General features: G+C 47.4%; 2 protein-coding genes across 2 annotated transcripts; both read left to right on the forward strand.

Moving 5' to 3' along the window:
- The first annotated feature begins 6,256 nt into the window (after nt 1-6,256).
- Nucleotides 6,257-13,994, forward strand: LOC100382138 (Glycerol-3-phosphate acyltransferase 1). Its single transcript, NM_001174899.1, has 2 exons — nt 6,257-7,252; nt 12,994-13,994. Exons 1-2 carry the CDS (start codon nt 6,443-6,445, stop codon nt 13,855-13,857), a joined length of 1,674 nt encoding a protein of 557 aa, NP_001168370.1. The 5' UTR covers nt 6,257-6,442; the 3' UTR covers nt 13,858-13,994.
- A 4,085-nt stretch (nt 13,995-18,079) lies between these two features.
- Nucleotides 18,080-19,791, forward strand: LOC100274209 (GPI-anchored protein). Its single transcript, NM_001148581.1, has 4 exons — nt 18,080-18,240; nt 18,432-18,941; nt 19,054-19,084; nt 19,190-19,791. The coding sequence occupies exons 1-4, from the start codon at nt 18,177-18,179 to the stop codon at nt 19,512-19,514; spliced, it is 930 nt and encodes a 309-aa protein (NP_001142053.1). The 5' UTR covers nt 18,080-18,176; the 3' UTR covers nt 19,515-19,791.
- Nucleotides 19,792-72,089: the final 52,298 nt, after the last annotated feature.

Below are 72,089 nucleotides of genomic sequence, written 5' to 3' on the forward strand. Positions count from 1 at the left end.
GTGTACTCACCAAACATGTCCGGCGTGGTACACCGGATGTGCCACTCAGCTAGCCGTTGGAGTTAGCAGTAGCCGACCGTTGAGCCTACTATGTATTCGGCGCGCCATCCAATGTTGCACCGAATAGGTCAGGTGCTTTGTTCTTGGCTTGCAAGTTTTGCATTGCCTCTAAGTGTCGTTCCGGTGTGTCATGTGATGCAACGTTGGATATGTATGGTGCATTATATATGACTTTGATTCATTTTACAATCTCTCTACATGTCGTACCCCGTGAGGCATCCAATGCCCTTTGTCTCCGAAGTTGATTTTGTAGCCTTCTCTGTGAGTCGTATCTGGTGCCTCATGTCTGACGTACACTAGATGCCTTGGTGCATTTCTAAAATATTTTTTGTTTCCTCATGTTTTTTTGCTTGGGCTTGTCTTTACTGGTTCCTTGGACTTCTACACTATCTTGACAAGTCTCTATAGAGTTCTTTATTGTATTGCTTTTGTCCGAAATAGTAGCATACACATAGAGGTTATTGATCCACATGGGATGAAGACCGTATACTACATGTACATTGAGGACATATGGGAACTCAACTATGGCAAAAGAATGAAAACATTGTCATTGGTTGAAACACCCAAACAGTGTGAATGTGGACAACTACGGACATACACTTATTGGAGGACATATCCTGTGCAATCACTCATTTTGGTGCAAGCGTGCAATCAAACTATCCAGAGCATCCAATCTAGATCCAACGGTTTCATATGGAAGGGGTTAAAAGTAAAATAGGTACTATGTTTTAGGTGGAAGGGGTTAAATATAAAATAACAGTCATCATTAGATCTAGATCGGATGCACCAGATCGCTTGATTGCATGCTTGCACCAGGATAAGTAATTGCATAGGATATTTTCCCCACTTCTTATTGACTTAAAAATGTAAGCGAGAAAGATGACCCGTGGGTGTTTACGGACTGCGTCGCTGCATGTTTTCTATGTACTTGACCCAGCAACCGGGGTAATCATGTGGTTATATCTAGGAAACAAAAAATGTTGGAGTTCAAAACATATGATGATGAGGACTATATATAACCAATATGAAGAAATGACACTCTTCACCGATCTAGTAAACATGGTCAAGCGCATAGAGAAGACAATTATTAATAAATTTGTGCACTACATGCTAAAAGGAGGCATTTGAAAACTTGTATAAAACATTGATTTCGTGTATGATTAATGATATGATAACTCAATGACATATTTGCTATAATTATTTCTATGATGAATTATTTGATTGTTGGATCAAATATATTTTACTCAATATTCTATTTAAAAAAAGAAAGAATCATGAATTATACACTGTTAAAAACAAAACATTCATTTTTAAAATTTCATAATTCATTTGACTACCTAATACAAATATAATTCAATTTAACTAATTATTTTGAGCCTGGCATAATTGTAATTAATTTTACTATATAATGTAAATGATATTTAATTTAATTAACTAATTAAATATTTTTTCTTTTTTAAAAAGATGTACTACTAAGATAGTCCAGGAGCCTTCTAATAATCAGTTAGGCTAACTCACTGACTCCTAGGACAATCTAGCAGCTTGTATATCACTCCTACATGCCCATAGGTCACAGTTGGCTCATGCTTATAAGATGGTGCACACCATTGTAAACTAGTGATGCAGTATTAAAATATTTTTACAAACGAGCGCTTCAAGAAGACCACTTACAAAAATGGTTATTACAGACAACCCATATAAACGGTCATTTGCAAGCGGTCCTCTTTAGTGACCATTTGTAAAGAAATCTTTTTGCAAGCGACTCACCTAACATATCCGCTTGCAAAGATGTTTGTTTCGAAGACATGTAGGCCTCCTTTGGAATAAGAGAAATGTGAAGGAATTTTGAAGGGTTAAAACCCTATGGAAAGTTTTTTTATGTGGTTCTTTGAAACAAAGGATTGAGTTGCTACAAAAAATTTATGGAATTGAGCGTTGTAGTGAGATTTTGGAGGATTTTTAACATGAGGTTCAACTTCTTCAATTTTTTCATATGGAATTAAAGGTGATATACAAGTCTATTTCTATATTTTTCTCATCTCTATGTTTTACTAATCCTCTATTCCAAAGGAGGTCATAAGATTATTATATGGACTACCAACTGTAATCCAAGAGCCTTCTCTATATTGATGGAATATTTATGTAGTATTTCTAAAAGAACTCGAAGAGAATCATTTGGAAAATATTTGTAGAATATTTTTGGAGACTTTCCGAGGGAAAATAGACTACTATATTCTTTTTATTGAGATCAACTTGTATACACACTTTTGAAACAAAATTTTAAATTTTATTTTGAATTTAGAAAAAAATAAGAAAATTTCTAGATTGAATTTTAGGGATATTACACCTGTGTAAAGTAGAGATTTTTTACAAGTTGGTCGCTTAAGTAGCATCTTGCAAAAGTGTGTATCTTGGACTTGAAAGGCGGTTGTCTCAATATAACCACTTCTAATATTTTTTTTATAAGCGGTTGAATTAGGTTGTTTCGCTGTCCGAAACGATGTAACCGGTTATCCTATAACTAGTTGAAAAGAAATCTCGAGTACTTATAACGACTGTTTTTTTATTAGTAACATCAGAACGTGCAAATCTATTGGCACGTCAATCACGCATGCCATGCAACTGCTGCAGTGCTTAGGCAGTTGACCGCACCACAACCGAGGTCCGAGTGTAGGCTGAATTCAACAGGAGCCGCATCGTATTTAGTGGAGATTTTCTCGCTCTATTTCTCCAACAACTAGTATAGTGCGCAACGACGTCAATGTGTTTGCTACTGCTGGTAGCCATTAACGTAGGATCATACATCGAAGGAGATAATAGACTCTAAATTTTACATTATAAGATTTAATGATTGAATTAGATTAAGATCAGACACTATTTATATTTATATTTTTTAACTAACAATTATTTAGAGTCCTATCATTTTGTAAAAAAGCATTTGAATCACGATTCATTACCATCCCTACTCCCCACCAAGTCGTGTGTCTGCGATTGTCTAGCCACCGTTGACAGTGTGGCTAGAGCTGGAAACGACCGGCTCAGTCACCTAGCGAGCTCAGCTCGGCCTTGCTCGGTCGTATTGCAAGCTCGCAGATCAGGCTCGGCTCGGGCTCGAGCTGGCTCGCGAGCCGCCACACTAAATCCAATTTCGAGCATAAATTGTTACACAAACGAGGGCGTTCATGATTCGATCAAGTGATGCTAGTCGCTCGCTCACATCCTCGCCATGCCACCTCCCTGCAAACCGAGCGTTCACATCGGCCTATTTCACACATCCACATCGACTCCACCCTCCTCGTTAGCTTTGAATTTATGATAAGCCTATAGAGTTCAAACAAAATTTCAGTAACATAATCTTGTTGTTCTCTACTTACACGTCTGAATATGGTACAGTGGAGAACAAGGTAAGTCACGCCATCAAAATTTCGTTTGGACCATATAGCTCGTCATGAATATCATGCTATATCAATCAGTCAAAGGGTATCTAAAAAGGGATAACTTTGGACCGATAAACCTCACATGTGTGATACACTTGACACGTGTATGTACAAGATGGTTGATCGTAGGTTTCATTAGCATATTGATGCAATATTGAAGCAATTAAAAAATCATGTGCGAGATCGAGTTGTACCTAGCTATTTGTCATTGTCTGAGATCTTAACATAGGTCCAGCAAGACCTAGCATAGGGTTAGACACAAGGGCCTATCATTTTTAGTGTGGACGACTGGGCGTGCATTGTAGACATGCACTACCGGAATCCGGCCCTTTGTTGAGTGCTCAGCGCTTTGTCGAGTGTTTTTTGTCGGACACTCGGCAAAGTGCCTATCATTTTTACTGTGGGCGACTGGGCATGCATTGTAGACATTGCATTATGACGGCGAGTCGGTTGCACCAAGCGAGCCGAAGCGGTGGTGCATGTTCAATGTTTATACCCGCTTATTTTCAATGGCTAGAGGCTAACCAATGAATGAAAATAGAATGAAAATAAGCAGGATATAAACGTTGATTTGGTAACAATATTTGTCAAAATCATAATTTTGCAATATTATACTTTGTTACTGCTTATACTTTGTTACTGTTATGACAGTATTATAGTTTTAGCTAACTCCAAAAAATACTACTATTGTATGGATACAACATTATAAAGCATGATATTTAAATAAAAAATAGCCATGTCTTGAAAACTTTAGCTTAAAGTGGAGTTTTCAATACTCCTAAAAATACCATGGTATCTAGTATAATATAATTCATTAATACAGGAAACTCAATAACTTCATAGAGCCAGAACTATCAGAAGTTAAGTAAAAATCATCGGAAGATAATGTTCCTCTCGGAAGTTAGGTTAAACCGTCAAAAGTTACAGTATCATAAACTTCCAACTGAAAGTTAGCCTAACTTCTGATGGCCTCTCAGAAGTTAATTAACTTTCGACATCTTTTAATGTCCGTCGGAAGTTAGCTAGGGCTGACACCGTCCGAGGGTCTAACATCATCAACCCATTACCTTACAATGGCTTTAGTTGCCTCTTGGAAGTCATACATCCATCAACAGTCCTCACCCACCACCACATTTGAGGCTAAACGAAACAAGTGATCCATAAATCGCTAGTACTAGTCATGTGTCACTATATCTATAGAAAATGATAGGTCCTAAACCCACTCAAGAGTGACAAACACAACACGGATTTATGACGAGCCACGAGTTTCGAACGAAATTTCGGCAGTATAGCCCCATTGTTCTCTATTTGCACGCCCAAAAATGATGCAATGGAGAACATTTCGGTTATGCCACCGAAAACTTGTTTGGACCCGTTGCTCATCATAAATTTGTAGCCCTGTCGACCACTCCCTAGCTGTCCAAAAAAGAGACAGTTTGGGACCAAGATGACTCATATGTGTCGCATGTGACTCGTGCTGGTCCAGAACGGGTGACACATAGGTTTTCAGAACACTATGACACTTTTACAAATATATATAAAAAATAAACATGATAATGCTAAAGGTACCGATAATCAACTTGAGTCTAACTAGAGTAAGCTTAAATCTAATATTAGCCGATAATCAATGCGAGCCTAACATGATTAGATTGAGTAGTAATTAGCTGATAATCAAGTTGATTAATCTAACTTTTGACGTTGTAAACTGATTTAAATCTCGAAAGTTAATCCATACAATATAAAAAACACATAAATATAAAATAACTCTTGAAAGTTAATTGTCTTAAGGGCGGGCGTAGGAACTCGCTACCGAGAAGGAACGGCGTGGTAACTTGCTATCGAGGCCGACACAACACGGGGAGGTGATGCCTGCAGCGAGAAGCCACTGCATGGACCGGGGAGGCGCTGGCAGGGCAGGTGCGCATGGTTGAAGTAGAGGCGGGGTAAGGCGCGGCTAGTGTTGGGTGGCCGGCAGTCGGGGGCTAGGCAGGGGGCTGGGCTTGTGACGATAGGGGGCAGTGGCACGAGAACAAAAAAGGAAGTACCTTGCGTGGGCGTGAGCGGACTCGTCTGCTTGCGCCGTGCCATTAGGTCGTAATTTCTTAACTTTCGGGAGGAGCCCCCCATTGAAAGTTTGCCTCAACTTCGAGCGGACAAGGGCGCGTCGGAAGTTAATCCATAACTTTAAAGAGCGGGCGTTAGCCGTCGGAAGTTATTAACTTGCGACCGTTTAGCTTGGAGCCCGTCAAAAAATTATTATGCTCTTGGAAGTTTCCTATTTTGGTGTTGTGATTTAAAAACACAACTTTTAGGAATGCAAACAAACTCCTCATGGTATATACGATATTTTATATAGACTACTATGGTATTCTCTAGAAACTATAAGAGCACTAGAATAAGAACTTTTTACTCTATTCTTCTCATAAATACCTTATCAACTCAGCAGATTTGATGATATGGCACAGTGTATTGAAAATGAAAGTCCACAAACTGGACAGCTGGCCCGCCGCCCCGCGCGAAGGTCAAACTGAAACACACTGCCAGAGTGCCAGATTGCCACTACTAGTACTGTGTGTGGCCTCCGCGTCCGGCCTTTCACCTTCCACCACCCGCCTTCTTTAAATTTCTCTACGGCCATCGGCCAGTAGATCTCTCTCTCTCTACTCGTCTAGTACTCCCGCTGCATAGTGCATACGCATCCGACCCGGCCTTGCCGCTATATATAGACACAGCCACCCTCTCCACAGCAGACTGCACCACACGGCACCTGGCACTGCCAGCCTCGTCGCGCACGGCCTATATATCCCCAGTCTCTTCATCTGCAGCGACAAAAATAGGAACCGAGCAAAGGTCTGGCGAGCTACCAATAAACTACCATCTCCACAAACAGGCCAGCACGTAGCTATATGCCAGAACTGACCTAGCTAGTAGAGGATCGATCGCAGATGGTGTTTCCTGCCATCCTCCCCAAGGTGGCCGCACGATGGCTCTTCACGTTCTACCGCGCCGCCAGAAAGCTCAGGCGCCACGCCTTCCAGCTCTACTACCGCAACACTACCGCCGCCAAGCCGTCGTCCGCCGCCGCCGCCGCCGTCTCGCAGCAACAGACCGGGGCCGCCGCCACTGCCGCCTTGAAGACCGGGGCCGCCATCCCTGACGCCGCCGGCCGGACCGTTGTGTGCGAGATGCACGGCGCCCTGCTGCGCTCCACCGCGCTCTTCCCCTACTTCATGCTCGTGGCCTGCGAGGGCGGCAGCCTCGTCCGCGCCATGCTGCTGCTCTGCGCCTTCCCCCTCGTCTGGGCGCTCGGGGAGCGCCGCGGCGCCGGCGTCCGGGTGATGGCGTTCGTCACCTTCGCGGGGCTCAGGCCCAGGGACGTGGACCTCGTGGCCCGCGCCGTCCTGCCCAAGCACTACATGGAGCAGCTCAACGCGCTGGTGTACGGCAGCCTCTGGCTCCCGGCCAGGAGGAAGGTGGCGGTGACCAGCGCGCCGCGGGTCATGTCCGAGTGGTTCCTCAAGGAGTACATGGCCGCCGACGCGGTGGTCGGTCTCGAGCTGCAGCACGTCAACGTCGGCCGCCGCCGGTACTTCACTGGGTTGCTGTCGTCGTCCGGTCACGCGACGGGACCGGAGCTGAGGCAGAAGGCGATCAGGGAGGCGTTGTTAGGCGCCGAGGACGACCCCATTGCCGTCGTGGGCATCATCAACGACTCCAGCCCGCTCGACGACGAGCTCTTCGTCCCCTACTGCAAGGTGCGTGCGTGCGTACGTACATGTAGCATTTCTTGTCCTTACCATACGAGACGATAGACCAAGTACTTACAGGGATCTGTTTTCAAGGCATTAATATGGAGTACTAATATCTCGGCATCATTAACATCTGAAGAAAACGAGTGCTCATGCTTCAAGTTAACCATCAACTACACAATAGCATCATTAATAATACGGAGTATAGGAAGATTGTTGAGCAAGACGCAGTGGAGTCAAAAAGACGCGTACTTGCTCGAGTGTCTAAGTAACAACGACATACTTTACACCGTCAAAAAAAAGTAACAACGACAAAAACCGTCGAAAAAAAGAAGTAACAACGACATACACCGTAAAAAAAAGTAACAACAACAAAAACCGTCAAAAAAGAAGTAACAACGACACGTCCCAGAATCCCCATTCAAAACGAGCTACAATCCGTAGGATTCTAACCTAGTTTTGTAGAATCTTTTAGAATCCAATGAAACATGCATGGATAATAAAAACAAGTGGATTCTAAGAAACGCTATCCAATCCAGACGAACCTTCATTTTTTTATGCGCGAAAATAAGAGAAAGGGGGTCTCGGAGTAGTAGCGCATGGATAACCTATTTTTTATGGCATCAAAAAACTATTACTCCCTCCGTTTCTTTTTATTTGTCGCTGGATAGTGTAATTTTGCACTATCCAGCGACAAATAAAAAGAAACGGAGGGAGTATTAGATTAGCTGCACAATATGTTTTTATAATAAGACATACAAATATCAATACTATATTTTACTATGTCCCTTAATGAACCAGTTTTTAGAGTTGTCTTATGCCATTTTTTTTCGAGCTTCACCAAGTTTATATATAAGTAGGTCGCGCGCTAAGTTCTATGAGCATTACGAGAGATGCACATCACGAAATACATTTTTATATATACTGTGTTTCTTTGGGCGTCACAAATACTGTAACCTGTTTTTCAATAAATCTAGGCAGCGTTAAATGTTTAGAAATTAATTCGCTGAGATGAAGCGAACATAAGACTAGCTAAATTAAAACCGGTTCGAAAATACGAGAAGCACACCTTTTTTTTATTATTATTATGATGGTTGGAGTCGGCGTGTAGGCCTACTAGCCGTCTAGGGATGCAACGGGGATGATCAAACTTTTAAATATATTCGAATTTAGTAAATAATATAGATTTATCTATATTTTTCCTTATATTTTATACATTTAGTTACTGAAATATTGATTAAAATGTTTTTTATAGTTATATAGCTGTATTTTAAATCCCGTCATTTTTTTACTATACTACTCCACATGTTATCTTCAAATCAAGTAGATATCTTAAAACGAGATATTTAACTTATAGTATCCGTATTTATATGGGAATTCGAATTAAAAAATAATAATAACAATGAGTGATGATACCGTATCCGTACCACCCCCCATGCGAATTCTATCTGAATCGGAGCATGTACTGTAGCATACTGCTAGGCACTACTAGTACTGTGGATCTGCAGAGTTGGCACTGAGTGCAACCTGTGTCTAGCTAGCCAGCGTCAGAGCACGAATAATGGGCGCGCCGCATCCGCATGGACGATTGGGCGTACTGGATCGTGGCAGGTATACGAGGTAAAAAAGAAGGAACTTTCTCTGGACCAGTACTGCTACTACCGGAGCAGCACATCCAGCGTTCCAGCCTCGTAGTAGAGCCACAAAACGAGGGCAAATCGGCGGGCGCCGGGTGGACACATGCATGCACACAGGCGAGCGCACGCCATTGAAGCGCATTTACGGCGCGTTTGGTGGCATTTAAGCCTGCGATGTCGCTTTCTTCCTGCCCGTGCCCGGCTGTGCCGTGCCGTGCGCACCTGGCCACGAGCGCCGCGACGGACAGTGGCTCTGATGAAAGTGATGATGATCGGCGGCCAGGCGACGCCACCACCACCCACTATTGGTATTCCTATGTACTGTTGCTCCGGGTCTCTGGCTGCGCCTGCAGTAGTATTTTTTTATTGGCATTTCTATGTTCTAGCACGATGTCTTATTTTAGTATCTAAAGTGTCAATATTTATAGCATCATCTAAAGTGTCAATATTTATAGCATCAGATGAAGACTATTAGATTAATTATAAAATATATATATTTATATAATAAATTAATTTAAAACTGTACATGTAAATACTATTTATTGACACTTAATAAAGTCAACGACTAATATGCAAGCAATATGCAAGCAGCCATTGTATATAAACGTGCAAGCAGGTCTTTTGATCCGTTAAATCCAAATATAAGCTATATTTAGTATTTAAATTCTCACACCACCACCTCGTGTAGCTTTATAAAAAGCCCTTAACAAACCATAATTACACATACAGTTGGATTTTAGATCCAACGGAACAAGAGAGCTACTTGCATACGTGCATCTAATTACTGCTTGCATATTAGTAGTTGTCCTTAATAAAACCTTATTTAGTTTGACCGTCACGCACGCAACCTCTAGTTATTTATTTATTTATTGGACAGAGTTAAAGCTGCATGCAGTTAAGCCAAGGACTGTAGTACCTATTTGATCCATGTGGCTGATAGAGTAGTTGCATGTCGTTACAAAGAGTAGCTAGATCCATACAAACCATGTGCGTTAAGACATTAGTATATTTTAACAAAGTTACAACCTACTACTAGCGGCTACTGGGGGCCGTAGGAGTATGTATATATTTTCTCTACTCACCCGTCACCGGTACAGATGACCAATAATTACGAGGTCTGCGAGTCCGACATGAAGCCCGCTGTTTGGGCCTAATCCGAGCCCGGCCTGCCTGCTCACCAGTCACCAGTATAGATGACCAATAAGCACGAGCCTCACGAGCCCGGCACGAAGCCCGCTATTTGGGTCCGATTCGAGCTCGGCCCGCCTGCTCACCAGTCACCAGTATAGATGACCAATAAGCACGAGGCCCGTGCGCCCGACACGAAGCCCGCTGTTTGGGATCGATCCGAGCCCGGCACGAATAAGCGGGTCGGGCTCGGACAGGAAACTAGGCACGGTAGGCTAGCCCGATACGGTCCGTTTACCTCTAAGCCCGTTAAGTCCGCTATTTTTGCACTAAATTGTGTTTACCGGCCCGCTTAGCCCGTTTTTAGCCTGTTTTTTTCGTGCTAAACGGACAGACCCGACCCGTTTAGACCCGTTCCAGGTCGGGCTCGGATAGAAAAACGAGCCCGTGGGCTTAGACGACCCGGCCCAGTTTCCTAACCGTGTCTAGCGAGTCGGGCCCAAAATAAGCCGGGCTTCACCGTGCCTGAGCCAAGCCGGGCCGGACGGCTCATTTAGGGTTGATTTGGTGACAAAGGGATCCCAGGAGGATTGGAAGGGATTGAGGGCTGATTTGGTGATCCGGGATCTCAGGAGGATCGGAGGGGATTGAGGGGGAAATTAGTCCGATCCTCCCGAGATCTCCTTGTCACCAAATCAGCTCTGAGGGGGAAATGAAACCCGGGATCCCAGATCACTAAATCAGCTCTTAGCCGGCGCAATCTTAGCCTGCGCCATCCGGAAGGACGCAAGACCCCGTCCGACACGGGCTATTATTGTTGCCTATAAATGAACACATGGCTGGCCATGCTCGGTCGGCTCTACCCTCCACGACCACATGTGTTTTCATGCACCGATCGATAGGCTGGGCTTTCAAACGTTACGGGCTCGTAGTTAAGACGTACGGGACAAAAAAGAAAAGAGAACCATCCGGATGCAATGCAAATTCAATCACCACGCATGCATGAACGGAACTTCTGAGACTTGGTAGGGGCCCTCCTTAAAGTTAGATGTTGTTGTTATCATATAGGTACCGTTTGGTTCAAATATTTATAATGTAATGGGTAAGTGATAACGTTAAATCATGTTTGTTTTAATCCAACCGTAATCAAATAACATACTAAAAATTGATACCGGACTATTCAAACTTGTTACCGCCCGTAATCGAGTGTAAACCATTACCATTACCCTTTACGTTACATTTCGTGAACCAAACAGCACCATAGTTTGTTCAGATGTGCGTACAACGGAGGATTGTTGGACATGTCGACAGCGCACAACGCTATCAGTAAATCAAATATCCTCAGAGCTGTAGTATATAGTCTATATCCCTGCTGTGATCCATATATTAATGTTATTGGTCTGTCACTGTTTACTGCTGCTGATTCAATCAACATAGCACTCAACAGTGGGAGTGAGACGTTGTGGTCAAGATTTCTCGCAACCTTATGTTTTTTTATTAAATACGACTGAGCACATTTAATAATGAGACCTTTAGCATGCATGCCCAATAGGTTTAGACCATATTTGGAACTCTGGAGCCAATATTTAATTTAGTCAGCTGCGGAATTGGTATAGCTGGAGTAAGGGGGTGTTTGGTTAGAGGGACTAAAAATTAGTCTCTAGTTTTTAGTCTATTTTAGTCCCTTTTTTGCCAAACACTAGGACTAAAATATGGACTAAAATGATTTAGTCTTTAGTTCTTCACATAGGTGCTAAAAGAGACTAAAAGCTCATAATTATCATGTTGTCCTTACCTTTTTTATAGATAACTAATATTATGAGTATATTTTAAGGGTATTTAAGTCTTTGAACAGTGTATTTAATGACTTTAGAATCTATTTAGTCCCTAAAATCAAACATATATGGACTAAAGTTTAGTCCTAGGACTAATTGAAACCAAACGTGCCCTAAGTCATCTAAGTATTAATAGCTGGCTAACTATTAGCTAAAGATTGTTAGGAACCTTTAGGTAATACTAGATTACTTGAACGACATACCAGTTTTTCATAGTAGAGCCTCTGCGTCGAGCGTGTAGACCATGCGCTACCTTAGTACGTACAAGGGACGATATTATTGTCAAGTTTTAGCTGCTCCAATTAACCTATAGGCTATAGCTAATGAACTAATTGTTAGTTATTAAAGGGTGTAGCTAACAATTAGTTCAAGTGCTAGTTCTGCTGTTTAAAACCCCATACAACTAATTTTAGCTACTAACAATTATATCTAGAGGTTTCAATTGTGAAAAAATGGGCTACTCATTCATGGATTAATTCATAGGGACCGCACCAAATTAGTTTTTTCAACAACGAATAGTTGGTCCTGTTTCGCAAATAATTGGAGTGCAATATAGTCAGAAAAGAAAAAAAAACATTTATGAATAGCCTGACCCTCTTTTAAACGCATCAATGTGATATGTACAGTCGGAAAAAGCCGTAAACATTTGTTGGCAGCAATTACTACAAATGTACAGTACTTGGTCCAGCCTTCCATTGACGGTAGATGATATCGATAACCAATTGTATGGTCTATTTTATAGAACACAGAAAGTTCACAGAAATTTTATAGAAACACGGAAAAAATATAGGAAATGGGGAAAAAATTCGCTTTGCAAAGTAACCTTAAGGTCTAGTTTGGGAACCACATTTTTACAAGGGATTTTCATTTTATCAATGGAAAATTAGAGCAACTTCGATAGTTCTCCAAAAGACTCCATAAATCAATAATTTAGATAGCTAAACTAAAAACTCATCTTCAATAGTTCTCTAAATAAACTTTCTAAATTTAGCAAATTCTCGTCTAACTCTATTTACTCCCTGCATTTGGTATTACTCCCTAAATTGAGTTTATGCATGCATGTTACTGACGATATTTATTCATGTTTTATTTATGAATCATCGATTCGACATGTACTCACTGACCAGTACGATTGGGTTTCTGGCAGGAAGTTTACGTCGTGAGCAGAGAGAGCGCAAAGAACGACAAGCTCTCGCGGGAGAAATACCCGAAGCCGCTCATCTTCCATGACGGGCGCCTCGCCTTCCTCCCCACACCCGCCGCCATGCTCGCCTTCTTCCTCTTCCTTCCGCTCGGCGTCGTCCTCTCCGTCATCCGCATTAACATCGGTATCGTTCTCCCTTACAAGATCAACTTCGCGACTGCCGCGATCTTCGGCGTCCGCTTCCGCGCCTCCGGCCTCCGCGCCCCGCCGGCAGACGGCAAGCGGCGGAGGGGCGTCCTCTACGTGTGCACGCACCGGACGCTTGTCGACCCCATCATGCTCACCACGGCGCTGCAGAAGCCCGTGCCGGCCTTGACGTACAGCCTCAGCCGCCTGTCCGAGCTGATCGCGCCCATCAAGACGGTGCGGCTGACGCGCGACCGCGCGCGGGACGCCGAGACCATGTCCAGGCTGCTGGCGCAGGGCGACCTCGCGGTCTGCCCCGAGGGAACCACCTGCCGCGAGCCTTACCTCCTGCGCTTCAGCCCGCTGTTCGCGGAGCTCGCGGACGACATGGAGCCCGTGGCGCTGGACGCTCAGGTGACGACGCTCTACGGCACCACGGCGAGCGGACACAAGTGGCTCGACCCTGTGGCGTTCTTCGCCAACCCGGTGCCCTCGTACCGGGTGGAGTTTCTGGGTGCCGTTCCGCGGGAGTGGACGCGCGCCGGGGGCAGGACAGGCGTCGAGGTGGCTAACTGGGTGCAGCGGCGGCTGGGCCAGGCTCTGGACTTCGAGTGCACCGGGCTGTCTCGCCGCGACAAGTACATGATGCTCGCCGGTAACGATGGCGTGGTCGCCAAGTAGAGAGAGCGCCCGGCGCGCGCTGCAACAGCTGGGTGTGTTTTTATTATGCATACATGCTGGGTAAATTATTGTCGAAAGCTAGTTCGTTACTGTAATTTGCATGGCAGTAATGGATCTTTTGGTTCCGCTGTGTAGAGAAAATTTGATTAGCTGCAAAACTAATCAAATACTAGATGCTTGGATTTAAATTCAAATCAAAATAGTATATATATTTTGTCTGATCGTTTTGCAGTCATTTGTTGCTTCCCCTTTCCAGCTAATTGCGCAACGGGCTACAGGAAAACCATCGACCAAATTGTTTAGAGAGTATCCCCATAATAAAAATTAAACTAAACTAAATTAGAGACAATTAGGCTGGTTCCAATGTGCAGCGACTTGGACCGATGACGTGGGCGAGCCAAGCGATCGGCACTGAACGGCCTGGCTCCTGCTCCTCCATCGCCGGTTGATGGGTCGGTGGGTCGATAAGGTGTTATGACATTGCTTCTACTGACTGATAGTTTTTAGAGGCTTGGTATATCATGAATTTTAGAGGCTTAGGGGGTGTTTGGTTTGTAGTGACTAATGTTTAGTCCCTACATTTATTCCATTTTAGTTCTAAAATTACCAAATATAGAAACTAAAATTTTATTTTAGTTTCTATATTTAGCAATTTATAGACTAAAAAGGAATAAAATGAAGGGACTAAACATTAGTCCCTAGAAACCAAACATCTCCTTAGTATATCATGAAAGACATGTCAGGGTGCTAATACTTTGCTCGGAAAACTCATCTCCGCGCACAAAGCACTCTAGATCGTCCCTATCACCGAGCGCTTCAAGCTGGGGACTCAACATGTTTGGCAAATTTAGAATGGTCACCTCTAGGTGGCTATCAACAAGTTCACCAACTGAATTGATCGTATAACCCATCACCAACCTCAAATCCGAGCATGCATAGTTTGTAGGAGACATTGTCACTAGGTTTGGAGTAGATCTAAAAGTTTAGGCCGAACCATTTAGGGTCGGCACGGCATAACACGAAAATAAAAGACTAAAGCATAGCCAGACATGAAAAAAAAATGGGTCGGGTCGTGCCACAGTTCAAACTTGACACCATGGATGGCACAGCACGACACATCATGAAGTGAGGCACAAATTAGAAAGCTAGGGTTTAAATGGTGATTCCATTCTCCAATAATTTTTGTCTATTCACAAAATTTATAGAAAAAAATGATTTCTCTTTCTCATATTTTTTTAATCTATAGCAAAATTATGAATAATTTGAAGATGTATTTTTAGATATATAAGAGTAGGCTAAGAGAGGAGGGAGACCCGCCCTTATAAGTGCAACACGGCCCCCTTGGCTAGGCGAGGTGGTACTAACCCAGAGCGTGCATACCGGTCTCTCACATCCCACTCCCCTAAGAGGCCCAAAGCTCTCCCAGACAGCAGCGGCAATGTGGGCTCCGATACCAATTGTAACGCACCCACTGGGTCAGTCCGCCCAAAGCCCACCATCGCCAGCGTCGGACGTTCATGCGCTCGTGCGCAACCTATTCAGACGGGCACCTCGCTCTCAAAACCTAGGCTAAGAGAGGAGGGAGGCCCGCCCTTATAAGTGCAACACGGCCCCCTTGGCTAGGCGAGGTGGTACTAACCCAGAGCGTGCATACCGGTCTCTCACAACAACCTAGCCCGAAATTATTCCGTGTCGTGCTAGACTGCTAGCCCAAAAAAAAAAATAGGCTGATGCACGATGGACCCGGAGTGTATCGACACGGCCCAACTTTCAGCTCTATTTTTAAGTCCCTAACTGCATTATTACTGACAATAGGACCCAATTCCTAAGGCATAAATTCCTCTACTTTTGTAATGAGTACAGTCGTCTTCGGACCGTGCGTGTGGTCATGGAAAAAATTGGTTTGTATTATAGAGTACAATAGAATTTGAAATAAAAGACGAGATAAGAAATGTGATAGGAAAGATGATCTATAGATAAACCCCGATAAAACTGCAACTTACCCATACATGATCCAATGAATAATAAACTTTTTTTCTGAACTCGACATGAGTAGATCTATAGGGTTCAAATAAGATAAGGTATACTTTAGTACAAAGGGTTTGCTATCGCTTATCTATGCCTTTTGTAATTAATTCTTATTTGTAAATTCTATGGTATAATTTTATTGAAAATTTTATTATTGGCTAATTATTGCTTGTTGGAGGGTTGGGCGGCGGCGCACGAAGATGGGCAGGTGCAGAGCGCGGTCGCAGCGAGAGGCAGGGAGCCGTGCCGGCGTCGCAGGACGCGCGCGGCGTGGCAGGGCAGCGATGACGCGGCGAGCGCGCGGCGCAGGGCGTGGGCGGCGACCAGCAAGCGCACAACATGGGCGGCGGCGAGCAAGTGTTGTCGGTGAGGAGGCGAGCAACAGCGGCCAGGACGCGGTCTTTATACGACGCCAATTTTCGGTGGTCTCTCTGCCAGGAGCCAAAAATAAGAACTCATTAACTAATCACTCCCGCCACGGCGCCACTACGGATTTTCTATAGCGAGTTCACTTTTGCGATAACTAATAGCAATAGAGGTAAAATAGACTCTCTCTCTTTTTTTTTTTTACCACTGCCGATCGCCATCAACTCAAGCACCACCAGAAAGGCCGAGAAAACATTCCAAGCTACTATGCCCCAGTGCACCTTTGTTTAGTCTGCTTAGCTAGCCGGCTAGCCCCCCCACTGGCCACTGATTGGCGCTTCACTGAGGCTCGTAGCCTGGACGGATCACAAAAGGCAAATCTGGGCGCTTTGGCCACCATGATATCAGCACAGCGAAAAGCGAGCAAAAGGAGACAGTCGGCATCGCCGCCTTTGGAGAGTGATCAAGTGTGAGGAGCGCCGAAATCAGGTGGATCTTTTTCCTCGTGTGGCTGCCATGCCATGCTGTCCCATGGCTAGCCTAACACTAGTCGCTGCAGTGAAAGGCGGACGGGCCGGAGCTTCTGCCGGGCCGGGGGAGGGGCTCGGAAGACCTGCTGCGGCTTCTCTGCTCCGAACACGGCCACCGCCGTCGCGGTCGGTCCGTCGCTAGTCGGATCTATATAATCATCTATCCACCATGGGCTGGCTAGTCTGTGAGAGGCAGAGCGAAACACTAGTTTTTCGCTCTCTGTTGAAAAATCGAACTGTCTCTAGAAAGCCATGTCTGTCAGAGAAAGTATATTAGTTTCTCTGGTATATAATCCATCTGTTTGGGAACCATGCATGATTTTCCTTCTGCTCCACTTTATTTCAGTTTCTGCATCTTTCTGCTGTGCACAAGGTGACTGGTTAACACCTTCAGAAGCAAAGTATATTAGCTGAAGTCGTGAGATACTCGTCTGCACCGGTCCCCGATGATGATGATGATTCCTGCTGCACGTAATGGGCTTGAAAGAACAGCAGAACGGAAAGAACGATTGTAGCCGACAGAAACCAAACAAAGTACTTGATGATGGGCCATGCGACAGTTAAAATTAAAACAAAAGGAGAGGATCAGCCCAGCCATACAGTTGCCCGTTTTTTTTTAAGATACAATTAATCTCGACTAGCTACGATCATCGTCAGTCAGTTTACATGAGATTAAGCTGTGTGTTCTGTTCCTGCATCTCGGTAATGGTACGTCATTGTGCTTTTTTTTTGCTGCTAAACAGTGCCCAAACTCATCTTCTATACGGTCATGTCAGCAGTCACAGTCTCTCACAGATATACTTGGTAAAATGTACAGAAAGAAACAACCTCGTACGGGGGGCCTCTATAGATATTGAACCGCAAAGCCAAGCGTTGTGTTGTGCCCAATCGGATGCAGTCGACGCGATCCCATGGATGCAGTGCGGCCGACATGAAGAATTCTTTCGCCTCCAAAGTAAACTACTGCTTGGGGGGGCAGCTTTTCCTCCCTCCGGCGCCTGCGCGAGGAGATCTTCAGCCCCGCCTGATCCACCAGCGCCTTTCGCTTTGCCCGTGCATTTCTTTGCCATATGGTGACGGCTACCCAACCCCAGCTGTTGCGTTGCGTGCTCCAACCCCGCAAAGCTCCAATCCTCCCCTCCCAAGTTTCCTCTTATTCCTTGTCGCTCTTTCTCCCTCCCTCTCTCCCTCTCTCTATCTCTCTCCTGCCGCCGAAGGAACCTGTGATTCGACGTGCGGGCGTCATGTTTATATATACGCCATGGAGTAAACGGAAGCGAGGACCTACTTTACACCTCTTCTTCTTCTTCGTGCAGCAGCTGTCCATTGCCGCTGGGTTTTCTTTGTTCGCATTGGGTTTTGGAGGAGAGGTCAAGGCTGAGACTCGGAGACGAAATGGGTCATAGGATGTTCAGTCCCTTGGGCTTCTTTCTTCTTGCCATCGTCGTCCTCTACGGTGGTGAGTTGCTGATTCCTCGTTTTTTTTTTGCACCAAGCTCTTTCGTGTTCTAGCCACGTCCTAGGTCAGGACCAGGTTTAAACTTCTTCAGTAGTGAGTAAGCAAGATAGTAGATGAAAAAGTGTGTCAACAAGAAGCGACTAGATTGGTGGACATAATTAATCAGCACCTTTTGCATCTCATCACAATAGGAACAGAGCAGAGGCGAGCGGAGGCAGCAGAAGGAGCGAGCCCGCACAGGATGCTGGCCACCATCTCGGTGTCCAAGCCGTCTTACCCCATGGTCACCACGCCCATGTCGGCCTACGGCGACCCGGTCTCCACGCCAGGCACCCCGTACTCAACGTTCCCGTCGCTGGCGACCGGGAACGGCGGTGCCGGTGCCGGTGCCGGTGCAGGCGGCGGTGCTGGTGTAGGCGGGGGCGGCGGCGGGGGCGCTGGTGTAGGCGGGGGCGGCGGCGGCGGCGGGACGTGGTGCGTGGCCAGCCAGAGCGCGAGCCCGACCGCGCTGCAGGTCGCGCTGGACTACGCCTGCGGCTATGGCGCCGACTGCTCCCCGATCCAGCAGGGCGGGAGCTGCTTCAACCCCGACACCGTCCACGACCACGCGTCCTACGCCTTCAACAGCTACTACCAGAAGAACCCCGCCCCAACCAGCTGCGACTTCGGCGGCACGGCCACCATCACCAACACCGATCCCAGTAAGCAAGCTCGTCATCAGTGCCTCTAGCTAGTCGCTCGCAACCACGACGCATGCTTTTGGAGAATTATTCCGTGTATCTCGCTCTCAAGCAATTTTCTTCCAACTTGCAGGTTCAGGGTCGTGCCAGTACCCATCGTCAAGGTAAGCGTTTTGCGCTCATGTCATGTGAATCCAAAACAAAACAAAACAAAACATAACTGTTCTTCGAAACAGTAGCTAAAATTCTGACGTGCTCTGAACTGGCAGCGGTGGCGCTCAGAGCACGATGCCGCCGCCGTCCCCGACGAGCATGCCGCCGACAGTGCCCACCGCCCCGATGACCCCGACGCCGATGACGCCGGACACCACCCCGACCACCGGCACCCCGGTCTACGGATTGTCCCCACCCGACTACGGCTCATTGTCCCCACCCGACTCTGGCTCGATGTCCCCTCCCGGCTACGGATCGACGTCTCCCCCGGACTACAACGACGTCGGCGCCGCCGCGACGACGGGGCAGGGCGGCGCGGCGCTGGCGCTGGCGCTTCTGTGCGTCCTGGTCGCGACAGTATCGCTGCACGTCTCCAAATGAGAGCGGCGGCATAGGAGGAAATTATGCATGCCTGTTTCGGTTGAGACGTTACATGGCGCGCCCCGTGCGTGGTGGCTGAAAGACGCACGCACAGGTCCATCGCCGAAGATCTCCGGTGGTGTGCTGCCCGGCGCCGGGGGAGCATTCGAGCAGTGTTGCAAGTCTGCTTAGTGTTGTATAAGAAATGAGGCGAGCTTCTAGCAGCGCCCGAGTTCTAGCAGATGCACCAGATGTTTATACATACATACATGCTTAAATATATAATGGCCATTCCACTATTGTACTTAGGAGTATATGAGAAAATTTGTTTCCTTGCCCTCTCCATTTGCTCATGCTAAATAATATAGTTATGATTAGGTAAGCAGCCCATCAAGCTTTGAAGTAGTTGTAGCTTGCAATTTTATTACTAGTATTTATCTTTTAGGAACAACAGAGAATTATAGAGTACATCGCATCCATGGTTCCAAAGCATATTCACACACCTTTCCACCTATACATGTCCAAACATGGAACTCAGGCTAATCCCACTTGAGCATAGCTAGACCCAACATAAATTGGGGCATTTCTTTTAAAAAATTGGGGCCGAGCTAGGACGACCTGTAGCGGGCCATATCATGCCAGCCATGGGCCATGAGTGAGGTCCAAGTATAGCCCGCTAAATCAGTAATTATGATGGGCAAGATCGTGGCGCGACAGGCCTATAATAGCACATGACGTTTAAATGACAAAAATAAGCTAAAATATGCATAAATTAGGGTTTGGACTACCTATCCAACAAAACAAATATATTTTTGGCTCTATACTCTATATTCAAGCGTAATATAAATATTTTTATAAAAAAATAAAAAACGGGTCGTGTCGGGTCTAGCCCGTTCTGCCGCATCTAAGGCCTCAACACGATAGGTGATCGGGCTTGGCCAGCATATGGGTCGAGTGGCGAACGTGTTGGGTTGTGCTCGTGCCAGGCCATGGGTTGTTCAGTACGCCCGACCCATTTGAACATCTATACTCCCACCCCATCCTAATGCTAGATTTACCACATGATCCCTTCACCAAGTATGCCATCTTCGTCGTTGCCACTCGGTGCACCAACTAGCTCGTTTTAAAGGGTACAATTTAGCCTACGTGGCCACAATGATGCAAACATGTCATTAGTGCAATATGATGAACATGAGATTGGCACATTTGATCTCTGGACTTACAACATCTCCATTAAATCTCCTACACATATTTTATCCCTTGAATAGGAGATTGGACAGCTCCAACATATCTTTATCACATCTTTTGTCTCTATATTTTTAGAGGTGGCAAGAGTCTAACATAAGAATATACTAAATCCACGGGAAGAGCACCATTGTCGGAGGTAACCCCCGACCGACTCTTCGAAATAGTTGGGGCTCGAGGGCTATACCAATTGGGTATGCTTGTGTGTATCCTTTGGCAAAAAAAGGATGACTAAACTACCACAAAACACCCTCCTTCGAAGAGGCCCATGATAGGCCATCTCCAACAGAGCGTGTATATGGATATGCAAAACATTGTTTTGCACTTTAGACTGCACTATTTATAATGTAGTTTGAAATAAGGAGTGAGATAGGGAGACTGCTAGAGGTAGCCTAATGAGGCAAGCTTTGGTAGACAAATTGATCATCGCCCAAGGCTTAGGGGCACAACCATGATGCTTAGATCCCCGACCTTGGGGGAGCCTAGGCCAAGCCCCTACCCCTATGTCCAACCTAGCACTAGCTCATGGCCAGGGAGAGTCCCAAGACGGGCCCGAAAGCTAGCTCCACAACCCTCGAAGTGCCTCTACTAAAGCCACCAAGGCACAACACCGTCTTTTCTCCATTTGGTTGAGGCGATGACGACCACTTCTCAACAGGGTCACACAAAAAGGTGTGACAAAACAAGAAAATGGACTCACCAGACCCATGGGGCAAAGGGCCTTAGGCCCATATGATAGTAGATTCGAGCAATGTGGGTCCTTGCATAATAAGGAAACCTCAAGAAAGCACACCTGAGGAAGGAAACACCATACAAGACAACCCCTCATGGTCAAGCGCCAAATTGCACCAAAGACTTTAGGAAGTGGTTGTGACATTATTAGTGAATGTCAACGCATCGAGGCGAATCTTTAGGTTTGAGAACCACAAAAATCAAAGTTAAAACGTGAAAGATATGGGGAAATCAAGTTTAGGGCAAATTTTAAATTTAAAATAAAATTCTAGGGATTGTTCTGTGAATATCTAAGGACACATATGTAATTAACATTATAAACACGAGGTCCCTCATGTAAATTAGGTCAGCTAAGATGGCATGTTACATTTATTAAGAGCTCAGGATCACAATCATAAAAATTGGGACTTTGTTGTAATTTATTTTAAATTGCATGAGATCGTAACAATAGCGGTGGCAACCCGTGGCATGATGAAATGATGCCGACGTTAAGCAACCCCTATGCCCAAAAGCCCAATCCAAAGCACCACTCGTGCTTAGGCTCTATTGGGAAAACACAGAGCAGTTGAACGGGTCCTCGCTAGAGTTTGGGTGATGGTGGAGGGACGATGCACCGCGACTCAACAAGCTCCAATGAGCAATTCTTCGCTCTTCGGCTGATCCTCGTGTCCTAGAATGCAAAGTGCTACTCGCGAACTCCTCGCGCGATGGTGATGCTCCTACTCCACTTGACAACGTCAGAACAATAGCATGAACATGAGACGGCTATGGTGGCTCTCTCGGCTCGAGCTCTCACGGCGGTGGCGCTTAACACTCAGCTGCAGGGCTACTTCTCATTTTGCAATGGTGCGAGTGGGTGTCGTGGCGTAGCTTATATAGGACAGGAGGCCCGTTCTAGGCAGGGAAAAGTGGCACATGGTCAATAGTGAGAGGGAGTCAAACTCAGTTGTCGAGTTTGAGTCGGTTTTGAGGAGGAAGACAATTTTAACGAACCGAGCCCACAAACACGTGAATGATTGTTCTCGCGTGTAGGGGCGCTAAACCGGATCAAAAATGTATCCTATCGATTACGCCATTGATGTTGCCCACACACGGGAAAGGGTAACCAGTCGCGGTCATGGGCCGACCGTGTGTCCCAATCGGCTGAGAAAGGGGGAACAACTGGGTCGTGGAGCCAATGTTTGAGCCTGAGTACAAGTTTTTTTTTTCTTTTTCAGTTTTCAACTTCAAAATCCAAACCACAATTTCAAGATCAAATTCAAACTCAGACTCAAACAATAAAAACGATGCTCATGCATGTAATGCACAAGTATACTTTTATATTTCTACCATTTATTTATTTGAGAAAATAAGTTAAATGAATAATCCACACAAAGCTCTTATTCAAATAAATCTTTTGGAGAATTTATTTATTTTAAAAATATGAAATTTAAGTGTTACATATTTTATCATTTATATCTGCTATAAGAAATTAGTTTACAAAGCATTTTAAGTAGTTAGGTTGTGGTTAGTAGATTGTGCATATAGTCGTTTAAAACATTGTTTTGCATAGTATACAACACTATTTACGGAGTGAAGCTTGAAATAGGAGGTGATATAGAAGATAAGATAGGAGAGTTGCTAGATATATCCTTATAACTTTAGTAGTGGATATACATGTCCAAATGTACGTGTCATGCTAGCCTGGTCCGGGCACGAGTGGGCCTGACATGACGGGATCTGGACTAGGCCCGACACAGTTAGAGTATCATGTCATTGAAAGGAAATGTGCCCTTGGGCCATTTCTAAGTATTTTGGTGATTGAGTGCCAACACAAGTGCTTAAATGTGAATCTATGCCCATGGATGGACAAAGTGCAAATCAAGAGAAAAGGTATGTTTCTAAGTCTTAGTACATTGGTTTTGTGTACTAAAATACTTGTCTAAGTATCAGAAACAGAAAGAAGAAGAAACGAGAAGAGTTGGCTGTGTACAGCCAAAAGGCTGTTTCGGTCTGGGGCACCGGACTGTCCGGTGGTGCACCGGACAGTGTCCGGTGCGCCAGGCTGCCTCGAGCGAAGTGGCCGCTCTCGGGAATTCGCCGACGGCGTACGGCTAAAATTCACCGGACTGTCCGGTGTGCACCGGACTGTCCGGTGAGCCATCGGTCGGCCGAGCCAACGGTCGGCCGCGCGATCTGCGCGGGACACGTGGCCAAGCCAACGGTCGGAAGGGGGCACCGGACTGTCTGGTGTGCACCGGACATGTCCGGTGCGCCAACGGCTCCAAATCTGCCAACGGTCGGCTTCGCCATTTAAGGAAAGAAATCTGGCACCGGACAGTGTCCGGTGTGCACCGGACTGTCCGGTGCGCCAGACGACAGAAGGCAAGGATGGCCTTCTAAATTTGCTCTCAACGGCTCCTAGCTGCCTTGGGGCTATAAAAGGGACCCCTAGGCGCATGGAGGAGCACACCAAGCAACCTTAGAGCATTCTTGATCATCCACACTCAGTCTTTGCGCATTCATTTGTTATTTGCAGTGATTCGAGCTCCGTTCTAGTGAGAACTTTGAGATAGTCTTTTGAGCTCGATTCTTGGCCGTGTGTGTGCGCATATTGCTGGGGATTTGTGTGTGTTGCTTCCCTCCCTTACTCTGTATTTCTTTGTGAATCTCAAGTGTAAGGGCGAGAGACTCCAAGTTGTGGAGATTCCTCGCAAAACGGGATATTGAAAGGAAAAACATAACACTGTGGTATTCAAGTTGATCATTGGATCACTTGAGAGGAGTTGAGTGAACCTCTCGTCCGTTGGGACGCCACAACGTGGAGTAGGCAAGTTTTGTACTTGGCCGAACCACGGGATAAACCACTGTGTCTTCTCTGTGTTGATCTTTTGTGGTATTGTGTTCTGTTGAGACTCATCTCTAGCCACTTGGCGATTATTGTGCTAACACTTAACAAGTTTTTGTGGCTATAAGTTTAAGTTTCCCAGGATCACCTATTCACCCCCCCCTCTAGGTGCTCTCAATTGGTATCGGAGCCGTTCTCTTCAAGAAGGGACTAATCGCCCGAAGAGATGGATCCTAAGGGGAAGGGAATCGTGATCAACGACAAGGAGAAGGAGTCCTTCGTCAACGAGCCGAAGGATGACAAGCCTACTGACTCAGGGTCGGGCCACAAGCGTAAAGATGGGAAGAAGAAGAAGACAAGGCGTATCAAGGAGATCGTCTACTACGACGATAGCGATGAGTCGACTTCTTCCCAAAAGGACGACGACAACGACTACAGGAAGACGGTCAATTCGAACTTTTCATTTGATTATTCTCGTATTCCACATAGTTCGAATTCGCATTTGCTTTCCATTCCTCTTGGCAAACCTCCACACTTCGATGGGGAAGACTACGGATTTTGGAGTCACAAAATGCGTAGTCACTTATTCTCTCTCCATCCAAGCATGTGGGAGATTGTAGAGAATGGAATGAAATTTGATAGCTCGGATAGCCCTATGCTTATAAATGAACAAATCCATAGAAATGCACAAGCTACTACTGTTCTATTAGCATCTTTGTGCAGGGAAGAGTACAATAAGGTGAGCGGCCTGGACAACGCCAAGCAGATATGGGACACCCTCAAGATCTCTCACGAAGGGAACGACATCACCATGCTCACTAAAATGGAGTTGGTGGAGGGCGAGCTTGGACGATTCGCAATGATAAGGGGAGAGGAGCCAACTCAAACTTACAACCGGCTCAAGACCCTTATCAACAAAATAAGGAGCTACGGAAGCACGCGATGGACGGACCACGACGTCGTCCGCCTAATGCTAAGGTCCTTTACCGTTCTTGATCCTCATCTCGTAAACAATATTCGTGAGAATCCCAAGTACACGATGATGACGCCCGAGGAGGTACTCGGAAAATTCGTAAGCGGGCGGATGATGATCAAGGAGGCGAGATACGTCGACGACGCTCTAAACGGTCCAATCAATGAGCCTCAACCTCTTGCTCTCAAGGCAACAAGAAGCAAGGAAATGCTACCTAGCAAGGTGACACAAATTGAGGCGGCCGGACTTAATGATGAAGAGATGGCTCTCATCATCAAGAGATTCAAGACGGCACTAAAAGGCCGCAAGGGGCAACCAAGCAAGACCAAGACAAAGGGGAAGCGCTCATGCTTCAAATGTGGTAAGCTTGGTCATTTTATTGCTAACTGTCCCGACAATGATAGTGATCAGGATCAAGGGAACAAGAGGGAGAAGAAGAAGAACTATAAGAAGGCAAAGGGCGAGTCGCATCTAGGCAAGGAGTGGGACTCGGACTGCTCCTCTTCCGACTCCGACAATGAAGGACTCGCCGCCACCGCCTTCAACAAGTCATCCCTCTTCCCAAACGAGCGTCACACATGCCTTATGGCAAGGGAGAAAAAGGTGAGTACTCGAGACTCCACTTATGCTTCTTCTAGTGATAATGAGTCTAGTGATGATGATGACATAGACTATTCATGCTTATTCAAGGGCTTAGATAGATCTAAGATAGATAAGATTAATGAGTTGATTGATGCTTTGAATGACAAGAATAGATTACTAGAAAAACAAGAAGATCTTTTATATGAGGAGCATGATAAATTTGTTAGTGCACAAAATTCTCTTGCTCTAGAAATTAAAAGGAATGAAATGCTCTCTGGTGAATTATCTACTTGTCATAACACCATTTCTACTTTAGAAGGTGTCAACAATGATTTAAATGCTAAATTAGAAGTGGCAAATAAATCTAATTCTTGTGAAGAATATGTTGTAATTTGTGCTAGGTGTAAAGACTTTGACATTGATGCGTGTAGTGAACACCTAGTTTCAATTTCCAAGCTTAATGATGAATTGGCTAGTCTTAATGCTCAACTTAAGACTAGCAAGAATGATTTTGATAAGCTAAAATTTGCAAGGGATGCCTACACGATTGGTAGACACCCCTCAATTAAGGATGGACTTGGCTTCAAGAGGGAAGCCAAGAACTTAACAAGCCATAAGGCTCCCATCTCCGCCAAGGAGAAAGGGAAGGCCCCTATGGCAAGTAGTACTAAAAGGAACCATGCTTTTATGTATCATGATAGGAGACAAACTAGAAATGCTTATAGGAATCATAATGCTTATGATGATTTTGACTCTCATGCCATGTTTGCTTCTAGTTCTTCCTATATGCATGGTAGAAATATTGAAAGGGAAATGTGCCCTTGGGCCATTTCTAAGTATTTTGGTGATTGAGTGCCAACACAGGCGCTTAAATGTGAATCTATACCCTTGGATGGACAAAGTGCAAATCAAGAGTAAAGGTATGTTTCTAAGCCTTAGTACATTGTTTTGAAGACTAATGTATTGTGTCTAAGTGCTTGAAACAGGAGAAATCGAGTCAAAGAAAAGTTGGCTGTGAGGCTGTTCGGTCTGGAGCACCGGACAGTGTCCGGTGTGCCAGGTTGCCTCGAGCGAAGTGGCCGCTCTCGGGAATTTGCCGACGGCGTACGGCTAAAATTCACCGGACTGTCCGGTGTGCACCGGACTGTCCGGTGAGCCAACGGTCGGCCGCGAAATCCGTGCGCGACACGTGGCCGAGCCAACGGTCGGAAGGGGGCACCGGACTGTCCGGTGTGCACCAGACTGTCCGGTGCGCCAACGGCTCCCAGATCTGCAACGGTCGGCTGCGCCATTTAAGGAAAGAAATCGGGCACCGGACAGTGTCCGGTGTGCACCGGACTGTCCGGTGCGCCCGATGACAGAAGGCAAGATCAGCCTTCCAGAATTGCTCTCAACGGCTCCTAGCTGCCTTGGGGCTATAAAAGGGACCCCTAGGCGCATGGAGGAGATAACCAAGCATTCCTACAACATTCCTAAGCATCAAGACATCGATTCCACGCATTTGGTTCATTGTGATAGCATCTAGAGCTCTTGTTGAGTTGTGGACTCATTGAGTTGTGTTGCGAGCTCTTGTTGCGACTTGTGTGCGTACTGTTGCTCTGATTTTGAGTCTTGTGTGCGTTGCTAGTTTCTCCCTTACTCCGTATTTCTTTGTGAATCTTGAGTGTAAGGGCGAGAGGCTCCAAGTTGTGGAGATTCCTCGCAAACAGGATATTGAAAGGCAAAGCAAAACACCGTGGTATTCAAGTTGGTCTTTGGACCGCTTGAGAGGGGTTGATTGCAACCCTCGTCCGTTGGGACGCCACAACGTGGAGTAGGCAAGCGTTGGTCTTGGCCGAACCACGGGATAAACCACTGTGTCATCTCTGTGTTTGATCTCTTGTGGTATTGTGTTTTGCTGAGACTCCTTTCTAGCCACTTGGCAATCATTGTGCTAACACTTAACAAGTTTTTGTGGCTATAAGTTTAAGTTTTTACAGGATCACCTATTCACCCCCCCCCCTCTAGGTGCTCTCAATTGGTATCAGAGGCATTCTCTTCAAGAAGGGACTAATCGCCCGAAGAGATGGATCCTAAGGGGAAGGGAATCGTGATCAACGACAAGGAGAAGGAGTCCTTCGTCAACGAGCCGAAGGATGACAAGCCTACTGACTCGGGCTCGGGCCACAAGCGTAAAGATGGGAAGAAGAAGAAGACAAGGCGCATCAAGGAGATCGTCTACTACGACGATAGCGATGAGTCGACTTCTTCCCAAAAGGACGACGACAACGACTACAGGAAGACGGTCAATTCGAACTTTTCATTTGATTATTCTCGTATTCCACATAGTTTGAATTCGCATTTGCTTTCCATTCCTCTTGGCAAACCTCCACACTTCGATGGGGAAGACTACGGATTTTGGAGTCACAAAATGCGTAGTCACTTATTCTCTCTCCATCCAAGCATATGGGAGATTGTAGAGAATGGAATGAAATTTGATAGCTCGGATAGCCCTATGCTTATAAATGAACAAATCCATAGAAATGCACAAGCTACTACTGTTCTATTAGCATCTTTGTGCAGGGAAGAGTACAATAAGGTGAGCGGCCTGGACAACACCAAGCAGATATGGGACACCCTCAAGATCTCTCACGAAGGGAACGACATCACCATGCTCACTAAAATGGAGTTGGTGGAGGGCGAGCTTGGACGATTCGCAATGATAAGGGGAGAGGAGCCAACCCAAACTTACAACCGGCTCAAGACCCTTATCAACAAAATAAGGAGCTACGGAAGCACGCGATGGACGGACCACGACGTCGTCCGCCTAATGCTAAGGTCCTTTACCGTTCTTGATCCTCATTTGGTGAACAATATTCGTGAAAATCCTAGGTACACCAAGATGTCGCCCGAAGAAGTTCTTGGAAAATTTGTAAGCGGGCGAATGATGATCAAGGAGGCAAGGTACGTGGACGACACATTGAATGGTCCAATCCATGAGCCTCAACCCATTGCTCTTAAGGCAACAAGGAGCAAGGAGGCGCTACCTAGCAAGGTGGCGCAAATTGAGGCGGCCGGACTTAATGATGAAGAGATGGCCCTCATCATCAAAAGATTCAAGACGGCGCTAAAGGATCGCAAGGGACAACCAAGCAAGACCAAGACCAAGGGAAAGCGCTCATGTTTCAAATGCGGTAAGCTTGGTCATTTTATTGCTAACTGTCCTGACAATGATAGTGATCAAGACCAAGGGAACAAGAGAGAGAAGAAGAAGAATTATAAGAAGGCAAAGGGCGAAGCTCATCTCGGCAAGGAGTGGGATTCGGACTGCTCCTCCTCCGACTCCGACAATGAAGGACTCGCCGCCACTGCCTTCAACAAGTCATCCCTCTTCCCCAACGAGCGTCACACATGCCTTATGGCAAGGGAGAAGAAGGTGAGTATTCGAGACTCCACTTATGCTTCTTCTAGTGATAATGAGTCTAGTGATGATGATGACATAGATTATTCATGCTTGTTCAAGGGCTTAGATAGATCTAAGATAGATAAAATTAATGAGTTGATTGATGCTTTGAATGATAAAAATAGACTACTAGAAAAACAAGAGGATCTTTTATATGAGGAGCATGATAAATTTGTTAGTGCACAAAATTCTCTTGCTCTAGAAATTAAAAGAAATGAAGTGCTTTCTAGTGAATTATCTTCTTGTCATGAAACCATTGCTACTTTAAAAGGTGTTAATAATGATTTAAATGCTAAACTAGAAGTGGCTAGTAAATCTAACTCTTGTGTAGAACATGTTATGGTTTGCACTAGGTGTAAAAATTTTAATGTTGATGCTTGTAGTGAACACCTAGTTTCAATTTCTAAATTGAATGATGAAGTGGCTAGTATTAATGCCCAACTTAAGACTAGCAAAAGCGAATTTGATAAATTAAAATTTGCAAGGGATGCCTATACGATTGGTAGACATCCCTCAATTAAGGATGGACTTGGCTACAAAAGGGAAGCCAAGAACTTGACAAGCCATAAGGCTCCCATCTCCGCCAAGGAGAAAGGGAAGGCCCCTATGGCTAGTAGTGTGCAAAAGAACCATGCCTTTATGTACTATGATAGAAGACAACCTAGAAATGCTTATAGGAGTTGTAATGCATATAATGCCTTTGATTCTCATGCCATGTTTGCTTCTAGCTCTTCTTATGTGCATGATAGAAATGTTGGTAGAAGAAATGTTGTTAATGTTCCTAGGAAAGTAAATGAACCTTCTACAATATATCATGCTTTGAATGTTTCCTTTGCAATTTGTAGAAAGGATAGAAAGGTGATTGCTAGGAAATTAGGGGCAAAATGCAAGAGTGATAAAACTTGCATTTGGGTCCCTAAGACAATTGTGACTAACCTTGTAGGACCCAACAAGAGTTGGGTACCTAAGTCCCAAGCCTAAATTTGCCTTGCAGGTTTATGCATCCGGGGGTTCAAGCTGGATTATCGACAGCGGATGCACAAACCATATGACGGGGGAGAAGAAGATGTTCACCTCCTACGTCAAGAATAAGGATTCCCAAGATTCAATTATATTCGGTGATGGGAATCAAGGCAAGGTAAAAGGGTTAGGTAAAATTGCAATTTCTAATGAGCATTCTATCTCTAATGTGTTTTTAGTGGAGAGTCTTGGATATAATTTGCTATCTGTTAGTCAATTATGTCATATGGGATATAACTGTCTATTTACAAATGTAGATGTGTCTGTCTTTAGAAGAAGTGATGGTTCACTAGCTTTTAAGGGTGTATTAGACGGCAAACTTTATTTAGTTGATTTTGCAAAAGAAGAGGCCGGTCTAGATGCATGCTTAATAGCTAAGACTAGCATGGGCTGGCTGTGGCATCGCCGCTTAGCACATGTGGGGATGAAGAACCTTCACAAGCTTCTAAAAGGATAACACGTGATAGGTTTAACTAACGTGCAATTCGAAAAAGATAGACCTTGTGCAGCTTGTCAAGCAGGTAAACAAGTGGGAGGAGCGCATCACAGCAAGAATGTGATGACCACCTCAAGACCCCTGGAGCTGCTGCATATGGACCTCTTCGGACCCGTCGCCTATCTGAGCATAGGAGGAAGTAAGTATGGTCTAGTTATTGTTGATGACTTTTCCCGCTTCACTTGGGTGTTCTTTTTGCAGGATAAGTCTGAAACCCAAGGGACCCTCAAGCGCTTCCTCAGGAGAGCTCAAAATGAGTTTGAGCTCAAGGTAAAGAAGATAAGGAGCGACAACGGGTCCGAGTTCAAGAACCTTCAAGTGGAGGAGTTCCTTGAGGAGGAAGGGATCAAGCACGAGTTCTCCGCTCCCTACACACCACAGCAAAATGGTGTGGTAGAGAGGAAGAACAGGACGCTAATCGATATGGCGAGGACGATGCTTGGAGAATTCAAGACCCCCGAGTGTTTCTGGTCGGATGCCGTGAACACAGCTTGCCACGCCATCAACAGGGTCTACCTTCATCGCCTCCTCAAGAGGACTTCGTATGAGCTACTAACCGGTAACAAACCCAATGTATCTTACTTTCGTGTATTTGGGAGCAAGTGCTACATTCTAGTAAAGAAGGGTAGAAATTCTAAGTTTGCTCCCAAAGCTGTAGAAGGGTTTTTGTTAGGTTATGACTCAAATACAAAGGCGTATAGAGTCTTCAACAAATCATCGGGTTTGGTTGAAGTCTCTAGCGACGTTGTATTTGATGAGACTAATGGCTCTCCAAGAGAGCAAGTTGTTGATTGTGATGATGTTCCAACGGCCGCTATACGAACCATGGCGATTGGAGAAGTGCGGCCACAGGAACAAGATGAACGAAATCAACCTTCTTCCTCAACAACGGTGCATCCCCCAACTCAAGACGATGAACAGGTTCATCAAAAGGAGGCGTGTGATCAAGGGGGAGCACAAGATGATCACGTGATGGAGGAAGAAGCGCAACCGGCACCTCCAACCCAAGTTCGAGCGATGATTCAAAGGGATCATCTCGTCGACCAAATTCTGGGTGATATTAGAAAGGGAGTAACTACTCGATCTCGATTAGTTAATTTTTGTGAGCATTACTCCTTTGTCTCTTCTATTGAGCCTTTCAGGGTAGAAGAGGCCCTGCTAGATCCGGACTGGGTGTTAGCCATGCAGGAGGAACTCAACAACTTCAAGCGCAATGAAGTTTGGACACTGGTGCCTCGTCCCAAGCAAAATGTTGTGGGAACCAAGTGGGTGTTCCGCAACAAACAGGACGAGCACGGGGTGGTGACAAGGAACAAGGCTCGACTTGTGGCAAAAGGTTATGCCCAAGTCGCAGGTTTGGACTTTGAGGAGACGTTTGCTCCTGTGGCTAGGCTAGAGTCAATTCGCATCTTGCTAGCATATGCCGCTCACCATTCTTTCAGGTTGTACCAAATGGATGTGAAGAGCGCTTTCCTCAACGGGCCGATCAAGGAGGAGGTGTACGTAGAGCAACCCCCTGGCTTCGAGGATGAACGGTACCCCGACCACGTGTGTAAGCTCTCTAAGGCGCTCTATGGACTTAAGCAAGCCCCAAGAGCATGGTATGAATGCCTTAGAGACTTTCTAATTGTTAATGCTTTCAAGGTTGGGAAAGCTGATCCAACTCTCTTTACTAAGACATGTGATGGTGATTTGTTTGTGTGCCAAATTTATGTCGATGACATAATATTTGGTTCTACTAACCAAAAGTCTTGTGAAGAGTTTAGCAGGGTGATGACGCAGAAATTCGAGATGTCGATGATGGGCGAGTTGAACTATTTCCTTGGGTTCCAAGTGAAGCAACTCAAGGACGGCACCTTCATCTCCCAAACGAAGTACACGCAAGATCTGCTAAAGCGATTTGGGATGAAGGACGCCAAGCCTGCAAAGACTCCGATGGGGACCGACGGACACACTGACCTCAACAAAGGAGGTAAGTCCGTTGATCAAAAAGCATACCGGTCAATGATAGGGTCTTTACTTTATTTATGTGCTAGTAGACCGGATATTATGCTTAGCGTATGCATGTGTGCTAGATTTCAATCTGATCCTAAGGAGTGTCACTTAGTGGCGGTGAAGCGAATTCTAAGATATTTGGTTGCTACGCCTTGCTTCGGGCTCTGGTATGCAAAGGGGTCTACCTTTGACTTGGTTGGATACTCAGATTCCGACTATGCTGGATGTAAGGTCGATAGGAAGAGTACATCAGGGTCGTGCCAATTCTTAGGAAGGTCCCTGGTGTCGTGGAACTCTAAGAAACAAACCTCCGTTGCCCTATCCACCGCTGAGGCCGAGTATGTTGCCGCAGGACAGTGTTGCGCGCAACTACTTTGGATGAGGCAAACCCTCCGGGACTTTGGCTACAATCTGAGCAAAGTCCCACTCCTATGTGATAATGAGAGTGCTATCCGCATGGTGGAAAATCCTGTTGAACACAGCCGCACAAAGCACATAGACATCCGGCATCACTTTTTGAGAGACCACCAACAAAAGGGAGATATCGAAGTGTTTCATGTTAGCACCGAGAACCAGCTAGCCGATATCTTTACCAAGCCTCTAGATGAGAAGACCTTTTGCAGGTTGCGTAGTGAGCTAAATGTCTTAGATTCGCGGAACTTGGATTGATTTGTAGCATACATGTGTTTATGCCTTTGATCATATTCCTTATGCATTTTGTTGCTTAATATTGGTGCTCAAGTTGTACAAACACTCCCTGGACCTCACAAGTCCGTTGCAAAGTGATGCACATGTTTAGGGGGAGATGTGTTACAACTTGACCCTTTGAGACTAACCCTGTGCTTGAGTTTGATGCTTTAGTCTTAAAGAAGGATTGAAAGGGAAAAGGTGGACTTGGACCATGCAAGACTTCCACTGCACTCCGATGAAAAGAGTAACTTTTCCAAGTTCATCTTTAAATTCTTATTGCCTATTTTGCTCTTAATTGAAGAATTTGGTGAGGCAATGAGGTTAAAGGGTCAAGATTGATCCCGTTTTGGTGCTTGATGCCAAAGGGGGAGAAAATAAAGGCCAAAGTGATAAATGGATCAGCTACCACTTGAGAGATTTTGAAAACAGTAGGATAGAGCTTTTGGTTTGTCAAATCTCTTTTGTTGTCTCTCTTGTCAAAAGTTGTCTTCTTGTGGGGAGAAGTATTGATTATGGGAAATAGGGGGAGTTTTTGGAATCTTGAATCATTTTTCTTTGGAAAACCTCTCTTGATGTCTCTACAAGTGGATTTGACTTAGAGATAGGATTTTGAGGTTGATTTGAAAAACAAACCAAGTGGTGGCTAAGGATGATCCATATATGCCAAAACTGAATCAAAATAAATTTGAGTTTTTATTTGAAGTGATATTGCACTTGTTCTAGTTGCTTTATGTTGTGTTGGCATAAATCACCAAAAAGGGGGAGATTGAAAGGGAAATGTGCCCTTGGGCCATTTCTAAGTATTTTGGTGATTGAGTGCCAACACAGGCGCTTAAATGTGAATCTATACCCTTGGATGGACAAAGTGCAAATCAAGAGTAAAGGTATGTTTCTAAGCCTTAGTACATTGTTTTGAAGACTAATGTATTGTGTCTAAGTGCTTGAAACAGGAGAAATCGAGTCAAAGAAAAGTTGGCTGTGAGGTTGTTCGGTCTGGAGCACCGGACTGTCCGGTGGTGCACCGGACAGTGTCCGGTGCGCCAGGTTGCCTCGAGCGAAGTGGCCGCTCTCGGGAATTTGCCGACGGCGTACGGCTAAAATTCACCGGACTGTCCGGTGTGCACCGGACTGTCCGGTGAGCCAACGGTCGACCGGGCCAACGGTCGGCCGCGAAATCCGTGCGCGACACGTGGCCGAGCCAACGGTCGGAAGGGGGCACCGGACTGTCCGGTGTGCACCGGACTGTCCGGTGCGCCAACGGCTCCTAGATCTGCAACGGTCGGCTGCGCCATTTAAGGAAAGAAATCGGGCACCGGACAGTGTCCGGTGTGCACCGGACTGTCCGGTGCGCCCGATGACAGAAGGCAAGATCAGCCTTCCAGAATTGCTTTCAACGGCTCCTAGCTGCCTTGGGGCTATAAAAGGGACCCCTAGGCGCATGGGGGAGATAACCAAGCATTCCTACAACATTCCTAAGCACCAAGACATCGATTCCACGCATTTGGTTCATTGTGATAGCATCTAGAGCTCTTGTTGAGTTGTGGACTCATTGAGTTGTGTTGCGAGCTCTTGTTGCGACTTGTGTGCGTACTGTTGCTCTGATTTTGAGTCTTGTGTGCGTTGCTAGTTTCTCCCTTACTCCGTATTTCTTTGTGAATCTTGAGTGTAAGGGCGAGAGGCTCCAAGTTGTGGAGATTCCTCGCAAACGGAATATTGAAAGGCAAAGCAAAACACCGTGGTATTCAAGTTGGTCTTTGGACCGCTTGAGAGGGGTTGATTGCAACCCTCGTCCGTTGGGACGCCACAACGTGGAGTAGGCAAGCGTTGGTCTTGGCCGAACCACGGGATAAACCACTGTGTCATCTCTGTGTTTGATCTCTTGTGGTATTGTGTTTTGCTGAGACTCCTTTCTAGCCACTTGACAATCATTGTGCTAACACTTAACAAGTTTTTGTGGCTATAAGTTTAAGTTTTTACAGGATCACCTATTCACCCCCCCTCTAGATGCTCTCAAATATGTCTAGGAGAAATGCTATTCATCATGTGCCTAAAAAGAATATTATTCATGCTCCTAGGAAAGTAGTGAATGAACCTTCTACAATTTATTGTGCTTTAAATGCTTCCTTTGCTATTTGTAGAAAGGATAGGAAAATAATTGCTAGGAAGTTAGGGGCAAAATGCAAGGGAGACAAAACTTGCATTTGGGTCCCTAAGGATATTTGCACTAACCTTGTAGGACCCAACATGAGTTGGGTACCTAAGACCCAAGCCTAAATTTGCCTTGCAGGTTTATGCATCCGGGGGTTCAAGCTGGATTATTGATAGCTGATGCACAAACCATATGACGGGGGAGAAGAAGATGTTCACCTCCTACGTCAAGAATAAGGATTCCCAAGATTCAATTATATTCGGTGATGGGAATCAAGGCAAGGTAAAAGGGTTAGGTAAAATTGCAATTTCTAATGAGCACTCCATATCTAATGTGTTTTTAGTAGAGTCTCTTGGATATAATTTGCTATCTGTTAGTCAATTATGCAACATGGGGTATAACTGTCTATTTACAAATATAGATGTGTCTGTCTTTAGAAGAAGTGATGGTTCACTAGCTTTTAAGGGTGTATTAGACGGCAAACTTTATTTAGTTGATTTTGCAAAAGAAGAGGCCGGTCTAGATGCATGCTTAATAGCTAAGACTAGCATGGGCTGGCTGTGGCATCGCCGCTTAGCACATGTGGGGATGAAGAACCTTCACAAGCTTCTAAAGGGAGAACACGTGATAGGTTTGACTAACGTGCAATTCGAAAAAGATAGACCTTGTGCAGCTTGTCAAGCAGGTAAACAAGTGGGAGGAGCGCATCACAGCAAGAATGTGATGACCACTTCAAGACCCCTGGAGCTGCTGCATATGGACCTCTTCGGACCTGTCGCCTATCTAAGCATAGGAGGGAGTAAGTATGGTCTAGTTATTGTTGATGACTTTTCCCGCTTCACTTGGGTGTTCTTTTTGCAGGATAAGTCTGAAACCCAAGGGACCCTCAAGCGCTTCCTCAGGAGAGCTCAAAATGAGTTTGAGCTCAAGGTGAAGAAGATAAGGAGCGACAACGGGTCCGAGTTCAAGAACCTTCAAGTGGAGGAGTTCCTTGAGGAGGAAGGGATCAAGCACGAGTTCTCCGCTCCCTACACACCACAGCAAAATGGTGTGGTAGAGAGGAAGAACAGGACGCTAATCGATATGGCGAGGACGATGCTTGGAGAATTCAAGACCCCCCGAGTGTTTCTGGTCGGAAGCCGTGAACACGGCTTGCCACACCATCAACAGGGTCTACCTTCATCGCCTCCTCAAGAAGACTTCGTATGAGCTACTAACCGGTAACAAACCCAATGTATCTTACTTTCGTGTATTTGGGAGCAAGTGCTACATTCTAGTAAAGAAGAGTAGAAATTCTAAGTTTGCTCCCAAAGCTGTAGAAGGGTTTTTGTTAGGTTATGACTCAAATACAAAGGCGTATAGAGTCTTCAACAAATCATCGGGTTTGGTTGAAGTCTCTAGCGACGTTGTATTTGATGAGACTAATGGCTCTCCAAGAGAGCAAGTTGTTGATCTTGATGATGTAGATGAAGAAGACGTTCCAACGGCCGCTATGCGCACCATGGCGATTGGTGATGTGCGACCACAGGAACAATTGGAGCAAGATCAACCTTCTTCCTCAACAATGATGCATCCCCCAACTCAAAACGATGAACAAGTTCATCAAGAGGAGTGTGGTCAAGGGGGAGCACAAGATGATCATGTGATGGAGAAAGAAGCACAACCGGCACCTCCAACCCAAGTTCGAGCGATGATTCAAAGGGATCATCCCGTCGACCAAATTCTGGGTGATATTAGCAAGGGAGTAACTACTCGATCTCGATTAGTTAATTTTTGTGAGCATTACTCCTTTGTCTCTTCTATTGAGCCTTTCAGGGTAGAAGAGGCCTTGCTAGATCCGGACTGGGTGTTAGCCATGCAGGAGGAACTCAACAACTTCAAGCGCAATGAAGTTTGGACACTGGTGCCTCGTCCCAAGCAAAATGTTGTGGGAACCAAGTGGGTGTTCCGCAACAAACAGGACGAGCACGGGGTGGTGACGAGGAACAAGGCTAGACTTGTGGCAAAAGGTTATGCCCAAGTCGCATGTTTGGACTTTGAGGAGACGTTTGCTCCTGTGGCTAGGCTAGAGTCAATTCGCATCTTGCTAGCATATGCCGCTCACCATTCCTTCAGGTTGTACCAAATGGATGTGAAGAGCGCTTTCCTCAACGGGCCAATCAAGGAGGAGGTGTACGTGGAGCAACCCCCTGGCTTCGAGGATGAACGGTACCCCGACCACGTGTGTAAGCTATCTAAGGCGCTCTATGGACTTAAGCAAGCCCCAAGAGCATGGTATGAATGCCTTAGAGACTTTCTAATTGTTAATTCTTTCAAGGTTGGGAAAGCCGATCCAACTCTTTTTACTAAGACATGTGATGGTGATTTGTTTGTGTGCCAGATTTATGTCGATGACATAATATTTGGTTCTACTAACCAAAAGTCTTGTCAAGAGTTTAGCAGGGTGATGACGCAGAAATTCGAGATGTCAATGATGGGCGAGTTGAACTATTTCCTTGGGTTCCAAGTGAAGCAACTCAAGGACGGCACCTTCATCTCCCAAACGAAGTACACGCAAGATCTGCTAAAGCGGTTTGGGATGAAGGACGCCAAGCCCGCAAAGACACCGATGGGAACCGACGGACACACCGACCTCAACAAAGGAGGTAAGTCTGTTGATCAAAAAGCATACCGGTCAATGATAGGGTCTTTACTTTATTTATGTGCTAGTAGACCGGATATTATGCTTAGCGTATGCATGTGTGCTAGATTTCAATCCAATCCTAAGGAGTGTCACTTAGTGGCGGTGAAGCGAATTCTAAGATATTTGGTTGCTACGCCTTGCTTCGGGCTCTGGTATCCAAAAGGGTCTACCTTTGACTTGGTTGGATACTCAGATTCCGACTACGCTGGATGTAAGGTCGATAGGAAGAGTACATCAGGGACGTGCTAATTCTTAGGAAGGTCCCTGGTGTCGTGGAACTCTAAGAAACAAACCTCCGTTGCCCTATCCACCGCTGAGGCCGAGTATGTTGCCGCAGGACAGTGTTGCGCGCAACTACTTTGGATGAGGCAAACCCTCAGGGACTTTGGCTACAATCTGAGCAAAGTCCCACTCCTATGTGATAATGAGAGTGCTATCCGCATGGCGGAAAATCCTGTTGAGCACAGCCGCACAAAGCACATAGACATCCGGCATCACTTTTTGAGAGATCACCAGCAAAAGGGAGATATCGAAGTGTTTCATGTTAGCACCGAGAACCAGCTAGCCGATATCTTTACCAAGCCTCTAGATGAGAAGACCTTTTGCAGGTTGCGTAGTGAGCTAAATGTCTTAGATTCGCGGAACTTGGATTGATTTATAGCATACATATGTTTATGCCCTTGATCATGTTCCTTATGCATTTCGTTGCTTACTTATGGTGCTCAAGTTGTACAAACACTCCCTGGACCTCACAAGTCCTGTTTGCAAGTGATGCACATATTTAGGGGGAGCTGTGCTACAACTTGACCCTTTGAGACTAACCATGTACTTGAGTTTGGTTGTTTTAGTCTCCAAGGATAATTGAAAGGGAAAAAGGTGGACGTGGATCATGCAAGACTTCCACTGCACTCCGATGAAAAGAGTAACTCTTCCAAGTTCATCTTTATACTCTTATTGCCTATTTGCTCTTAGTTGAAGATTTTGGTGAGGCAATGGGGTTAAAGGGCCAAGATTGATCCCATTTTGGTGCTTGATGCCAAAGGGGGAGAAAATAAAGGCCAAAGCAATAAATGGATCAGCTACCACTTGAGAAACTTTGAAAACAGTAGGATAGAGCTTTTGGTTTGTCAAAACTCTTGCATTGTCTCTTTTGTCAAAAGTTGGCCTCTTGTGGGGAGAAGTGTTGATTATGGGAAAAAGGGGGAGTTTTTGGAATCTTGAATCAATTTTCTTTGGAAAACCTCTCTTGATGTCTCTACAAGTGGATTTGACTTAGAGATAGGATTTTGAGGTTGATTTGCAAAAACAAACCAAGTGGTGGCAAAGGATGATCCATATATGCCAAATTGAATCAAAATAAATTTGAGTTTTTATTTGAAGTGATATTGCACTTGTTCTAGTTGCTTTATGTTGTGTTGGCATAAATCACCAAAAAGGGGGAGATTGAAAGGGAAATGTGCCCTTGGGCCATTTCTAAGTATTTTGGTGATTGAGTGCCAACACAAGTGCTTAAATGTGAATCTATGCCCATGGATGGACAAAGTGCAAATCAAGAGAAAAGGTATGTTTCTAAGTCTTAGTACATTGGTTTTGTGTACTAAAATACTTGTCTAAGTATCAGAAACAGAAAGAAGAAGAAACGAGAAGAGTTGGCTGTGTACAGCCAAAAGGCTGTTTCGGTCTGGGGCACCGGACTGTCCGGTGGTGCACCGGACAGTGTCCGGTGCGCCAGGCTGCCTCGAGCGAAGTGGCCGCTCTCGGGAATTCGCCGATGGCGTACGGCTAAAATTCACCGGACTGTCCGGTGTGCACCGGACTGTCCGGTGAGCCATCGGTCAGCCGAGCCAACGGTCGGCCGCGCGATCTGCGCGGGACACGTGGCCAAGCCAACGGTCGGAAGGGGGCACCGGACTGTCCGGTGTGCACCGGACATGTCCGGTGCGCCAACGGCTCCAAATCTGCCAACGGTCGGCTTCGCCATTTAAGGAAAGAAATCTGGCACCGGACAGTGTCCGGTGTGCACCGGACTGTCCGGTGCGCCAGACGACAGAAGGCAAGGATGGCCTTCTAAATTTGCTCTCAACGGCTCCTAGCTGCCTTGGGGCTATAAAAGGGACCCCTAGGCGCATGGAGGAGCACACCAAGCAACCTTAGAGCATTCTTGATCATCCACACTCAGTCTTTGCGCATTCATTTGTTATTTGCAGTGATTCGAGCTCCGTTCTAGTGAGAACTTTGAGATAGTCTTTTGAGCTCGATTCTTGGCCGTGTGTGTGCGCATATTGCTGGGGATTTGTGTGTGTTGCTTCCCTCCCTTACTCCGTATTTCTTTGTGAATCTCAAGTGTAAGGGCGAGAGACTCCAAGTTGTGGAGATTCCTCGCAAAACGAGATATTGAAAGGAAAAACATAACACTGTGGTATTCAAGTTGATCATTGGATCACTTGAGAGGAGTTGAGTGCAACTCTCGTCCGTTGGGACGCCACAACGTGGAGTAGGCAAGTTTTGTACTTGGCCGAACCACGGGATAAACCACTGTGTCTTCTCTGTGTTGATCTTTTGTGGTATTGTGTTCTGTTGAGACTCATCTCTAGCCACTTGGCGATTATTGTGCTAACACTTAACAAGTTTTTGTGGCTATAAGTTTAAGTTTCCCAGGATCACCTATTCACCCCCCCCCCCCTCTAGGTGCTCTCAGTCATGCCGGGTCAGACCCGTGGGCTGCCTGAAGCGGCCTAGGCCCGACACAGTTTTTCTTATAGGTTGTGTCGGGCTAGAGACACAACATGCCAATAGTGTCGTGCTCGAGCTTGGGACCATAAGCATAAAACACTCTAGAAAATCAAGATTTCATTTCAAATACATTTATGTGTCAACAAATTCATTTCATATTCAACACAAAACTACATATACACACATAATTGATACAAATTCAACACGGATTCAACATATTCAACACAAAATGGATTAACATTGGAGCCTTAGTGCAATGCTGACTCGTTAAAAACCTTCCTAGGTAAAAACTCACACTTCGTGAGAAAACCCTAGGAAGGAAAGGAGTACAACTAACTCCTTTTAGAGTTCAAGTTCAAGTGTCCATTACACTATTACAGAATTATAGTCCATCATAGAATTCATGAGTTCACACTTATTGTTACTTCAGGTACTGTTTCTAATCATCTTGCTTCTTGTTACTTCAGTTCTTTCTTGCTCCTTTCTCTTGATCCCAGGTGTTGTTTCTTGGTCATCATCTAAGTACATAGCTTCAAAAGCAACTTCTAGTTCCATGGTGTCCTTCGCCACTCCATGCTGCTTGTGCAAGTCTGCTAGCTTCCAGTCCTTGATGCATGAGAGGACCTCCACCATGTCAGTTGTTAGCCATCATCGTCGCTCTACAAGGACCCTACCATCTAGACTTAAAGTGGACTTCAAAGATATTATAGAATCAGGGATGGTTAGTACATATTTAGCAAGTATAGAAAGAATATGATAAGTCTGATTATGGCTTTTACACCAGGTTAGAACGTTGAAATCAGAGCCAAACTGAGTTTCAGTGCCACTATCATGGTACGAAGAGAGTTCAGAGATAGTAGACTGAGAAGCTGGTACAGAGGTTGAGGTACCTGCACCCCTTGTAACAGAAGCAAAAAAAAGATTCATCATCACCATAGATGTCATCCCAAGCCTTTGTTGTTGTCATACCCGGTTTTTGAAGGCAAACCAAATGCGAACCATGTACATGCCAGGAACCATAAATTCACATAAACAACGATTACATAACTAGACATCATCATACAATGCTCAAATAATAGCATAAAGAAGTATTACTTTATTGCATCATGATGTCTGAAACATCCAGATAGTCAATAACTCAAACAGACATCAAAGTGCTAAACAAAACGTAGTAAGATAAGGCATTCACAAGCAGTTGACTGGAGGTTTGTCGCTAATCTAGTTTACAACTCCTCGAAGTCCTGAAACTCCTAAAAGTCCTCCTCGTTGCCTTCATCTTCTCCTGAGTAATGGTTGCAATGTGGACAACCTGATGTTTGGTGTTTAAGCAAGGGTGAGTACACATCAACGTACTCAGCAAATGTCCCGTTTGGTTGAAGTGGACTAGCTGCATGTGGGGTTAAGCTCAAAGCAGTTGCTTTTAGTTGGTTAGTTATTTATCATTAGTAGAAGCCAAGCTTTATCATAGAACCCAAGTTGATATCCCAAAAGCATCTCTTTAGAGAGGAAAGTACCAGAAATCGTAAGTATAGCCATCATCATTAAACATCAACATAGATGTATCCAGAGTATCTCTAATAAAAAAGGATCTCAAGGCTTCTCTTAACCGTGAGCACATCTGATATACCAGTTTCTAACCCTCTACAGAGGTTGCACACTTAGCCCACGAGTCGTGATCCTTTTTTGCCTCGGGTCGATCAAACTCTTAAACACTTCCAAGGTGAGTCGACAATGTTTCACTACGTAGGCATTACAAAGATTCTCTTGGTGTGTATCCATCCGTTAGGTTTCGCCAGTCGTACAAACACAATACTCCTCCCTAAGGTGGGTGACTAACAAAACCAAATCGAATGAACCTCGGCACCCCACCTTTAGTAGAGAAAGCATTATGCCCCAGTCCCATTGACGACACAATGGTGAAGTAAACTACACCCCTATATTCCTCCAATTAATTAGCTAAGCACGTCCCATACCATCCTCATGGTCGTAATATTTTCTCGGGTGGTCTTAATGAACAGGTGGTTACGGAGAGGTACTCAGGAAATAGCCCGAACCCCCTAAAGTGCCACAAGTTCATCATATCCACAATAAAACATTGTATCGTAAAGTAATTCTCATCGTGTTCATTGATTAAAGTAAGGCACTAGCATGTTGTTGATCATAGTAGCTCAACCTAAAAAGGTAATCAAGGATAGGATAAATAGAAAGCTAGTCAATCCTTAGGTTACTCATGGTATGCGGGAAAATGAATTATAAAGTAAATAGGACATAATAGGTCAAATGACACTTGCCTTCACCAAACAGTTGTTGCTCAGGGGCTTCTCCTGCAACTTCCTCGGACTCCACGGACGGAACGTTATCTAGGTGAGTGCGAACATACATTCAACATGTTGAAATAGAAAGGAACGGTACACCATACAAGGGAAAACATTATAAAAATGTGCAATACGAAATAGAGTTCGCTTCTACGGTCACACGAGAAAAAGAAACGTCGAGATTGAAGCTACGATTGAGAAGTTATCGTGTTTACGTTATACAAATATTAATCGATATTTATCAAATGTAAACTAGAGTTATCAGGTAGTTTTAATTAATCTGCTACACTAACAGCTCTCGGGTAAGTAAGTAATTTAAATAATATTTGTGAGTCTAACGAGGCGAATTAACGGTGCAAGACAAAGTCCAATGTAACGAGAGAAAATAGGTTTAAGATGATGCATAGTAGTTTTGTTAGATGAAGGTTTATTCAACATAATAGCAAAAAATTTATCACTAATGTCATAGTCATCTATAACCATTTCAACACGTGCATCTATGTTTCACATATGTGCAACTTCTATAGGTCATAAATCAAGCAACATCTTTTATAAAACCCATCAGAGTTGACAAAATGAGCAACTACACTGATGTGATCCTCTTTGGCCTTACCAGACCAAATATTAGCGGATAGTGCAATAGATGAAATAGATTTTACGACCTTAATAGTTGTCCATCATGGTCATTAAAGAGTCCAACTAAATCTCTAGTTGTTGTTTGCATAGAGGACTTAATAAACCTAAGATTGTGATCGCTAGATCCAAAGACAAAGGGAGCAAACGAGGGAGCGCGACTGGCGCGAGAGATGGCGAGAGGAGAGAGGGAGATCGGGAGATGCTAGGAAAAAGATTAGGTTTGGCTCGAGTTCCAGGTCGGGGTGGCAGCCGTCGGGTATATACTAACCTGATTGCTACTGGGCTGCCCCCTTAACCAGGGACGGGCCATGCCCACACCGTGTCCAGTTTGCCTGTCCAAGTACGATACTGTGCACGTGTCGAATCAGGTCCGGCCGGGTATGATTCCAATCAGACTGAACCGTGCTCGTGTCGGACCGCTGCAGAGCCGGGCCACATATCGGCCGCTTGTCCAGTCCATAGAAAAATATAGTAGTGGAGTTGTTTATGAAGCCATAGCAAAAAAACTGTTTTGATGATATGTTAGAATGATTTACATTCTATTCCTAGTGACATATTTGGAGTGACTTATAATTTTCAGATCTGTTAGTCTGGAAATACTCGTGAAGGTAGGATTTATACGGACGTTTATATAGATAAGTTTATGTACATGCTGCGTCACTAAAAAAAACTCCGCTAGGCCCTAACCGTCGTGTGATCTTTTGCGGCTGCACAAACACGATCCAAGCTCGCCCCCCGAATGCCAAGAATTGCCGTGTCGTCCACCGTCTACGGTATCAATTTTGCTTATGCAGCCGGAGGGCTTTTCCGCCTTTCCAGTTCCGGGGAAAACTTTGGACTTCTGGTCTGGTCCGCACACTGCAGACTGCACTGGCGCGCCGCGCTCAAATCTTGGTCCCAGCCTCCCAGGCGTGGTAATGATGTTCACGTCCAAGGCCGGTGGCGGACACCAACCAACCAGGGCCCATGCAAAAATAAGTTCGTTGGTCCAGCCCAACCTAGGTTTGTGGGCCCATCTGCGTGAAGGGCTAGGCTATCATGTTCAGGTCCAGTCTAACTTCGGAAGTTCCAGTGTGACTATCTAGCAAACCAGTGCCATCGGAACTGAATTTGTATTTTAAAAGGCTCAATCAGCCCGGGGTTTGATCTCTCTCAGGATATTGTGACTATGATAGAAGATTTTAACCATACTAGCAGAATCTAGGACCTAAAATGCTACTAAATCTACTATAACAACCAAGCTGAGGTTTTTTTCATATTTCCTCCCTATTAAAATAGTATTCGTTTAAGCTGTTGGATTTGTGTCTATATTCAAATGAATGATCATGAAACTAGACACATAAACAAAAACATATATATAAATTATTATATGAATACGGTCTACGGTGCAGAACAGTATTTTACGCGCCCTAAGAAGTCAAGTGTGGATGATGTTTAAAATCTTGAAGGTTTTTTGAGACCAAAGGTCATGAACTCGGGTTTTTTTTAAGTGAACCGAGGGAAGAGCTGCATGCTATATTAAAAGTTAAAAGTGAGAATATGAACTCAGACAAATACTGTACAGATACACGGTCGAAGCCTGACAACAAAATGAAATAGCAGTAACAAAGTTGAAGACCTTAAAACTCAGAGCCGAGCTCAAAAACTCAGTCAGCCATGCCGAAGAGGACATGAAAGGTGTTTTGCTCGTGCTTTGATCCAAAGGCCCGCCTTTATATTTCATGTTTCGCGAAACTCTACAATTTGTCGTTTGAGTTCGTTTAAAAACCATGCAATTTTTCTCTTCTTCCATACTTCCCAAATAACTAGGATTATCAAGGATGGAATCTCCCTCTAGCTATACGAATTTCGATTTAGAGGAGCAGCTTGCTCAGTAGGAGACAGCCATGCCTCCTTTTTCCACTGACGGTGTCCAGCAGGCTTCGATTTTGGATTGCCTTCGCCAATCGCCACGGCTTTGAATGCTCTACATAGCTGTTAGAGTTCATTTTGCGATCCTCTAATATGAACTCTAACAGCTCCTGGGTTTTAAGTTCCTCGCACTATCATTGAAGCAAGATGATATAAAAAATGCATAAGTGTTAGACAAAATACAGTGTGTTTTGTTGAATTAACCAATATACATCAAATGAGAAGCATACACACCATTTTACTTTCTTTCGTTGTTCTCTTACTGAGGTGCTGGTGTACCACCCACATATGTAGAATCCAAATGCATTGTTAGCCATCAATTGTTCTAGGATGTGCTTCCATATAATGAAGCTCAAAAATCTTATCCATGTGCCCATCCATATTTTGTTGACTTTGTTTGACATTATAAAGTGTGAAAGGCTATAAAATTAGAATATGCTATGTGAATGGTGTCGGCGTTTCGGACCCCGGGGGACCCTCAACCGGGCCGACCAGTGAATTTTATCGCTGCGTGTCCCTGTCCAGATGGGTTGGCGCAAGATGGAACACAAGAGGGAAATGCGGCTCGTGTTATCTCGCACCAGGGGGTGCTCGTAGTAGTGGTTACAAGCGTTCGCGAGAGAGAGGGAGTGAGCCTGTTCGTTTGCTCATCCCTCCGCCCGCGCGACCCTCTCGCAGGAAGGACCTGGACCTCCCTTTTATAGATGCAAGGAGAGGGTCCAGGTGTACAATGGGGGGTGTAGCTTATGCGCTAACGTGTCTGGCAGAGAAGTGCCTGAGCCCTGTGTACATGCCAACGTGGCTGTCAGAGAGGTGCTAGAGCCCTGTGTACGCGATAACGTGGCCGTCGGAGAAGTGTCTGAGCCCTGTAGAAGCACAGCTGGCGGTGCTGCTGGGATCCTGCTGACGTCTCCTTGCTTCCGTAGGGGGCTGACAACTACCGTCGTCATGGACGCACGCGGGGAGAGCCATCATTACCTGTTACCGGGACGAACCAGATGGGACGCCGGTCTTGTTCCCTCGTAGCCTAAGCTAGCTAGGGGTAGGGTAATGATGTATCCCCCGTGGCGCGGTCGGTCCGAGCCCATGGTCGGGCGAGGCGGAGACTTCTCCTGAGGCCGAGGCCGGGGTCGGGCGAGGACGCGATTCCTCCCGAGGCCGAGGCTGAGGCCGAGTCTTGGGGTCGGGCGAGGCGGAGACCTCCTCCCGAGGCCGAGGCCTAAGGTCGGGCGAGGCGGAGCTTCCTGTTGCGCCCGAGGCTGAACTTGTTGTTGTCAGCCTTGCCCGGGTGGCTGGCATAGCAGTCGGAGCGGGGTGAGCGGCGCTGTTTTCCTGTCAGATCGGTCAATGAAAGGGCGAAGTGACTACGGTCACTTCGACCTTGCCGACTGAGGCGCGCGTGTCAGGATAAGGTGTCAGGCGATCCTCACATTGAATGCGCCTGCGATACGGTCGGTTGGTGAGGCGATTTGGCCAAGGTTGCTTCTCGACGAAGCCTGCCCGGGCTAAGCCTCGGGCGAGCCGAGGGTGCGCCCACTGCCTGAGGAGGCCCTCGGGCCAGACGTGAATTCGTCCGGGACTACTGTTCCCGCTCGAGGCCGGGCTCGGGCGAGGCGAGATTGCATCCCTTGGTAGACGATGCCTTGACCTGAACCGTGCCCATCAGTCTTTGTAGTTTGTGCTGAGGGTGCTTACCAGCCGTGTTTAGGAGTGTTGGGGGTACCCCTAATTACGGTACCCGACAGTAGCCCCCGAGCCTCGAAGGCAATGTTGGTACTCGCTTGGAGGCTTTGCCGCATTTCTCTGTGAGGGGACCGTCCTTTCTCGGTTATACTTTGCTCCAGTGGGTGCGCGTGAGCGCACCCGCCGGGTGTAGCCCCCGAGGCCTCGGAGGAGTGGTTTGACTCCTCTGAGGTCTTAATGCTTTTCGTGATGCTTCGGCCGGCCTTGTTGTTCCCCCATGCGGCATGGTCGTAGCCCGGGTGCATGGTCAGGTTCCGAGTTTTTAGGCTGGTTTGTTGACGCTTTCAACAGTTTGGCCGTAGCCGGGTTGCGAGAGTAGCCCCCGAGCCTCTGCACGGAGCGAGAGGACGATCAAGGACTGTCTCGACTTTCATTATACGCCCCTTCGTCACCTTTCCGCAAGGAGGAAGGGGGGAAAGCGCCATGTTGCCCTCGGAGGGCGCCGAACATGGTGTTTCTAGTGAGTTGCTAACGGGTGATCCGAGTGGACGCCCGTGCCCCGTTCGATAAGGGTCGGCTAGTGGCCCAGAGGCGTGCTCCAAAAGTACATGTAGGTGATTTGCCAGACTCGGACCCATTCGATAGGGTCTGAGGGCTCGATGCCTCCCTCTGGTGGGATTCCGTTACAAAATCGCTCTTGCTGGTCTCGGAAATGTCCTAGGGTACCTCAGGAGCGTAGCCCGAGCCTCGGTCATGTAACAGACGTACCCAGAGTCATCCCTCACTCTGCGTGCTCTGGGGCGGCTGTCGAACCCTTCCGAGGGGCCAGCCTTCGAACCCCTGATCAGTAGAGGGCACGGAGCCCGAGTGCTCTGGGGCAGCTATCGAACCCTACCGAGGGGCCAGCCTTCGAACCCCTGATCAGTAATGGTCTTGGAGCCCGAGTGCTCTGGGGCTGCTGTCGAACCCTTCCGAGGGGCCAGCCTTCGAACCCCTAATCAGTAGGAGGGCTCGGGGGCCCGTTTCCTTCGCCGAGAAGGATCCTTTTCGAAATATCCCCTTTCCCGGTCCCTGTAGTAAGAGAGAGAAAGAGGAAGAGGAAAAGGATACAAATTTAAATGGCGCGGCGCACTTTTTTGACGTGGTCATCATGGCGGAGGTGAAACGACGCCCGCTTCGCCTGCCAAAGGTGTCGCTTGCCCTGCCGAGGAGTTAATGCGACGAGACGGGCGATTCGCGGGGCGACCGTTGTGCGTGCTCGAGTCGTTCGAGGAACGGAACACGGGCGCGTCGTCTTCATGCCGTGGGAGAGGGCTCTCCTGCCGCTTCAGGAGGGGACGCGAGCCTGTAGGCGATTTGACCGCTGTTTCTTCTCGTCTGCTGCTGCAATTACTGCCAGCCCACTTTTGGCCATATCGACCGTCGCGCCTCCTCCCGCAGCTGACTGACCCGTGATCGTTGCACTCAATTGGCACTATTGGGTCATGCGCAGGGCTGCCTCGAGTCGCGGCACTGGTTCCGCAGTCAAGAAGACACGACATTGGCGCAAGTGGCGGTGTGGTTTCTTTGCACACAGTAACCGTCGCACCGGTTGCATGACATGCGGGCCCGGGCCTTCATGCTGGCCCACCGGATGTGATGAAGCCGAAAGGGTGCACAACCGTGGTGCGGTTGCACGCCCCTTGCATAACGGCCCGCCCTTTCGCCCGCTGGTTTCGGCGAGGATGGAGGAACGCTTATAACCGCAGGGCGGTTACCTGCTTCGCGTGCAGCGGTTTGGCTTCTTCCGTTTTGGTCAGCCCGCATGATGTGTGGGACCCAGCCCTCGCGCCGGAGGGTGAGAACCCTGAAGTTCGTTGGTGGAGACTTTGCCCGTGACGCTTGGAATGCGAGTGGGGAGAGCCGCCTTTAAAAAGGGATCGATCCTCCGGGCAGTAGACATGCCTCTGCACTCCCCTCATGCATTGCGCCCTTCCACCTTCCGAGCCCCCGAATGGGGAGCACCTGTGTCGCCTTCTTCTTGCTGCTGCTGGAGGAGCGCGACCCCGCGGGGGTTGGCGCTCTTCAGACATCGCTCGGCTTCAAGGATTTTCATCACGCAGCCCGGCTGCAGTCCCTCACCAATGGTCATCCGTAGGGATGATCACCAGCCTTGTGGTGGGGAGAAGCAAGTCGGGCTGCGGCCTCTGCCCCGCCCTCAGCTTCAAGGATGTTCATCATCTAGGCTGGGGAGGGGGGCGCACCGAGATGGGGCCTGCCTCCGTGCGGGTAGCGGCCCGCTCCTTCCCTCAGTGATCGGGGGAGAAGGGTGTTCGCCGCCTATGGCGCTGGCAGCGTTGCGGAGGAGGCGTCCTCCAGCTACGCGGGGGAAGGCGAACTGCTGCTGCCAGGACAGGGTGCAGTTGTCCGTCTTCCGCCCGGGCGACGGTCGCCGGCTGCACCGGGGGGTTGCACAACACGTCGTACGCCGCGAGGGCGGTACTCGTGTTCTGGGACGGTCCCGTTCTCGCTCTTGTGGCGAGGGCGGGAGTGAGGACCTGCCGGTGCGCTTTAGGGCGGCCGCCGCTCGCTGGTGTGGTGTTGGTGGGCAGGTGGCCGTCATCGTCGGCGCTAAGGTGGTGGTCGCCATAGGTGAGGTTGCCTCTGCCGAAGCGGTTGCTTCCGCCGATGAGACCGTCAGTGCCACCTGCGCTCCGGACCTCTGGCTCTTTGGCTTTAATGGCTGGTTCTCGTCCCCTGTGAGGGGACGTGAACGAGGGCCCTTCAGCAGCAGCGTTTGCCCTGGGACCATCGCTGCAGCTGTCTTGCCGCCCGAGACGGAGGTCGTTGCCGCGTTGTTGGTGCAGCGGTCGCCGGCGAGCCACCTGGAGTTTGTTGTCCCGCAGGCCCTCTGGTGTGGAGGTTGTTCATACCCGCGGGAGTGGAACCGGAGTCCCGTTTGTAATGGCACCCTGAGTATGGGTGTTTGTTCATTGTGGTCGCTGAGGCCTGAACATTTGGGCATTTGGGCGTGAAGCCGTGTTTCTTCCTCATTTCGAGCACTAGGACTTGCCTGTCGGCTAGCGGAACCACTTAGCCGAGCGTGAGTTGCCTTGCGCGGAAGGTGATGAGTGAGGTATCTGTATCCCGGAGGCGTAGGAGTCCCTCGGCTCGGTCGACCTTGCCGCTCAAGGCTTCTCTTGCTCAGTTTTAGAACCTTCGGCTGCTCTGCGATGAGCTGAAGCCGGAGGCAGCGGTGTCGGCGTGGACAGAGGCGGAGTCGGCTCGAAAAGAGGCTTCGTCGGCCCGGGAGCACGTGGCTTCCCTGGCCGAGGAGGTGCAGCAGCGGCGGCTGGAGCTTGGCTAGGTCATCCGCGAGCGGGACCAACCCTGGAGTCACGCTGTCGAGGCCGTGAGCCGGGTTGAGGTCCTCAGGGGACAGCTGGCTGAGGCTATGGAGCGTCCAACTGAGGCGTCCGCTCGGGCCGGAACCCTTGCGGAGAACCTGGCCGTGAGGGCCCAAGCGCGGTGTTGGCGTCCTCCTTCGGGGTGGAGATCCCTCGCCCGTGTCGCCGTCTGAGGTCGGGCCAGGTTCCGCGGAGGGTGGAAACGTCGCCGAGGGTGCTGCTGCTCCCTCTGCCGATGTCTGAACCTGCAGGTAGAGTTTGTCTGAAGCATGCGTATGTTTTTCGCGGCCGCTGAGGCCTAAACACTTTTATCGTCGTGTTATAAAGTTGTGTTTCCTTTCCTCTCGTTTCGAGTATCAGGACTTGTTCGTCGGTAGCAGAATCGCTTATCTGAGCGAGAGTTACTTTTCACGGAAGGTGATGAGTGAGGTATCTGTATCCCGGAGGCGTAGGAGTCCCTCGGCTCGATCGGCCTTGCCGCTTACGTGAACTCTTACTCGTTTGCAAGATTCTGTTATCGATATAGTCGAGAAGGCACGAAAGTCATTTTGGTAGAAAATATTTCTTGGTAAAAAAGATTTTCCGAGGAAAATTTTGACGCAGAGGGGGTTCCCCCTTTCTAGCCCCCGAGGGAGGGTCGGGCTTTGCCGAGGCAAGGTTGATCCTTCCTTGACGGTTAGACTTTATTTACGTATGTAAAGAGAACGAGGTATATGAACGACTTGAAACATCTTAAGGGTAGAAGCGACGTAGCTGTTGGATGTTCCAAGCGTTGTTGTAGACCTCGCCTCGATCGTTGGTCAGCTTGTATGTCCCGGGCTTCAAAATCTTGGCGATGATGAACGGCCCTTCCTAGGGAGGAGTGAGCTTGTGGCGTCCTCGGGCGTCTTGCCACAGCCGAAGTACCAAGTCTCCCACCTGGAAGCCTCGGGGCCAAACCATTCGGGCGTGGTAGCGTCGCAGAGACTGCTGATACCGTGTCGAGTGTAGTAAGGCCACGTCCCGAGCCTCTTCCAACTGGTCCAATGAATCTTCTCGGCTGGTCTGGTTGCTTCAGTCGTCGTACGCCTTTGTCCTCGGGGAACCGTATTCTAAGTCTGTGGGTAAGATAGCCTCGGCCCCATAAACTAGAAAGAACGGCGAGAAACCCGTGGCTCGGCTTGGCATCGTCCTCAGACTCCAGACCACCGAGGGTAGCTCTTTCATCCACCGCTTGCCAAACTTCTTGAGGTCGTTGTAGATCCTCGGTTTAAGTCCCTGTAGAATCATACCATTGGCACGCTCCACCTGCCCATTCGTCATGGGGTGAGCTACGGTGGCCCAGTCCACACGGATGTGGTGGTCCTCGCAGAAGTCTAGGAACTTCTTCCCAGTGAACTGCGTGCCATTATCGGTGATGATGGAGTTCGGGACCCCAAAGCGATGGATGATGTTTGTGAAGAACGTCACCGCCTGCTCGGACCTGATGCTGGTTAAGGGTCGGACCTCGATCCACTTGGGAAATTTGTCGATGGCGACCAGCAGGTGCGAGAAGCCCCCGGGTGCCTTCGGCGAGGGACCGACGAGGTCCAGACCCCACACGGAAAACGGTCAGGTGATGGGTATTGTCTGCAGGGCCTGAGCGGGCAGGTGCGTCTGTCTTGCGTAGAATTGACACCCCTGGCAGGAGCGTACAATCCTAGTGGTGTCGGCCACCGCGGTCGGCCAGTAGAAACCTTGTTGGAAGGCGTTCCCCACGAGGGCTCGAGGTGCTGCATGGTGACCGCAAGCCCCCGAGTGTATCTCTTGCAACAGCTCCTGTCCTTCGACGATGGATATACATCGTTGGAGAATGCCTGAGGGGCTGCGGTGGTAGAGCTCCTTTTCATCCCCCAGTAAGACGAACGACTTGGCGTGCCACGCCAGTCGCCGAGCTTCGGCCATGTCGAGGGGCAGCTCTCCTTGGAGGAGATATTCCAGGTACGGGGCCTGCCAGTTCGGGTTTGGCGTGACCCCATTCCGCTCTCCCTCGACGCGTAGGGCCTCACCCTCGGTGGCCGAGGGTACCTCGGGCTGAGCCGAGGCCTCCTCGGGCTCGGGCGTGTCGTCGATCTTGACGGAGGGTTGATGTATGTCTCTGGAGAAGACGTCCGAGGGAACCGTCGTCCGCCCCGAGGCTATTTTAGCCAGCTCATCCGCAGTCTCGTTGTACCGTCGAGCGATGTGGTTGAGCTCCAGCCCGTAGAACTTGTCTTCCAGGCGCCGAACTTCGTCGCAATAGGCCTCCATCTTCCGATCGCGGTAGTGGGATTTCTTCATGACTTGGTCAATGACAAGCTGCGAGTCGCCACGAGCGTCGAGGCGCCGAACCCCTAGCTCGACAGCGATGCACAGCCCGTTAACCAAAGCCTCGTACTCGGCCACGTTGTTTGATGCCGGAAAATGGAGGCGCAGCACGTAGCGCACATGTTCCCCGAGGGGTGAGATGAAGAGCAGGCCCGCACCAGCTCCTGTTTTCATCAGCGACCCATCGAAGTACATGGTCCAAAGTTCGGGTTGGATTGGGGCTGTCGGCAATTGGGTGTCGACCCATTCAGCCACGAAGTCCGCCAAGACTTGGGATTTTATGGCCTTCCAAGGAGCGAACGAGATTGTCTCGCCCATGAGCTCCACTGCCCACTTTGCTATCCTACCTGAGGCCTCTCGGCACTGGATGATCTCCCCCAGGGGGAAGGATGACACCACAGTCACCGGATGAGACTCAAAGTAGTGTCGCAATTTTCGCCGCGTCAGAATTACCGCGTACAGTAGCTTCTGGATTTGTGGGTAGCGGATCTTGTTCTCGGATAGCACTTCGCTGATGAAGTAGACCGGCCTCTGGACGAGCAGTGCATGCCCTTCTTCTCGTCTCTCGACTACGATCGCGGCGCTGACCACCTGAGTGGTTGCGGCTACGTAGATCAAGAGGGCTTCTCCCGCAGCGGGGGGTACCAAGATGGGTGTATTAGTAAGGAGTGCCTTTAAGTTTCCGAGGGCTTCCTTGGCCTCGGGGGTCCAAGTGAAGCGCTCGGCCTTCCTTAAGAGGCGGTACAAGGGTAATCCTTTCTCGCCGAGGCGCGAGATGAAGCGACTCAGAGCCGCAAGGCATCCCATGACCCTCTGTACTCCTTTCAAATCTTTGATAGGCCCCATGTTGGTGATGGCCGCGATTTTCTCCGGGTTGGCCTCAATGCCCTGCTCGGAGACGATGAACCCCAGGAGCATGCCTCGGGGGACTCCGAAGACACACTTCTCAGGATTGAGTTTCACGCCTTTCGCTCTCAGACACTTGAATGTCGTTTCAAGGTCGGAGGCTTTCCTCGTCTTGACAACGATGTCATCGACGTAAGCCTCGACCGTTCGGCCGATGTGCTCTCCGGACACGTGGTTCATGCACCTTTGGTACGTCGCACCTGCATTCCTCAAGCCAAATGGCATAGTAGTATAATAATACATGCCAAAAGGTGTGATGAAAGAAGTCGCGAGCTGGTCGGACTCTTTCATCTTGATTTGGTGATAACCTGAATAGGCGTCGAGGAATGACAGGGTTTCGCACCCAGCAGTGGAGTCCACAATTTGATCGATGCGAGGCAGAGGGTAGGGAACCTTCGGACATGCTTTATTCAACCCGGTGTAGTCGACGCACACCCTCCATTTCCCACCTTTTTTTCACAAGCACAGGGTTAGCTAACCATTCAGGATGGAATACCTCTTTGATGAACCCTGCAGCCATCAGCTTGTGGATCTCCTCGCCTATGGCTCTGCGCTTTTCTTCGTCGAAACGGCGCAGAGGCTGCTTCATGGGTCGAGCACCGGCTCGAATGTCCAGTGAGTGTTCGGCGACATCCCTCGGTATGTCGGGCATGTCCGATGGACTCCACTCAAAAACTTTGGCGTTTGCGCGGAGAAAGTCGACGAGCACTGCTTCCTATTTGGGGTCGAGCTCGGAGCCGATCCGGACTTGCTTGCAGGCGTCGTTGCTGGGGTCAAGGGGGACAGACTTAACCGCCTCAGCCAGTTCGAAGTTGCCGGCGTGGCGCTTCACATCAGGCACCTCCTTGGAGAGGCACTCTAGATCGGCGATGAGGGCCTCGGACTCGGCGAGGGTCTCAGCATACTCCACGCACTCCACGTCGCATTCGTACGCGTGTCGGTACATGGATCCGACGGTGATGACCCCGTTGGGGCCTGGCATCTTGAGCTTGAGGTACGTGTAGTTGGGGACGACCATGAACTTGGCGTAGCACGGTCTCCCTAGCACCGCGTGGTAGGTCCCTCGGAACCCGACCACCTCGAACGTGAGGGTTTCCCTGCGGAAGTTGGAGGGAGTCCCAAAACAGACGGGCAAATCGAGTTGCCCAAGGGGCAGGATGCGCTTTCTGGGGACGATCCCGTGAAAGGGCGCCGCACCGGCCCGGATCGTGGACAGATCGATCTCCAAGAGCCCGAGGGTCTCGGCGTAGATGATGTTGAGGCTGCTGCCTCCGTCCATGAGGACCTTGGTGAGCCTAGCGTTGCCAATGACAGGATCGACAACGAGCGGGTACCTTCCTGGGCTTGGCACGCAGTCGGGGTGGTCGCCTTGGTCGAAGGTGATGGGCTTGTCGGACCAGTCTAGGTAGACTGGCGCCGCCACCTTCACCGAGCAGACCTCCCGGCGCTCCTGCTTGCGGTGCCGAGCCGAGGCGTTCGCCACTTGCCCACCGTAGATCATGAAGCAGCCGTGGACCTCGGGGAACTCCTCTTCCTTGTCGCCCTCTTTCTTGTTGTTGTCTTGGCCTTTGCCATCTCTCGCTGGGGGCCTGGCCTTATGGAAGTAGCACCGAAGCATGACACATTCCTCAAGGGTGTGCTTGACGGGACCTTGGTGATAAGGGCACGACTCCTTGAGCATCTTGTCGAACAGGTTGGCCCCTCTGGGAGGCTTCTGAGGGTTCCTGTGTTCGACAGCAGCGACGAGATCCGCGTCAGCGGCGTCACGCTTTGCTTGCGCCTTCTTCTTAGCCTTCTTCTTCGTGCCACGCTGGGCGGATGCCTCAGGGACGTCTTCCTGCTGCCGTCCTTGAGGCTGCTTGTCCTTCCGGAAGATGGCTTCGACCGCCTCCTGACCAGAGGCGAGCTTGGTGGCGATGTCCATCAACTCGCTCGCCTTGGTGGGAGTCTTGCGCCCTAGTTTGCTCACCAGGCCTCGGCAGGTGGTGCCGGCGAGGAACGCCCCGATGAAATCCGAGTCGGTGATGTTGGGCAGCTCGGTGCGCTGCTTTGAAAACCGTCGGATGTACTCTCGCAGGGATTCCCCTGGCTGCTGGCGGCAGCTTCGGAGATCCCATGAGTTCCCAGGGCGCACGTACGTGCCCGGGAAATTTCCAGCGAAGGCCTTGACCAGGTCGTCCCACTTAGAGATCTGCGCAGGAGGCAGATGCTCCAGCCAGGCCCGGGCAGCGTCAGAGAGGAACAGGGGGAGGTTGCGGATGATGAGGTTGTCGTCATCCGTTCCTCCCAGCTGGTAGGTCAGCCGGTATTCCGCGAGCCACAACTCCGGCCTTGTTTCCCCCGAATACTTGGTGATGGTAGTCGGGGCCCGGAACCGAGCCGGGAACGGTGCCCGTCGTATGGCCCGGCTGAAGGCTTGTAGACCTGGTGGTTCGGGCGAGGGACTCTGATCCTCCTCACTGTCGTAGCGTCCTCCGCGCCTGGAGTGGTAGCCTCGGCGCACCCTCTCGTCGAGGCGGGCTCGACGATTGCGATGGTGTTGTTCGTCGCCGAGGCAACCCGGGGCTGCAGGTCTCCCGTCCCGCGCGCGCGGTGTGGACCAAGGCCTCCCGCATGAGTCGGGAAGTCGTTGCGCGATGCTCTGGGGGGCACCCTTGCCTTAGGGAGGCAGAGCTTTCGTCCCGTCGGACCACAGCATCCTCCAGGAGATTCTTGAGTTCTCCTTGGATACGCCGCCCCTCGGTGGTGGATGGCTCCGGCATTGCTCGGAGTAGTATTACCGCTACAGCTAGATTCTGGCCGACCCCACTGGAGGCCGGGGGCAGCCTTGCCCTGGCATCGTCAACGATACGGTGTTGGACGTCCCGAGCCCGATGACGTGCTTCTCCGGCGAGTGCTCGGCCTGCCCACTCCTGCTCGATGTTTTGCCGAAGCTGCACAAGTTGCCCTGCTTCCTCGTCGAGCTTGGCCTGCATCTTGCGGATTTGCTCGAGTTGTGTGTCCTAACCCCCCGTAGGGACTGGGACCACAGCTAGCTCTCGCGGGATGTCAACGCGAGAAGCAGGCACAGGGGATCGTCATCCTCCGGCATAACAAGGTGGTTGCCTTCGTCGCGATCCCCCAGATCGACGTGGAAACATTCACGACATGGGCCACAACCCTCGTCGTCAAGGTTGTGGCCATCATCAGAGCAACCGGAGAGGCAGTAGTCACATGCGGTCATGAAGTCTCGCATGGCACTGGGATCACGTAGCCCAGAGAAATCCCAACCGGAGTCGGGGTCGTCCTCTTCCTCGGAACCCGGGGGCCTGTAGGATGAGACGACCGTCAGTCGGTCCTAGGATGACCACATATGGTACCCCGGAAGGTTAGGGTATGCCTTTACGAAAGCGCTCACCGCAGCGGTGTCGCTTGGTGGATCGAAGCTGAATCTAAAAGGCACAGGGTGGAAAACGGACGGTACCTCTTGGTCAATGGACGGTGGGGAAGTCGCGTCGGGGACGGACTGCACCGTCATCTCAGGTACGAGGCTAACGCCCAGCAAGTCCTTCGCGAGAGTGCTGGCGTCATCAGTCTGCTTGGGGTTGACACGTCGCGGGGAAACGACATCCGTCGTTGTCTCAGGTGCGAGGATAACGCCCGACATGTCCCCCGCTAGGGTGCCAGCGTCGTCGACTCGCTCGACAGCCGACGAGGTGCCGCCTCCCGCCTGGCCACGGTCGTCTCCTCCTCCTGCGGAGAGGAGGGTGGCAGGGCAAACCCGGATGCTGCTCTTCCGCCACGGGGGGAAGACGTCGTCGAGTTCGCCGCCGCCGGGCGAGCTGACGACCGTCGTTGTTGCTGTCGCGCTGCAGGGGGAGGAGTACCATGTCGTAGCTGCCGTCGAGGGACATGAACTCGAGACTCCCAAAGCGGAGCACTGTCCCGGGCTGAAGATGTTGCTGAAGACTACCCATCTGGAACTCAACGGGAAGTTGTTCGTTAACACGCAGCAGGCCCCTACCTGGCGCGCCAACTGTCGATGTTTCGGACCCCGGGGGACCCTCAACTGGGCTGACTAGTGAATTTTATCGCTGTGTGTCCCTGCCTAGATAGGTTGGCGCAAGATGGAACACAAGAGGGAAATGCGGCTCGTGTTATCTCGCACCAGGGGATGCTTGTAGTAGGGGTTACAAGCGTTCGCGAGAGAGAGGGAGTGAGCCTGTTTGTTTGCTCGTCCCTCCGCCCGCGCGATCCTCTCGCAGGAAGGCCCTGGACCTCCCTTTTATGGATGCAAGGAGAGGGTCCAGGTGTACAATGGGGGTGTAGCTTATGCGCTAATGTGTCTGGCAGAGAAGTGCCTGAGCCCTGTGTACATGCCAACGTGGCTGTCGGAGAGGTGCTAGAGCCCTGTGTACGCGATAACGTGGTCGTTGGAGAAGTGCCTGAGCCCTGTAGAAGCACAGCTGGCGGTGCTGCTGGGATCCTGCTGACGTCTCCTTGCTTCCATAGGGGGCTGAGAACCACCGTCGTCATGGACGCACGCGGGGAGCCATCATTACCTGTTACCGGGACGAGCCAGATGGGACGCCGATCTTGTTCCCTCGTAGCCTGAGCTAGCTAGGGGTAGGGTAATGATGTATCCCCCGTGGCGCAGTCGGTCCGAGCCCATGGTCAGGCGAGGCGGAGACTTCTCCTGAGGCCGAGGCCGGGGTCGGGCGAGGACGTGATTCCTCCCGAGGCCGAGGCTGAGGCCGAGTCTTGGGGTCGGGCGAGGCGGAGACCTCCTCCCGAGGCCGAGGCCTAAGGTCGGGCGAGGCGGAGCTTCCTGTTGCGCCCGAGGCTGAACTTGCTGTTGTCAGCCTTGCCCGGGTGGCTGGCACAGCAGTCGGAGCGGGGTGAGCGACGCTGTTTTCCTGTCAGATCGGTCAATGAAAGGGCTAAGTGACTGCGGTCACTTCGCCCTTTCCGACTGAGGCGCGCGTGTCAGGATAAGGTGTCAGGCGATCCTCGCATTGAATGCGCCTGCGATATGGTCGGTTGGTGAGGCGATTTGGCCAAGGTTGCTTCTCGACGAAGCCTGCCCGGGCTGGGCCTCGGGCGAGCCGAGGGTGCGCCCACTGCCTGAGGAGGCCCTCGGGCGAGGCGTGAATTCATCCGAAACTACTGTTCCCGCCCGAGGCCGGGCTCGGGCGAGACGAGATTGCATCCCTTGGTAGACGAGGCCTTGACCTGAACCGTATCCATCAATCTTTGCAGTTTGTGCTGAGGGTGCTTACCAGCCGTGTTTAGGAGTGTTGAGGGTACCCCTAATTACGGTACCCGACAAATGGGTTCACTTATTTAGCACTTTGAGTAGGTCATTGATCTGAGAAATTTTCCTTCTCTTTGCGTCCCACATGTTGACACGAGATTGTGCAAGTTTGATATCTACAGGAATATAATAGTATTTGCACTCATAAATGTCCAACAAAAATTAATCTGGTTCATGAATAACTAAAAAACAAAGATAAAACCCGAGTTAGGGTCGAGAACACATATAGGCAGAAGGCAGTTGTATACTAGGAGTATGCTCTCATTATGTCTGGTTGCAATGGAAGCTTTTTATCGGTCAAAAAACTAGATCTTTATAGTTTTAGCCTCTCACTACAAGAAACTGGTTAAAGAACGTGGGTGAAAAACCGTCGAACTTAATGTAATAGGTTGTCGAACTTACCATAAGAACGTGGGTTTACCGACGAATATAGCCGACGGTGATTTTTGGACGAACTTAAAGAAGTAAGTTCGACGGCCCCCACGTTCTTAAGGTTAAGAACGTGGGTACCGTCGAACTTAAGGTTAAGAACGTGAGTTTTTAAGTTCGACGGGGGCCGTCGAATTTTTCCCATAAGTTCGACGGCACCCACGTTCTTATATTTAAGTTCGACGGGGCCACGTGGTCGTTGAACTTATGGGTCCTGCGTGGGTCGGCGAGGGCTGCCCATTAAGTTCGACGGTACCCACGTTCTTAACCTCTTAACTCTTTTTCAGAAAAAAATAAAAAATACAGAAATGAAAAATTAGACACACATAATATCACATGCAACACAGAATATCACATACAATACAGATTTCAAACACATGGATATATGTTCATATCACAAATTCACACAAGTCCAAATACATAAATTCACAAATTCACATAATTAAGTCCAAATACATAAGTTCACAAATTCACATAAGTTCACATCCATAGTTCACATTTGTAGTTCACAAGTTCAAACATTAGCTCCATCGCTCTCGATCAGGACATCGGATTGTTGTTCGTAGCTCCACCACTAGAATTGAGACATCTGTCTGCATTTACTTATACAAGGTTCAAGAAGGCTATATGAATAACCTTTTTTTAAGAAATATGTTGATCCCAACCTACATAAACAAGGGATTTGTTCAAATGTTCGACGTGGTTGAGATAATATCGTGCGGGTAGGATACTTACATAGACCATAACATTATTATTTGAAGATCGAGATCGCACCTTTGGTACAACTAAAACAAGGCTTTATATTCGACCATAGTGGGTCTCTTATTTTTTTATAAAAAATAGATTCAGTGGGGATAACAACACAGAAAAAAGCTGCAACCCGCTTTTACACTATCAAACTTGTAGCATTCATGTAGTTGACACATAGATATTGTGAATTCATTAATCTCCCTCCCGGTGGCATCCAATGTTGTCTTTTTATACTCATATGTGATTGTGCCCTATCAATTTAATTTTTGTCGATGAGCATCTTGTCGACTTTCTCCATGCTTACTTTCAAAATTTCATCTAGTTGTTGCATCTCTGGCAAATCCCAAGTGTATTCTTCTTGGAGTCTATCTCGAGGCCCAAGTGAGTATATCATTTGTTTGGCTATATATGACTTTTCTAGCAACTCGTTAGGGACTCTTACACATAGGAAGTTATCAAAGTTATTGTCACTTCATACATGCATAGATTTTAACTCTAATAGCATGATGTTGCTTTGCAATTTCCTCGCTCCACAACCCGAATAAAATGGTGCTTTTCTATCCTTTCTCATTATATATTTTTTCAACTATGTAGCACTAAAGAATCCACCCTCTACGCCACGTAGCATATGAAAAGGCCATCACCAGCCACGATAACGATAGCAAGTATATTTCTAAATGCATCATCATTAGTAGGCACCAGTTGTGTGTAGACACCCATTTCGTTATTAGTAACGATCTCTTTCCTGATTAGACAAGTTTCCTTGGGAGGGGGAGGGTATGTTAGATATGATTACATCAGCAAAGGTTCTCTTACAGAACATTGTCACCATTACCCCATGTTTATTACTCTATATTATCTAGTCTTTCACGACCCCTCTGGTAATCAAGTGATACAGTATGTGTTCCATATTAATAAATCACCTTAATTAGATTTTGTAATCTCTGCATTGGCAGTACATGTAGCATTGATCTATTGAATTACATGCAAAATAAGCTTTGGCGGGCATGATGAGGTGTTGTTTCCCATCAAGTACCACATATGTCAGACCATATATCCACACTCTATCAATCACTGTGCGAAAAAGGTGCCAAGTGTGTGAGGTCTTGACACATAATTATTTTTGCTTCATGCCACATAAAAATAGAGTAATATAAGATAATAAAAAATTAGAGTCTTTATGGATAACAATTGTAGCTCAAAACAATGAGTTCCTAGGTATCACATGGATGTGCCCATCAAAATTGAAACCGCCAGCCCTTTTGAAGAACAATTATTCTACTTTATATCATACAAAAAAATAGGGAGACTATAGTGTACGAAAATAAAAATTAGAGCCTTCAAGAACCAGCTAAAACAATTGGGTATCATATAGATGTGTTCATCAAAATTAAAATTGATAGCCCTATTAATTAGAAAGAAAGAAAAAAAACCCTACTATACTCCATGCAAGAACTAAAGCATCACATACTAACAAGCAACAACCATCAAATCAATCGTATAATTTGCTAGAAATTAAATGGGTTTATATAGATGCCAATCTCTCGGAACATAGATTTACCATAATTCGAATGCCTTTGACCTTTAAACTAAGGTGACAATAATAGGGACCTTCATTGTCGGTTTGTTAGAACCTCCGGTCATTTTCGAATTTTTAGTAAAAAAAAAACTTATCACGGTTTAAAAGCAAAGGTTAGTGATTCTGTGATTGGCCTACATTGAAGACCGGTTCTACGGTGTGATATCTAGGGTGTATTTGGTTAAACAGGTTGGCCATAAACTGATATCTAGTGTGTATTATAAATGAAATTAAAAATATATTTATTTGTAAAAAAATATTAGGAACATAAATGTGAAATCAGTTTATTAATTAAATATATTGATTAAGTGATATTGTTAAACATAGTGCATATAAATAATATACATTTGGTTTACCGTGGATAATAGTTTGAACCAGACGATTTTTAGTTTTTTTATTCTGACAACAGTTTTTTCACAGCATTTTGTTTTCACAAACGCACCGCGCACCCCTAGTATCTTACCGGAGAGTCCCATAGTCTGAAAAAAGGTGGTAGCAGTAGAAGAAGGGAACTGTGCGCTGTGCCCGGCCATACCATACCGACCATCATATCCAGAGCCAGAGGCCAAGTAAAGAAAAAGTGCAAAACGTTGGGCCAGCAAGCAGGAGCAGTCCAAAACGCACGGACGCGACAAGTTTCCGGCCTGGCAGGCAGCTTGTGTGGCACGAGAGGAAGCAGTACTACACGTCTCTCTATGAGGAACCCGCTGGATCGCAGAGACCGGGGGTCGGCCTCATCCATATCCATCACGCAGGCACAACGACGGCGACGTCGGGTATCAGGGCTATATCGGGTGTGTGAGCTGGCCGTAGATAGAGTGTAGACGTACGTGTAGCTGCAGGGCACACATGCATACATATATACCACACGTCGACCGCCAGCACTGCACTGCACTGCACTGTAGCCATACGCGTCGCTTTTGTTGCCAGCCGGCCACCGGGCGCTGTACGGCTGGAGTAGGGCTTCCTTTTTTTTTTTTGCGCGGTGGGCGACGAGAAAACAGCTGCGCCCAGCGCCGGGGCATGGCGACGGCGGTCCTGACCCCCCCAATAATGCCCCCCCCCCCCCCCCCCCTGCGGAGGCGTAACATGCGCTGCCTGCTGCGTCCGGCGTCCGCGGTTGGCTACATGCTACAGCGTGGAGGTGGATGGATGGGTGGGCAGGAGCAGGATGATGCCCTCGGTCCGCCGGCATAACTAACTGCACGCGGGCGTAGCGGCAGACGACCGGACCGAGGCACACGTATTTCATTTGCTGCTGCTGGTGATGCCGGCGGGGGCCTGGGCAGATCACTGAATGAAGCAGTGTCTGCAGATTATCGTACTGCGTAGTACTAGGATTGGTAGATGGACAAGAAGGTACTTATTCACACATAGTAGCTAGTAATAGCGTCAGTAGAGTAGTAGCTGTTGCACGTGCTAGTATTTACCACTGGAACGGCGCCTGTCGCGACCAAGCGAAGCGTTGCCGATTGTCGTACTGCCCTGCCATCTCTTTAAGCGACGCGTTGCTGCTACTACTACTGTGTTCGGCCTCCACTTCCCAGACACACCAAACAGACAGGCGTCGCGACTCGTGTCAACAGCTACCAGCGCCGCCCGTGCCTGCCTTGCCTAGCTCGGCGGCAAGACGACACGCGCCGCCGCCGCCCAGTCGATCGAGCGCCAACCGAAAGCGGCGAGCGCAGGAGCGTGTCGTCGCGATCCAGTCATCCGTGGGGACGTGGGGTGGGGTGGGGCACGTTCCAACTGCCCACTGGCAATATATAGCGCGACCGCTCACGGCCACGGGCGCCGCGATCAGAATTCCGCGCGCCGGCGACCTGCAGATGTGCGAGAAGGATAGAACGAACCAATGCAATGACTCGGTTGCGTCCTCACCGGGCGGAGCAGCTACATCGACGTCGTATGACATCAAATGTTTGAATATCAATTATAAATATTAAATATATATTTAATAAATCTATCTCATTCTTTAATTTAGTTTTACAATTACACTATATTTAATATCCTTAAACATTATTCACACACTCGATACTATATACTTTAATTTAGTTCTACAATTATACTATATTTCATATCCTTAAACATTATTCACACACTCGATACTATATACGTACATATTAAATAATTTATTATCGCCTATATTTTTATAATAAACTTATTATTTACATTTTCTATAAAACTAGTTAAAGGTGAGAAAGTTTGTCACTTATTTTAGAGCAAAGTATATTAGCGGTTCACGAATTTGGCACGATGTATCACCTACCCTCCAAACTCAGGAAACCGGGTAAATAGAGATCCTCGAACTTTGTGAGACCATTCAAAGCCGGGGTTGCAGAACCGGATACTGACGTAGCATGCCACGTTGGAGCCAACTTGAGGTCTCCAACTTGGCATGTTGTGTCACTAGTTTGGGTCCTCGGACTTGAATGCTATGTTACTTGAGTCCCCCAAACTTTCATTAGTGTGCTCTATTGTGGCACCACACGTCAACATCCGGTTTATATGTTACAAAGTTATATATTTATCTTTTTTCCAAGATCCTATCTGCATGGCTATAGTTACTCACTTTAGTGTACATATGGCCTAAATCTTGTGTATCTCAACATAAACATAAAAACATATCAATCCATCTAAGTTATCATCCATTCACCAAAATAAAGCGAGGACCTTTCAGTCTCTCCCTTCTTTATAATTCTACTAACCGTAATCCAAGGCAACACTTCACAGCAATATAAATTGTTAACTTGGTTTGGATTTTATGTCGTTTATTCATCTTTTAAGTTTTGTCATTATGGTATGAATAAGCACCACAAAACTACATGTAGTTCTGGGGGTAAGTGACACAACATGCCAAGTTCGTGGACCGTGTGCTTTACTCCTTATTTTTGTATGGAGAGAATACGCGGTGAGCCAAAACTAATTCAGCTCCAAAGTATTCGCTATTCGGCAATAGACCGTGTGCTTTACTCCTTATTTTTGTGTGGTCCTCTCATATTTCTCTCTCTCTCTCTTTATATAATATATATATATATATGAATATACAATTCAAGAAATTATCATTTAGTGTAAAAAAGTAACTTATATTGAGTGCAATACTTTTTAATATTTATAAAACAACAAATGTAGATTGTAGTCATAAACACTTACTTGCACTTGATATCAAACTAAAATATTTCTTATGACATTTTACACTTGATATCATTTGGTTTCGAGTAAGATAAGAGTTTGGGACAAAAATTCAAACTTCAAAACCTATATTAGAATAGCGGCTTCAAGCTCCGCCCCTAAGTTTTTTCGAGAGAAATCCAATTCTCAGGATAATGCCACCCACCCTGCATAAAGCCTTCACGAAGTGCTCGTGTGATGCTAATTGAGTCAGAAACCCTATGTTAAGAAATTGATGAACCTGAGGTGACACGATGTATGTCGTGCAATGCAACTAGCTTAGATCACAAGCCTTGTGTCAGGAAATTGATGAATTGATTCGGTCTCTTGGTGAATGCACCCACGATGGTGAACATCGTAGCCGCGGCGGCACAAAATTGGAACATTGTCCAGCAAGAGCACGAGGGCGTCAGTTCATTTCATAGGTTTGTGTTGATTTGGTGCTCAATCTCAGATACATATTATACGATATACTTGGTGCATACATAATATTAGGGGCCAAGGCCCCCTACCTTTGGGGTCTAGGGCGGCTGACCCCTTGCCGACCCTATTGGGCCGACCCTGCATCCAAGGTTAACAAAATCGATCGGGAACCATGGTTATGGGGGCGATTTTCAGTTCCCCGTCCGGAAAACGGGTTTCCTGTGCAGCTCGAGAAACGAGTTTCCCACTGTTTTCTAAAATTTATATAAATTCGACAAAAATACTATATATATATATATATATATCAGAAAAATATGATAAAACAACATGTTTTTCTATGTAATTTGGTATAGCCCATAATTAAATTCAAGCGCATTCAATCTATTAAAAAAGAAAATAACTAAATCGTTAACTGGACCTATTAATCCGTCGGTCCATTTTTATAAAAACTCCAAACTCTACTCGCTCCTCCTCAGTCATCTCCTAGCTCCCCTCTATTAGTCATCTCCAGAGCTTCATTTCTTGGCAGCGTCGCGCCGAAATCCGCCATTGCACAACATTTCCCAGTCGAGAAACAACAGGGCCTGATTTCACTCGTCGCCTTGGCTCCCTCCCGCGCTTGCTTGGTCGAGAAACCACCATTTCTCACCGGTTGTTCATGTTTCCTGACCGAGAAATCGTGTTAAGAGGCCAGTCACTACCGGACACAACTCCTTTGCCGTGTGTCTCAGACACTCGGCAAAGGCTATTTTGCACTCGGCAAAGGCTTTGCCGAGTGTAACACTCGGCAAAGAACGCTCGGCGAACTGTACATCGACAGTGGTCTCTTTGCCGAGTGCCATTTGACACTCGGCAAAGAAAAGTCACCGTCACGGCGCCAAGTGACGGTGACGGATCCTTTGCCGAGTGTCTTCTTTGGCACTCCGCAAAGAGGCCAATTTTGCCGAGTGCCTGCTATCATGGCCCTCGGCAAAGACGGGTCCAGTGGGCCCCACCGCCAGTCCCTGTGCCGAGAGCTCTCGTAGGCACTCGGTAAAGAAGGCTTTATCGAGTGCCCGACAAAAGGCACTCGGCAAAGAATACAACACTCGACAAAGCCTGCGATTCCGGTAGTGAGTAACCGCTGCTATTTAATGCCTTGCACTTTTTATTTCATGCTCCAACGATTAGCTTGATCCATTTTGAATATGCACATGTTTCCAATATTTTCATTGCAAAAAATATTTTGAATATTGGTAGACGTTAGTATTAGATCTTATGGGTTGTGTTAGCATGATATGTTAGATGTTATTATTGGATGTTATGGTTTAGGTTTCCTGGTTGTGTTAGATGTTAAGGTTGTGTTAGATGCTAGGGTTAGCAACATATTATGTAGATGGATATTATTTCTTATTAGTATTAGTTACATAATTATTTGCACTATTATAGGTAACATGTCAACCTAGCGTGGGAGCATGGAGAGAAGATTAGGTTGGGTTTTTGTGCAAGTATTATCACGAAGCCAAGAGTGCGGGCGGTGCTGCACATTTGAAGGAGCATCTGGCACATAGAGGTACAAAAGAGAAGAATTGTCCTTCTGTTCCTCCTAATGTAAAGACATACTTCCAATGTGACTTAAAGATGACAAAGGAAAAGAAGAGGGAAAGGAGGCTGAGGATAGATGTGGTAACAAGAACTCATTATGGTGAAAATCTACATGAAAAAGCAGAAAAGAGAAATAAAAAACAAGAAGGAGCCCTCGATCAAAAAGGGAAGCAAACACCCAATTCTCCTCTCAAATGTGCAAAAGTCGACTAATCAAGAGGTTTGGTAAAAATATCAGCCAGCTGACGATGGGTATCGACGTGGCGCAAATCAATGTCGTCCAATGATTTCAAGTCGTCCGCCTAATCGCGATTAGTCGGTCTAGTCAGTTTTAGTGGAGCGACTAGGGTATCTGACTCGATTAGGTCGACTAATCGTTCAGTTGTCCGATTAGTCGTCGACCAAGAGCGATTAATCGTCCAATTAAGCTGTGGACGACTAATTAGGCTCTGGCCGGCGACTGACCTATTTTTGCTTTGGGCTGAATGTCTAGAATTAAGGCCCATTTAGTGTAACCCTTAGGGTTTTAGGTAAATAGGGCTGCCGACTGCTTCCTCCAAATTATCTGCTCTACTATTCCGGCGGCTGGTGCGCTGGTCTCTCCTTGCACCCTGCTCGCCTCTCTCCCCTTCTCTGGTGGCTGCTCACCTCTCTCCTTGCACCCTGCTCGACGGTGGTGGCTCAGTGCTCACCATCCTTGGCACCACGGCCCAGCAACCTGCCTGCACCCTACTCGGCGGCCCAACAACCTGCAGCGGGCATCAACAAGGCAGCAACATGAGTTCATCATCCGATGGTACATGCATTGATGCGTTGATCTGTTGTCTACTCTGTTATGGTGTTCCCACTCTTGAATTCCTCTCAGCTTCCTTCAATTTCTTTCGTTCTTTCTGAATGTGTAGAGGGGGGTTGGCACCGTGAACGTGCAGCAGCTGTTGAGGCGATCATGGGAGGCTCATACATTGGAGAAGAGAGCACTGGTGGTGGTGATGCGGCTGCTATCCTAGCCACGACAGCATCTGGTGGTGGTAGTACTGGTGCTGGTGGTACTACTTCATCGGTTGCTCCAGATGCTGCCTCTCTCACTAAAAAGGCTATTGCAGCACTGCCCCCTGCTCTGGCTGCACAAGCTGTTGATTCTAAAAGGAAGGCTCAATCACAAGCCCCTAGATGGAATTATGGATGGTGGTCAGATCCCACAAAGAAATATTTTGTGCAATGTATTTTCTGTCAGAAGGTAGTTCCTGCAGGAATAAAGCGGTTCAAACAACACCTTGCTGGTGGATTTGGTGACACAGTTAAATGTGCAAGAATTCTGGAATTGGTGTCAAAGGATATGCTTGCTTATCTTAGAATGAATTCAAGGGCTCTTCCTTTGATCAATGTGGATGAAGAAGAAGATGCAACTGAAGAGTTTGCAGTTGCAGAACCTAGTTCTGGGACAAAATGCAAGCAAGCTAAGAAGAGAAGTGCTCAAAGTACAATGACATCATTTGTTGTTTCTTGTTTCTGCAGCAACAAAACCAATTACTCAGAAGCCTTCAAAGTCGATTGCTTCCATGCTCTGCAAGACACCAGAAGAGGTAGTTGTAGAGAGGCACAAATCCAAAACGTCTCAATCCACTCTAGAGCACTGCACAAAAAAGGGAAAAGAAGCTAAACAAATAGTTGACGATCATGTAGCTGACTTTCTCTATGAAAATAAGGTACCATTGCATGTCGTCAAGTCAAGAAGTTGGGAGATTATGTTGGAGTCTATTGGACAGTATGGTCCTAGATATCGTGGTCCATCATACCACAAAGCTAGGGTGCCTTGGCTTGAGAGGGCTGTTAAGAGGACATCCGAGTTGAGGTCGAAGCATGAAGCGTCTTGGAGGGAATATGGTTGCACGCTTTATGTCTGATGGGTGGACCAACACAACACATCGTCACTTGATCAATTTTCTAGTAAACAGTCCAGCAGGAACCTACTTTTTAGCTTCTGTTGATGCTTCAAGAGAGGTAGCTAATGCTAACATGTTGGTTGATTTGTTGGAGAAGCAAATTGACAAGATTGGAAGAGAGCATGTGGTGCAAGTTGTCACAGACAATGGAGCCAATTTTAAAGTTGCAGGGAGAATCTTGATGGATAGGATCCCCCATTTGTTTTGGACACCTTGTGCTGCCCATTGTTTCGATTTGCTATTAGAGGACATTGGAAAGATCAAGGACTTCAATAGCTGCATCAATATGGCTAAGAAAGTGTCGATGTTCATCTATAAGCACGGTAGAATTCACAACCTAATGAGAGAGAAGCTAGGTGGTGATCTTGTTAGGCCAGGTGTGACTCGATTTGCTACCTCATTTCTGACATTGGTGAGCATGCTTAGGCATAGGAATGGTCTAAAGAGTATATTTGTCAGTGATGAGTGGCACCTAACTAAGTTTTCCAACACTGAAGAAGGGAGGCAAATCACAAGAATTGTGCTTTCTATGCCATTTTGGTAAAAAGTGGGAAATTGTCTAAGGGCTTCACAACCACTCCTCATTGCTCTAAGGATTGCTGATGGAGATGAGACACCAGCAGCCCCAGAAATCATGGCAACAATGGATGTTGTAAAAGCCACCATAAAGGAGTCATTGAAAGATAAGCCAAGATTACAAGCAGATGTATTATCATGCTTTAAAAGACGATGGGAAAATCAAATGGAGCAAAAACTGTATGGAGCAGCCCTATTCTTGAATCCGAGCAAGTTCTTTGCTTTAAGGGGTAAAGATAGGAGACAAGCTGCTAGACTTAGATCCATGTGGAAGATGATCAATGATGATGATGAGCAAACAAATTAGCAAGCAAGCGGATGACTATGAGAGGTCTGAAGGTGAGTGCTTCTCAAAGCAAGGAGCAATAAGAGATAGAGAAAGAAAAAAAATCCTAGTAAGTTCTTTTTGTATTTCAGTCACACTATATTTAGTTATTTGGTGTTTGCTAATGAACTAACAAACCTGCCTTTTTAGTTCTTTGGTGGGGAGCTTATGGTGGCCTAGCATATGAACTACAATGCTTAATTCTGAAATGTGATCTGAATATCTGAGTGCCTAATAATTCTAGTGTTCATAATTTCTATGATGTTCTGAAATCTGAATTGTCCACTCTCCACTGTCCAGTTCTACTGTTCTAGTATTCATATCTGTTTTGTTTGGTAATTTGGTTACTTTGATATTGCCTCCTATATGCTATATTGCTATATGCTATGCATATATATATATATCAATATTATATTATTACACATATATATAATTATATATAGGTCTTGTACCTGTAAATATGCAGAAGGACCAGTAGGGACGACTAAGTCGACTAGGACCCGTCGTCGACTAATCGCGATTAGTCGCCTGGTCGCCCAGGTGTCTCGACTAGCTAGTTGAGCGACTTGAAACCATTGATGTTGCCTTTCTCAGAATGGTCACGAATAAAGTGAAAGCGAACATGAATGTGCTTGGTCCTCGAATGCAGCACATGATTCTTGGCAATACTTATGGCACTCGTGTTATTGCAAAGCAGAGACACATGATGAAAATCCAAGCCAAAATCCTATAAAGTAGACATTATCAATAACAACTGCGAGCAACAGCTAGCGGCAGCAACATATTCAACCTAAATGGTAGACCGAGCCACGCTAGTGAAAGGAAAATGTGCCTTTGGGCCAATTCTATAATGTTTTGGTGATTAAGTGACCAACACATATTCTTTAAGTCCTAACGTGCCAAAGATTGCAAAAAGTGCAAATCATATAACAAGGTATGTTTCTAGACTTAGTATTTGATTTTTGTATAGTAATGAAGTTATCTAAGTGTTAGAAACGGAGAAAAGAAGAAAAGAAAAGGATTGCAAAAGACTGGCTGTGTGCAGCCGAAGTTCAGCTCAGTCTAGCACACCGGACTGTCCGGTGCGCCAGGCTGGACTCCGGTGAAAAGGCCGCTCTCAGGAAAAGTTCAGCGGCGTACGGCTATAATTCACCGGACTGTCCGGTGAGCCAACGGTCGCCAGCGCAACGGTCGGTCGCGCAATCCACGGGCGACACGTGGCCCGCGCCAATGATCGGCAGGGGGCACCGGACTGTCCGGTGTGCACCGGACAGTGTCCGGTGCACCAACTGGCCCGGAGCTGCAACGATCGTCTGCGCCAGAAAAGGAAGGAGATCAGCACCGGACCATCTACAGTGACTGTCCGGTGGCGCACCGGACTGTCCGGTGCGCCACTCGACAGAAGGCAAGGATGACCTTCCTTGTTGGACTCCAACGGCTCCTAACTGCCTTGGGGCTATAAAAGGGACCCCTAGGTGCATGGAGGAGCTACACAAGCTTACAAGAAACATTCTAAGACTCCAAGATTCCAACTTCACGCATTCGATTCTTTGAGATAGTGACTTGAGCTCCATTTGAGTTGTGAACTCCGTGCGTTGTGTTTTGAGCTCAATTGGTGACTTGTGTGCGTAGTTGTGCTACGAATTTGTGTCTTGTGTGTGTTGCTCGTCCCAACCTTACTTCGTGCTTTCATTGTGATCTTTGTTGTAAGGGCGAGAGACTCCAATCTTGTTGAGATTCCTCGCAAACGGGAATAATCATCTAAAGGAAAAACCGTGGTATTAAAGTTGATCA

The sequence above is a fragment of the Zea mays genome, chromosome 8, assembly GCF_902167145.1.
Source record: "Zea mays cultivar B73 chromosome 8, Zm-B73-REFERENCE-NAM-5.0, whole genome shotgun sequence".
NCBI lineage: Eukaryota > Viridiplantae > Streptophyta > Magnoliopsida > Poales > Poaceae > Zea > Zea mays.

Bases quoted from the DNA above. Each gene is read 5' to 3' on its own strand.
- LOC100274209 (NM_001148581.1), top strand. From the start codon at position 18,177: ATGGGTCATAGGATGTTCAGTCCCTTGGGCTTCTTTCTTCTTGCCATC. The intron at 18,241-18,431 runs GTGAGTTGCTGA...TCATCACAATAG, and splicing joins CATCGTCGTCCTCTACGGTG to GAACAGAGCAGAGGCGAGCG. The intron at 18,942-19,053 runs GTAAGCAAGCTC...TCCAACTTGCAG, and splicing joins CATCACCAACACCGATCCCA to GTTCAGGGTCGTGCCAGTAC.
- LOC100382138 (NM_001174899.1), top strand. From the start codon at position 6,443: ATGGTGTTTCCTGCCATCCTCCCCAAGGTGGCCGCACGATGGCTCTTC. The intron at 7,253-12,993 runs GTGCGTGCGTGC...GGTTTCTGGCAG, and splicing joins TCTTCGTCCCCTACTGCAAG to GAAGTTTACGTCGTGAGCAG.